We start from the raw sequence: 66,372 nt of genomic DNA, 5'->3' as shown, positions 1-66,372 counted from the left end.
GTGTCCCCCTCCCAACTTCCCGTGCACCCCCAGCCCACTCACTGGTGGGGTGGTGTGAGGAGCAGAAAAGGCCTGGTGCTGTGTGAGCCCTGCTCAGCAGTAACTAAAACATTCCTGCTTTATCAACATTGTTTCCAGCCAAATCCAAAACACAGCCCATACAATCCAAAACACAGCCCCATACTAGCTGCTATGAAGAAAGTTAACCCATCCCAGCCAAAACCAGCACACTCGGTGATCAGCCTCTCATTGGTCACGATGCTCAAGGTGCCGCTGCACTCTTCGATCTGTGGAGAGGACAAGCTTCTTTGGCAGCTGTGCGGCCAGCTCTTCCTGCTCGCAGTCACGGCCTATGACGGATCTGCGGCCATGTGCCAGCCCCAGGGGTCCCGGTGTCATGCGAGGGAAGGTCTGAGGCATTGCAGTGGCAGGCCTGAGGGATGGGGCCACTCTCCCCTTGTTGGCACCAGTAGCACTCACCCGATATTTGCCCAACCGCAGCCCCAAGGTCATTCACTGCTTCTTCTGTGAGGTACCGCCCATGCTGGCCGGTGCTGAGAGCTGCTGGACTGGTGCGCTCCTTGTCTCCAAAGGTGGCGTCAAGTCCCCGGCATGCAACCTGGCCTTCTTGGCTCCTGTGGGGTGAGTCAGCTCTCCCACCAGGGCAGCAGATATGAGAAGAGAGACGCAAGGCACTTGCCACTTGGCTGTGGTTGTGCTGTTCTTCGGGCCATGGTCCCTCATCTTCACCTGCCTCACTACCAGCCTCTCCCGGGACAGAGGAGTGTCCGTCTTCATCTGTGCTGGTGCTGCCTCTCCTCAAGCCACTGATCCAGAGCCAAAGAAATCCAAGGTGAGGGAAGCGGTAAGAAAGTTGGAAACAGAGTGGTATTCGCCAGGGTGTGCAAGGATGGTGGAAGGAGTGGGAGCATCCACTTGGGACAAGTTTCTTTCAGGAGCAGGGGAGGTGGGATGGAGAAGGAGGGCTTGCAACAACAGTGGAGAAGGATCCACACACTGGGGTGGAAACATGCAGAGGAGAAAAGGCAAGGCAAGGCAAGGCAAGGCAAGGCAGGCAAGGCAAAGCGACGCAAGCAAGGCAAAGCGACCTCAAGCCAAGGCAAGGTCAGGCAATGCATGACAAGGCGAGGCGGGGCAATGCAGGGTCTAGAACTCTTCTGATGGGTGTCTTTCATGAGTTGTTCTCCACTCGCAGGGTTCCCTTGACTTTTCTTGTCGCAATGCCCAAGTGTAACAGCCATACGTGGATTGCTCTGATGAAAAAAGCAATTTGCAGGCAGTATGTGTGATTGCCTTGATCACGGTTGCATGGCTTCTGTGGTGAATGAATGGCTGCTCTGGAGGTGCGAGGTGGTGCAACCCAGCTCGTGCTTCCTTGGGACTTGGTTGTCGGTGGTAGGGCTCTGTGGGCACCTCACGCTACAGTCAGTGGGACAACTGGTGAGCAAAGTCCATCCACTACAAAGGACTGCTCATGGGGAAGAGATCTGTGAAGAGGCTTGCCAGCTGCTCTACAGAGACAGGACTCTCTGGTCAAAACCGCTGGCATTTGCTCTGAGTTTTCCACGGCAGCCCCTCCACCTTTGTGGGGACAGCTAACTGGGTAGTTATGATACGAAAAGGCATGGAGAAGTCCAGAAGAGGAGGAGCTATCCTGTTGGGGGATTGCCGCTAAAATCCATGGCTGATGGATCATGCGCTACAGACAGCTGTTCCCCCGGGACCCGTTGACAATCTTTCTACCATTCCAGTGTGCTGGCTTCCCTCCTCCATACAAAACACAACCGGTGTCGTGGGTGTGGCTTCAGCGCAGCGGCCTTCTCTCAGGTAATAAAGACAGACTTACCATGTGGCAGAAAGCCCTGGGAAGAAGAAGCAGTGCTGAATGTCCGAGAGTGCTGGATGGAGAGGGCGAGGTAGAGATTGGGACTGGCGTCCTCACGCAGGAGAAAAGCAGCACTGCTCGGCATGGTGCTCTGACACGGATGCTGCCCTGTCTCTGGCTGTGCGCTGAGTGGCCAGAGAGGTCGACCGGGAGCCTTTTGCCCTGCTGGAAAATGGCTGTGAGGGTGTGTCCCGGCCCGCCTCCTTTGTCTCCTTCTGCTTGAGCACTGCAGTTCCAGTTGTGGGAACTGTCAGCAGGTTCCTACCTGCCTATCTTAGGTGCACGGCTCCCCTGGGCAGCCTGGCCTGGAGTTTTACAAGAGGCAGCAGTTTTACAAGCAGTAGGAGTGCCTGCAAGGATGTTCAGGGCCCTTGTGACCAAGAGGATTTTGAAAGGTCGAGCTGTGGCCTGGCTGCACCAGATGGAAGCTCCCAGCACTGGGAAACCTGGCCCTGGGGAGCCTGGGGCTCAGCGCAGGTGGCAGCTTGATTCCCTTAGTCTGGCCAAGCAAGTGCTTTAAACCACTAGGCAATGTGCGTAGAAAAGCTCCCTGGGGCAGAGGTGTGAGATCCCAGGCAGCCCTCACAGTGTTTTGCTCCACCCTTTGCGCTGAGGTTTGGAGGCGGCTTTGAGCTGGCAGAGAGAGGAGAACACAGGAGCTGGCAAGCTTCAGCTCCCACTTCCTGGGAGATCCCTGGGCACCTTGTTGAGTGGGGGGTGTGACACGGTCCAGGATTACCCGGCAGCCTTGGTGGGACTGGCAGAGGCTTCGGAGACATGGGTGTCAGGCTGGGGAGGAGCAGGGCAGTGGGTCGGTGGGCCTGCCAGCACTCGAGGGGAAGAGGGCAGTGCTGACCCTCTGGCAAAACCGGGAGCTGTCCTTTTGGCAGAGGGGAGGCTGCAGATTGCGCGTGGCAAAGGATGGGAGACCTGTTGTCAGCACTGGGTGTGAAAGGGGGAACAAGGCTCTACACATCCCTTTTGCAGCTAACGCAGAGCCTCCTGTGTACTGTTTCTACATGCCCGCCTAGAGAGACGGAGAGTGACCTGTCAGGAAACAGACCACATCTGCACGTAGAAACTCCACCTCTTCTAGCTGTGCTGGAGGAAATGCTGGCAGCCTGACTGGGGAGAGACCAGATCCCCGCAAGCCCTACGAGGAAGACTAAGTCAACGCAAGGAGAGCTGAAAAGCTGCTGAAGCACCGGCTTGTAGTTGGAAGCCACCAAGGGAGGTGGGCGAGGAATAGCCCACCTCTCTTCCTCGGCTGGGGGCGAGAGAGGTTGTAGCTGGAGACGTCTTGTGGCCAGAGGTGCACCGGGGAGAGATGGCAGGGAGGAGCACAGGGGCATGTGAGGAGCAACCTGTCACGCAGCCACCACCACCACTACCACACCTGCCACAGGGAGAGGGGCCCTTCTGAAGCAAGAGCCGCCAGCCAGGGAGGGCTCACGGGTGCTGCCGGACACAGAACCAGCTCCCAGTGCCACCACCACCACCAGCCAGTGTGGCCGGGGAGATGGACTCCTCACTTGGGCAGTGGTTGGGCTCCCCATCATCTGCAGGGCGTGCTCAAAGGCTGAGGAGGGCATTTGTGTGCGGGGATGCAGCAAGGCAGGCCCTGACGGCTGCTGGCCCTGCAGGAGCCAAGGACATCTTCCTCAGCTGCAAGGGACAGAGTCTTGACAGGAGCCCACTGCCTGTGCCTCACCCTCCCCTTCCCCCGGGAATGCCGATGGCTCTCCTTTGTGCCTGCAAGGTCTCCCCAGAGCGACACCTTTCTCTCTGGAAGCCAGGGAAAGCGTCCGGAGAGAGAAGGACCACGCAGAGGCCCAGGCTGGGATGCAGTAGAACTTTAATGAGTTGAAAGAGGGAAAGGAGGTCCTCTGAGTGGAGGCCACGGTGCAGGGAGCACCAGGCGTAGCTAGGAGTCTTTGCCCCTTGGCCAGGGTGGAGTTTGCGTTGTGGGCGTCTGCCTGTCGGCCTGCCTGCCTGCCCCCGAGAGGGAAACGGGCAGCAGGACCTTCCTCGCATGGGGCTTAGCAGGTGCTCACAGCCCAGGGGAGCAGAAGACAACAGAGAAAAGAGAGAGAGAGGAGGGAGTGAGAAACAGGCAGGTTAGACGAGGGCCGTGTTTTCAGAGAGCTCAGGCGTGCCTCTTCCTGCCTGCCTTTGCAGGTGGAGCCGTGGATGCTCAGCCCCTCTGAAAGCGATGGCCAGGATCTCCGTACTCAGGCCATTACCGTCTTCTGGGTGCCTGGGGGTCCTTCTGTGGGGCCGCCTGCAGCAGCTTTAGCAGGGGAGGCATGGTCTGGCGCAGTAGCGGCTGCCGAAGCAGGAGAGGTCACAGCACCCGGAGTTGATGGGCACTCCCTGACAGCTGAGGATGCTGCCAACAGCAGCGGAGGTGGAGGATCCCACAACGGTGTTCTGTGGGAAGGAGCTGAGGATGGGTCCGGGCAGGGTCACTACCACAGGGGAGGGCTCGATGACGACGGTGGAGTTCTGGCACTGCCTGACACAGGGCTCGTTGCAGCTGTTGGCCAGCGGGGTCGGGCAGCAGGGCTGACACGGCAGGCAGGGCTGGCACTGGTTGTTGCAGGACATGTTGCGGGGCTGGAGGTGCGCCTGCGAGAGAGGGCGGGGAGGAGCATGGGGCCGCGTGAGGAGCAGCCTGTCCGCCCACCATGAGGGAGCCAAGGCACGTGCTGGGTGGGGAGCTGGAGGCTATGCAGAGAGGCCCACGCGCCTCTTCGCCTGTCCCCCCGGGCACCGCGCAAAGAGAGACAGGCCTAGGAAAGCTCTTTCCTAGATAAGAGCCCAAGAGTCCCCCTCAGCCCAGACCCAGTCCCTCTCCACGCCACACCTTCTCCCCGCTTCCCCTCCCAGGACAGGCAGCCCCAAGACCCGGTATAGGACGGAGCTTCCAACTCACTTGCTTCCGAAGGAGAAGAAGGAGAGTGAAGCGGATGAGAGGGTGAAGAGCTGGGGTGGCTTTTATACTGGTCCTGCACTGCCCCAGGTCCAGAGGAAGCCTCTGTGGAAGCAACAATTTTCTGAGAAGCTCATCTGAAATGCAAAACATCCCAGCTAATGATACGGGCTGTGTTTTGGTTTCCTACACGGCTGCCTTTTCATTTCCTTGTTTGGCCATACCCACTCCCCCTTGAAGGCTCCTTTTCAGCGCTGGGGTGGGAGGCCCAAGGATTCCTGGGACAGGAGCGCATGGGTACCAGCACAAGATGAGTCCCAAGTGCCGGAGGGTTTGCTTGCAGGCCAGGGACACTGGCCTGGGGCACTCGCGTGAGCTTGTTTGCAGCCCCATTGACAGGAAGGGCCCTGCTGCTCCCAGGCCTGCAGTCCTCGCCTGCATGCCAAAAAGCTTCCGAGCAGGACGATGTGCCGTGTTCCCTTTCTCCCACCCTCCAAGCTCTCTCTGAGGGTCACTGGCCGTTGCCTCTGCAGGCAGCTGGTCAGCGCTGTTGCTTTTGACACTCTTCCTCCCAAAGCTGCTCCGGGGAGGCCTTGGTGCGCCTGTTGGGCCTCCTCCGCTCTCCGGGCTCTCTCTGGGGGTCCCCTGCCAACAACACCACCATCAGTGTGTCTGGGGCCTTGTCCTGCCCCAGGGTGCTCCAGCCCTGCCCTGCCAACAGGCTTCCCTGGGTGTCCTCGGCCCAGGCGAAGCCACTGTTGCCTGAGGCAGGGGTGCTTGCTTACCTGCCCTTGGGTGCCTACTGGAGCAGTGTGCAGGGAAATTTCACACAGGCATGAGGAAAAACTCTTCTACTGTGAGGTGTCCAAGCCCAGGAGATGTTGCCCAGGCAGCTTGTGGAGTCTCCATTCTTGGAGATATTCAGGACCACACGGGGCAGTGTCCTGATCAACCTGCACTTGTTGACCCTGCTCTGAGCAGGAGGGTTGGACCTGACCATCTCCAGAGGTGCCTTCCAGCCTCATCGATTCTTGGATTCTGGGCCTCGGTGTCGTGGTTTAAGCCCAGCTGGCAACTAAGCACCACACAGCCGCTCACTCACTCCCCCCAGGTGGGGTGGGGGAGAGAACCAGAAGAGTAAAAGTGAGAAAACTCGTGGGCTGAGATAAAAACAGTTTAATAGGTAGAGCAAAAAACACCGCGCGGAGAAGCAAAGCAAAAGAAGGAATTCATTCACCACTTCCCGTCGGCAGGCAGGTGTTCAGCTATCTGCAGGGAAGCAGGGCTCTATCACACGTAGCGGTTGCTCGGGAAGACAAACGCCATTATTCCGAGTGTCCCCACCTTCCTTCTTCCTCCCCCAGCTTTATATACTGAGCATGATGTCATATGGTATGGAATATCCCTTTGGTCAGTTGGGGTCAGCTGTCCCGGCTGTGTCCCCTCCCAACTTCCCGTGCACCCCCAGCCCACTCACTGGTGGGGTGGTGTGAGGAGCAGAAAAGGCCTTGGTGCTGTGTGAGCCCTGCTCAGCAGTAACTAAAACATTCCTGCTTTATCAACATTGTTTCCAGCCCAAATCCAAAACACAGCCCCATACAATCCAAAACACAGCCCCATACTAGCTGCTATGAAGAAAGTTAACCCCATCCCAGCCAAAACCAGCACACTCGGTGATCAGCCTCTCATTGGTCACGATGCTCAAGGTGCCGCTGCACTCTTCCGATCTGTGGAGAGGACAAGCTTCTTTGGCAGCTGTGCGGCCCAGCTCTTCCTGCTCGCAGTCACGGCCTATGACGGATCTGCGGCCATGTGCCAGCCCCAGGGGTCCCCGGTGTCATGCGAGGGAAGGTCTGAGGCATTGCAGTGGCAGGCCTGAGGGATGGGGCCACTCTCCCCTTGTTGGCACCAGTAGCACTCACCCGATATTTGCCCAACCGCAGCCCCAAGGTCATTCACTGCTTCTTCTGTGAGGTACCGCCCATGCTGGCCGGTGCTGAGAGCTGCTGGACTGGTGCGCTCCTTGTCTCCAAAGGTGGCGTCAAGTCCCCGGCATGCAACCTGGCCTTCTTGGGCTCCTGTGGGGTGAGTCAGCTCTCCACCAGGGCAGCAGATATGAGAAGAGAGACGCAAGGCACTTGCCACTTGGCTGTGGTTGTGCTGTTCTTCGGGCCATGGTCCCTCATCTTCACCTGCCTCACTACCAGCCTCTCCCGGGACAGAGGAGTGTCCGTCTTCATCTGTGCTGGTGCTGCCTCTCCTCAAGCCACTGATCCAGAGCCCAAAGAAATCCAAGGTGAGGGAAGCGGTAAGAAAGTTGGAAACAGAGTGGTATTCGCCAGGGTGTGCAAGGATGGTGGAAGGAGTGGGAGCATCCACTTGGGACAAGTTTCTTTCAGGAGCAGGGGAGGTGGGATGGAGAAGGAGGGCTTGCAACAACAGTGGAGAAGGATCCACACACTGGGTGGGAAACATGCAGAGGAGAAAAGGCAAGGCAAGGCAAGGCAAGGCAAGGCAAGGCAAGGCAAAGCGACGCAAGCCAAGGCAAAGCGACTCAAGCCAAGGCAAGGTCAGGCAATGCATGACAAGGCGAGGCGGGGCAATGCAGGGTCTAGAACTCTTCTGATGGGTGTCTTTCATGAGTTGTTCTCCACTCGCAGGGTTCCCTTGACTTTTCTTGTCGCAATGCCCAAGTGTAACAGCCATACGTGGAATTGCTCTGATGAAAAAAGCAATTTGCAGGCAGTATGTGTGATTGCCTTGATCACGGTGTGCATGGCTTCTGTGGTGAATGAATGGCTGCTCTGGAGGTGCGAGGTGGTGCAACCCAGCTCGTGCTTCCTTGGGACTTGGTTGTCGGTGGTAGGGCTCTGTGGGCACCTCACGCTACAGTCAGTGGGACCAACTGGTGAGCAAAGTCCATCCCACTACAAAGGACTGCTCATGGGGGAAGAGATCTGTGAAGAGGCTTGCCAGCTGCTCTACAGAGACAGGACTCTCTGGTCAAAACCGCTGGCATTTGCTCTGAGTTTTCCACGGCAGCCCCTCCACTTTGTGGGGACAGCAACTGGGTAGTTATGATACGAAAAGGCATGGAGAAGTCCAGAAGAGGAGGAGCTATCCTGTTGGGGGATTGCCGCTAAAATCCATGGCTGATGGATCATGCGCTACAGACAGCTGTTCCCCCCGGGACCCCGTTGACAATCTTTCTACCATTCCCAGTGTGCTGCCTTCCCCTCCTCCATACAAAACACAACCGGTGTCGTGGGTGGTGGCTTCAGCGCAGCGGCCTTCTCTCAGGTAATAAAGACAGACTTACCATGTGGGCAGAAAGCCCTGGGAAGAAGGAAGCAGTGCTGAATGTCCCGAGAAGTGCTGGATAGAGAGGGCGAGGTAGAGATTGGGACTGGCGTCCTCACGCAGGAGAAAAGCAGCACTGCTCGGCGTGGTGCTCTGACACGGATGCTGCCCTGTCTCTGGCTGTGCGCTGAGTGGCCAGAGAGGTCGACCGGGAGCCTTTTGCCCTGCTGGAAATGGCTGTGAGGGTTGTGTCCCGGCCCGCCTCCTTTGTCTCCTTCTGCTTGAGCACTGCAGTTCCAGTTGTGGGAACTGTCAGCAGGTTCCTACCTGCCTATCTTAGGTGCACGGCTCCCCCTGGGCAGCCTGGCCTGGAGTTTTACAAGAGGCAGCAGTTTTACAAGCAGGTAGGAGTGCCTGCAAGGATGTTCAGGGCCCTTGTGACCGAGAGGATTTTGAAAGGTCGAGCTGTGGCCTGGCTGCACCAGATGGAAGCTCCCAGCACTGGGAAACCTGGCCCTGGGGAGCCTGGGGCTCAGCGCAGGTGGCAGCTTGATTCCCTTAGTCTGGCCAAGCAAGTGCTTTAACCACTAGGCAATGTGCGTAGAAAAGCTCCCTGGGGCAGAGGTGTGAGATCCCAGGCAGCCCTCACAGTGTTTTGCTCCACCCTTTGCGCTGAGGTTTGGAGGCGGCTTTGAACTGGCAGAGAGAGGAGAACACAGGAGCTGGCAAGCTTCAGCTCCCACTTCCTGGGAGATCCCTGGGCACCTTGTTGAGTGGGGGGTGTGACACGGTCCAGGATTACCCGGCAGCCTTGGTGGGACTGGCAGAGGCTTCGGAGACATGGGTGTCAGGCTGGGGAGGAGCAGGGCAGTGGGTCGGTGGGCCTGCCAGCACTCGAGGGGGAAGAGGGCAGTGCTGACCCTCTGGCAAAACCGGGAGCTGTCCTTTTGGCAGAGGGGAGGCTGCGGATTGCGCGTGGCAAAGGATGGGAGACCTGTTGTCAGCACTGGGTGTGAAAGGGGGAACAAGGCTCTACACATCCCTTTTGCAGCTAACGCAGAGCCTCCTGTGTACTGTTTCTACATGCCCGCCTAGAGAGACGGAGAGTGACCTGTCAGGAAACAGACCACATCTGCACGTAGAAACTCCACCTCTTCTAGCTGTGCTGGAGGAAATGCTGGCAGCCTGACTGGGGAGAGACCAGATCCCCGCAAGCCCTACGAGGAAGACTAAGTCAACGCAAGGAGAGCTGAAAAGCTGCTGAAGCACCGGCTTGTAGTTGGAAGCCACCAAGGGAGGTGGGCGAGGAATAGCCCACCTCTCTTCCTCGGCTGGGGGCGAGAGAGGTTGTAGCTGGAGACGTCTTGTGGCCAGAGGTGCACCGGGGAGAGATGGCAGGGAGGAGCACAGGGGCATGTGAGGAGCAACCTGTCACGCAGCCACCACCACCACTACCACACCTGCCACAGGGAGAGGGGCCCTTCTGAAGCAAGAGCCGCCAGCCAGGGAGGGCTCACGGGTGCTGCCGGACGCAGAACCAGCTCCCAGCGCCACCACCACCACCAGCCAGTGTGGCCGGGGAGATGGACTCCTCACTTGGGCAGTGGTTGGGCTCCCCATCATCTGCAGGGCGTGCTCAAAGGCTGAGGAGGGCATTTGTGTGCAGGGATGCAGCAAGGCAGGCCCTGACGGCTGCTGGCCCTGCAGGAGCCAGGGACATCTTCCTCAGCTGCAAGGGACAGAGTCTTGACAGGAGCCCACTGCCTGTGCCTCACCCTCCCCTTCCCCCGGGAATGCCGATGGCTCTCCTTTGTGCCTGCAAGGTCTCCCCAGAGCGACACCTTTCTCTCTGGAAGCCAGGGAAAGCGTCCGGAGAGAGAAGGACCACGCAGAGGCCCAGGCTGGGATGCAGTAGAACTTTAATGAGTTGAAAGAGGGAAAGGAGGTCCTCTGAGTGGAGGCCACGGTGCAGGGAGCACCAGGCGTAGCTAGGAGTCTTTGCCCCTTGGCCAGGGTGGAGTTTGCGTTGTGGGCATCTGCCTGTCGGCCTGCCTGCCTGCCCCCGAGAGGGAAACGGGCAGCAGGACCTTCCTCGCATGGGGCTTAGCAGGTGCTCACAGCCCAGGGGAGCAGAAGACAACAGAGAAAAGAGAGAGAGAGGAGGGAGTGAGAAACAGGCAGGTTAGACGAGGGCCGTGTTTTCAGAGAGCTCAGGCGTGCCTCTTCCTGCCTGCCTTTGCAGGTGGAGCCGTGGATGCTCAGCCCCTCTGAAAGCGATGGCCAGGATCTCCGTACTCAGGCCATTACCGTCTTCTGGGTGCCTGGGGGTCCTTCTGTGGGGCCGCCTGCAGCAGCTTTAGCAGGGGAGGCATGGTCTGGCGCAGTAGCGGCTGCCGAAGCAGGAGAGGTCACAGCACCCGGAGCTGATGGGCACTCCCTGACAGCTGAGGATGCTGCCAACAGCAGCGGAGGTGGAGGATCCCACAACGGTGTTCTGTGGGAAGGAGCTGAGGATGGGTCCGGGCAGGGTCACTACCACAGGGGAGGGCTCGATGACGACGGTGGAGTTCTGGCACTGCCTGACACAGGGCTCGTTGCAGCTGTTGGCCAGCGGGGTCGGGCAGCAGGGCTGACACGGCAGGCAGGGCTGGCACTGGTTGTAGCAGGACATGTTGCGGGGCTGGAGGTGCGCCTGCGAGAGAGGGCGGGGAGGAGCATGGGGCCGCGTGAGGAGCAGCCTGTCCGCCCACCATGAGGGAGCCAAGGCACGTGCTGGGTGGGGAGCTGGAGGCTATGCAGAGAGGCCCACGCGCCTCTTCGCCTGTCCCCCCGGGCACCGCGCAAAGAGAGACAGGCCTAGGAAAGCTCTTTCCTAGATAAGAGCCCAAGAGTCCCCCTCAGCCCAGACCCAGTCCCTCTCCACGCCACACCTTCTCCCCGCTTCCCCTCCCAGGACAGGCAGCCCCAAGACCCGGTATAGGACGGAGCTTCCAACTCACTTGCTTCCGAAGGAGAAGAAGGAGAGTGAAGCGGATGAGAGGGTGAAGAGCTGGGGTGGCTTTTATACTGGTCCTGCACTGCCCCAGGTCCAGAGGAAGCCTCTGTGGAAGCAACAATTTTCTGAGAAGCTCATCTGAAATGCAAAACATCCCAGCTAATGATACGGGCTGTGTTTTGGTTTCCTACACGGCTGCCTTTTCATTTCCTTGTTTGGCCATACCCACTCCCCCTTGAAGGCTCCTTTTCAGCGCTGGGGTGGGAGGCCCAAGGATTCCTGGGACAGGAGCGCATGGGTACCAGCACAAGATGAGTCCCAAGTGCCGGAGGGTTTGCTTGCAGGCCAGGGACACTGGCCTGGGGCACTCGCGTGAGCTTGTTTGCAGCCCCATTGACAGGAAGGGCCCTGCTGCTCCCAGGCCTGCAGTCCTCGCCTGCATGCCAAAAAGCTTCCGAGCAGGACGATGTGCCGTGTTCCCTTTCTCCCACCCTCCAAGCTCTCTCTGAGGGTCACTGGCCGTTGCCTCTGCAGGCAGCTGGTCAGCGCTGTTGCTTTTGACACTCTTCCTCCCAAAGCTGCTCCGGGGAGGCCTTGGTGCGCCTGTTGGGCCTCCTCCGCTCTCCGGGCTCTCTCTGGGGGTCCCCTGCCAACAACACCACCATCAGTGTGTCTGGGGCCTTGTCCTGCCCCAGGGTGCTCCAGCCCTGCCCTGCCAACAGGCTTCCCTGGGTGTCCTCGGGCGAGTCCACAGTTGCTCCTGTGTAGGCAGGGGTGCTTGCTTACCTGCCCTTGGGTGCCTACTGGAGCAGTGTGCAGGGAAATTTCACACAGGCATGAGGAAAAACTCTTCTACTGTGAGGTGTCCAAGCCCAGGAGATGTTGCCCAGGCAGCTTGTGGAGTCTCCATTCTTGGAGATATTCAGGACCACACGGGGCAGTGTCCTGATCAACCTGCACTTGTTGACCCTGCTCTGAGCAGGAGGGTTGGACCTGACCATCTCCAGAGGTGCCTTCCAGCCTCATCGATTCTTGGATTCTGGGCCTCGGTGTCGTGGTTTAAGCCCAGCTGGCAACTAAGCACCACACAGCCGCTCACTCACTCCCCCCAGGTGGGGTGGGGGAGAGAACCAGAAGAGTAAAAGTGAGAAAACTCGTGGGCTGAGATAAAAACAGTTTAATAGGTAGAGCAAAAAACACCGCGCGGAGAAGCAAAGCAAAAGAAGGAATTCATTCACCACTTCCCGTCGGCAGGCAGGTGTTCAGCTATCTGCAGGGAAGCAGGGCTCTATCACACGTAGCGGTTGCTCGGGAAGACAAACGCCATTATTCCGAGTGTCCCCACCTTCCTTCTTCCTCCCCCAGCTTTATATACTGAGCATGATGTCATATGGTATGGAATATCCCTTTGGTCAGTTGGGGTCAGCTGTCCCGGCTGTGTCCCCTCCCAGCTTCCCGTGCACCCCCAGCCCACTCACTGGTGGGGTGGTGTGAGGAGCAGAAAAGGCCTTGGTGCTGTGTGAGCCCTGCTCAGCAGTAACTAAAACATTCCTGCTTTATCAACATTGTTTCCAGCCCAAATCCAAAACACAGCCCCATACAATCCAAAACACAGCCCCATACTAGCTGCTATGAAGAAAGTTAACCCCATCCCAGCCAAAACCAGCACACTCGGTGATCAGCCTCTCATTGGTCACGATGCTCAAGGTGCCGCTGCACTCTTCCGATCTGTGGAGAGGACAAGCTTCTTTGGCAGCTGTGCGGCCCAGCTCTTCCTGCTCGCAGTCACGGCCTATGACGGATCTGCGGCCATGTGCCAGCCCCAGGGGTCCCCGGTGTCATGCGAGGGAAGGTCTGAGGCATTGCAGTGGCAGGCCTGAGGGATGGGGCCACTCTCCCCTTGTTGGCACCAGTAGCACTCACCCGATATTTGCCCAACCGCAGCCCCAAGGTCATTCACTGCTTCTTCTGTGAGGTACCGCCCATGCTGGCCGGTGCTGAGAGCTGCTGGACTGGTGCGCTCCTTGTCTCCAAAGGTGGCGTCAAGTCCCCGGCATGCAACCTGGCCTTCTTGGGCTCCTGTGGGGTGAGTCAGCTCTCCACCAGGGCAGCAGATATGAGAAGAGAGACGCAAGGCACTTGCCACTTGGCTGTGGTTGTGCTGTTCTTCGGGCCATGGTCCCTCATCTTCACCTGCCTCACTACCAGCCTCTCCCGGGACAGAGGAGTGTCCGTCTTCATCTGTGCTGGTGCTGCCTCTCCTCAAGCCACTGATCCAGAGCCCAAAGAAATCCAAGGTGAGGGAAGCGGTAAGAAAGTTGGAAACAGAGTGGTATTCGCCAGGGTGTGCAAGGATGGTGGAAGGAGTGGGAGCATCCACTTGGGACAAGTTTCTTTCAGGAGCAGGGGAGGTGGGATGGAGAAGGAGGGCTTGCAACAACAGTGGAGAAGGATCCACACACTGGGTGGGAAACATGCAGAGGAGAAAAGGCAAGGCAAGGCAAGGCAAGGCAAGGCAAGGCAAGGCAAAGCGACGCAAGCCAAGGCAAAGCGACTCAAGCCAAGGCAAGGTCAGGCAATGCATGACAAGGCGAGGCGGGGCAATGCAGGGTCTAGAACTCTTCTGATGGGTGTCTTTCATGAGTTGTTCTCCACTCGCAGGGTTCCCTTGACTTTTCTTGTCGCAATGCCCAAGTGTAACAGCCATACGTGGAATTGCTCTGATGAAAAAAGCAATTTGCAGGCAGTATGTGTGATTGCCTTGATCACGGTGTGCATGGCTTCTGTGGTGAATGAATGGCTGCTCTGGAGGTGCGAGGTGGTGCAACCCAGCTCGTGCTTCCTTGGGACTTGGTTGTCGGTGGTAGGGCTCTGTGGGCACCTCACGCTACAGTCAGTGGGACCAACTGGTGAGCAAAGTCCATCCCACTACAAAGGACTGCTCATGGGGGAAGAGATCTGTGAAGAGGCTTGCCAGCTGCTCTACAGAGACAGGACTCTCTGGTCAAAACCGCTGGCATTTGCTCTGAGTTTTCCACGGCAGCCCCTCCACTTTGTGGGGACAGCAACTGGGTAGTTATGATACGAAAAGGCATGGAGAAGTCCAGAAGAGGAGGAGCTATCCTGTTGGGGGATTGCCGCTAAAATCCATGGCTGATGGATCATGCGCTACAGACAGCTGTTCCCCCCGGGACCCCGTTGACAATCTTTCTACCATTCCCAGTGTGCTGCCTTCCCCTCCTCCATACAAAACACAACCGGTGTCGTGGGTGGTGGCTTCAGCGCAGCGGCCTTCTCTCAGGTAATAAAGACAGACTTACCATGTGGGCAGAAAGCCCTGGGAAGAAGGAAGCAGTGCTGAATGTCCCGAGAAGTGCTGGATGGAGAGGGCGAGGTAGAGATTGGGACTGGCGTCCTCACGCAGGAGAAAAGCAGCACTGCTCGGCATGGTGCTCTGACACGGATGCTGCCCTGTCTCTGGCTGTGCGCTGAGTGGCCAGAGAGGTCGACCGGGAGCCTTTTGCCCTGCTGGAAATGGCTGTGAGGGTTGTGTCCCGGCCCGCCTCCTTTGTCTCCTTCTGCTTGAGCACTGCAGTTCCAGTTGTGGGAACTGTCAGCAGGTTCCTACCTGCCTATCTTAGGTGCACGGCTCCCCCTGGGCAGCCTGGCCTGGAGTTTTACAAGAGGCAGCAGTTTTACAAGCAGGTAGGAGTGCCTGCAAGGATGTTCAGGGCCCTTGTGACCAAGAGGATTTTGAAAGGTCGAGCTGTGGCCTGGCTGCACCAGATGGAAGCTCCCAGCACTGGGAAACCTGGCCCTGGGGAGCCTGGGGCTCAGCGCAGGTGGCAGCTTGATTCCCTTAGTCTGGCCAAGCAAGTGCTTTAACCACTAGGCAATGTGCGTAGAAAAGCTCCCTGGGGCAGAGGTGTGAGATCCCAGGCAGCCCTCACAGTGTTTTGCTCCACCCTTTGCGCTGAGGTTTGGAGGCGGCTTTGAGCTGGCAGAGAGAGGAGAACACAGGAGCTGGCAAGCTTCAGCTCCCACTTCCTGGGAGATCCCTGGGCACCTTGTTGAGTGGGGGGTGTGACACGGTCCAGGATTACCCGGCAGCCTTGGTGGGACTGGCAGAGGCTTCGGAGACATGGGTGTCAGGCTGGGGAGGAGCAGGGCAGTGGGTCGGTGGGCCTGCCAGCACTCGAGGGGGAAGAGGGCAGTGCTGACCCTCTGGCAAAACCGGGAGCTGTCCTTTTGGCAGAGGGGAGGCTGCGGATTGCGCGTGGCAAAGGATGGGAGACCTGTTGTCAGCACTGGGTGTGAAAGGGGGAACAAGGCTCTACACATCCCTTTTGCAGCTAACGCAGAGCCTCCTGTGTACTGTTTCTACATGCCCGCCTAGAGAGACGGAGAGTGACCTGTCAGGAAACAGACCACATCTGCACGTAGAAACTCCACCTCTTCTAGCTGTGCTGGAGGAAATGCTGGCAGCCTGACTGGGGAGAGACCAGATCCCCGCAAGCCCTACGAGGAAGACTAAGTCAACGCAAGGAGAGCTGAAAAGCTGCTGAAGCACCGGCTTGTAGTTGGAAGCCACCAAGGGAGGTGGGCGAGGAATAGCCCACCTCTCTTCCTCGGCTGGGGGCGAGAGAGGTTGTAGCTGGAGACGTCTTGTGGCCAGAGGTGCACCGGGGAGAGATGGCAGGGAGGAGCACAGGGGCATGTGAGGAGCAACCTGTCACGCAGCCACCACCACCACTACCACACCTGCCACAGGGAGAGGGGCCCTTCTGAAGCAAGAGCCGCCAGCCAGGGAGGGCTCACGGGTGCTGCCGGACACAGAACCAGCTCCCAGTGCCACCACCACCACCAGCCAGTGTGGCCGGGGAGATGGACTCCTCACTTGGGCAGTGGTTGGGCTCCCCATCATCTGCAGGGCGTGCTCAAAGGCTGAGGAGGGCATTTGTGTGCGGGGATGCAGCAAGGCAGGCCCTGACGGCTGCTGGCCCTGCAGGAGCCAAGGACATCTTCCTCAGCTGCAAGGGACAGAGTCTTGACAGGAGCCCACTGCCTGTGCCTCACCCTCCCCTTCCCCCGGGAATGCCGATGGCTCTCCTTTGTGCCTGCAAGGTCTCCCCAGAGCGACACCTTTCTCTCTGGAAGCCAGGGAAAGCGTCCGGAGAGAGAAGGACCACGCAGAGGCCCAGGCTGGGATGCAGTAGAACTTTAATGAGTTGAAAGAGGGAAAGGAGGTCCTCTGAGTGGAGGCCACGGTGCAGGGAGCACCAGGCGTAGCTAGGAGTCTTTGCCCCTTGGCCAGGGTGGAGTTTGCGTTGTGGGCGTCTGCCTGTCGGCCTGCCTGCCTGCCCCCGAGAGGGAAACGGGCAGCAGGACCTTCCTCGCATGGGGCTTAGCAGGTGCTCACAGCCCAGGGGAGCAGAAGACAACAGAGAAAAGAGAGAGAGAGGAGGGAGTGAGAAACAGGCAGGTTAGACGAGGGCCGTGTTTTCAGAGAGCTCAGGCGTGCCTCTTCCTGCCTGCCTTTGCAGGTGGAGCCGTGGATGCTCAGCCCCTCTGAAAGCGATGGCCAGGATCTCCGTACTCAGGCCATTACCGTCTTCTGGGTGCCTGGGGGTCCTTCTGTGGGGCCGCCTGCAGCAGCTTTAGCAGGGGAGGCATGGTCTGGCGCAGTAGCGGCTGCCGAAGCAGGAGAGGTCACAGCACCCGGAGTTGATGGGCACTCCCTGACAGCTGAGGATGCTGCCAACAGCAGCGGAGGTGGAGGATCCCACAACGGTGTTCTGTGGGAAGGAGCTGAGGATGGGTCCGGGCAGGGTCACTACCACAGGGGAGGGCTCGATGACGACGGTGGAGTTCTGGCACTGCCTGACACAGGGCTCGTTGCAGCTGTTGGCCAGCGGGGTCGGGCAGCAGGGCTGACACGGCAGGCAGGGCTGGCACTGGTTGTTGCAGGACATGTTGCGGGGCTGGAGGTGCGCCTGCGAGAGAGGGCGGGGAGGAGCATGGGGCCGCGTGAGGAGCAGCCTGTCCGCCCACCATGAGGGAGCCAAGGCACGTGCTGGGTGGGGAGCTGGAGGCTATGCAGAGAGGCCCACGCGCCTCTTCGCCTGTCCCCCCGGGCACCGCGCAAAGAGAGACAGGCCTAGGAAAGCTCTTTCCTAGATAAGAGCCCAAGAGTCCCCCTCAGCCCAGACCCAGTCCCTCTCCACGCCACACCTTCTCCCCGCTTCCCCTCCCAGGACAGGCAGCCCCAAGACCCGGTATAGGACGGAGCTTCCAACTCACTTGCTTCCGAAGGAGAAGAAGGAGAGTGAAGCGGATGAGAGGGTGAAGAGCTGGGGTGGCTTTTATACTGGTCCTGCACTGCCCCAGGTCCAGAGGAAGCCTCTGTGGAAGCAACAATTTTCTGAGAAGCTCATCTGAAATGCAAAACATCCCAGCTAATGATACGGGCTGTGTTTTGGTTTCCTACACGGCTGCCTTTTCATTTCCTTGTTTGGCCATACCCACTCCCCCTTGAAGGCTCCTTTTCAGCGCTGGGGTGGGAGGCCCAAGGATTCCTGGGACAGGAGCGCATGGGTACCAGCACAAGATGAGTCCCAAGTGCCGGAGGGTTTGCTTGCAGGCCAGGGACACTGGCCTGGGGCACTCGCGTGAGCTTGTTTGCAGCCCCATTGACAGGAAGGGCCCTGCTGCTCCCAGGCCTGCAGTCCTCGCCTGCATGCCAAAAAGCTTCCGAGCAGGACGATGTGCCGTGTTCCCTTTCTCCCACCCTCCAAGCTCTCTCTGAGGGTCACTGGCCGTTGCCTCTGCAGGCAGCTGGTCAGCGCTGTTGCTTTTGACACTCTTCCTCCCAAAGCTGCTCCGGGGAGGCCTTGGTGCGCCTGTTGGGCCTCCTCCGCTCTCCGGGCTCTCTCTGGGGGTCCCCTGCCAACAACACCACCATCAGTGTGTCTGGGGCCTTGTCCTGCCCCAGGGTGCTCCAGCCCTGCCCTGCCAACAGGCTTCCCTGGGTGTCCTCGGGCGAGTCCACAGTTGCTCCTGTGTAGGCAGGGGTGCTTGCTTACCTGCCCTTGGGTGCCTACTGGAGCAGTGTGCAGGGAAATTTCACACAGGCATGAGGAAAAACTCTTCTACTGTGAGGTGTCCAAGCCCAGGAGATGTTGCCCAGGCAGCTTGTGGAGTCTCCATTCTTGGAGATATTCAGGACCACACGGGGCAGTGTCCTGATCAACCTGCACTTGTTGACCCTGCTCTGAGCAGGAGGGTTGGACCTGACCATCTCCAGAGGTGCCTTCCAGCCTCATCGATTCTTGGATTCTGGGCCTCGGTGTCGTGGTTTAAGCCCAGCTGGCAACTAAGCACCACACAGCCGCTCACTCACTCCCCCCAGGTGGGGTGGGGGAGAGAACCAGAAGAGTAAAAGTGAGAAAACTCGTGGGCTGAGATAAAAACAGTTTAATAGGTAGAGCAAAAAACACCGCGCGGAGAAGCAAAGCAAAAGAAGGAATTCATTCACCACTTCCCGTCGGCAGGCAGGTGTTCAGCTATCTGCAGGGAAGCAGGGCTCTATCACACGTAGCGGTTGCTCGGGAAGACAAACGCCATTATTCCGAGTGTCCCCACCTTCCTTCTTCCTCCCCCAGCTTTATATACTGAGCATGATGTCATATGGTATGGAATATCCCTTTGGTCAGTTGGGGTCAGCTGTCCCGGCTGTGTCCCCTCCCAACTTCCCGTGCACCCCCAGCCCACTCACTGGTGGGGTGGTGTGAGGAGCAGAAAAGGCCTTGGTGCTGTGTGAGCCCTGCTCAGCAGTAACTAAAACATTCCTGCTTTATCAACATTGTTTCCAGCCCAAATCCAAAACACAGCCCCATACAATCCAAAACACAGCCCCATACTAGCTGCTATGAAGAAAGTTAACCCCATCCCAGCCAAAACCAGCACACTCGGTGATCAGCCTCTCATTGGTCACGATGCTCAAGGTGCCGCTGCACTCTTCCGATCTGTGGAGAGGACAAGCTTCTTTGGCAGCTGTGCGGCCCAGCTCTTCCTGCTCGCAGTCACGGCCTATGACGGATCTGCGGCCATGTGCCAGCCCCAGGGGTCCCCGGTGTCATGCGAGGGAAGGTCTGAGGCATTGCAGTGGCAGGCCTGAGGGATGGGGCCACTCTCCCCTTGTTGGCACCAGTAGCACTCACCCGATATTTGCCCAACCGCAGCCCCAAGGTCATTCACTGCTTCTTCTGTGAGGTACCGCCCATGCTGGCCGGTGCTGAGAGCTGCTGGACTGGTGCGCTCCTTGTCTCCAAAGGTGGCGTCAAGTCCCCGGCATGCAACCTGGCCTTCTTGGGCTCCTGTGGGGTGAGTCAGCTCTCCACCAGGGCAGCAGATATGAGAAGAGAGACGCAAGGCACTTGCCACTTGGCTGTGGTTGTGCTGTTCTTCGGGCCATGGTCCCTCATCTTCACCTGCCTCACTACCAGCCTCTCCCGGGACAGAGGAGTGTCCGTCTTCATCTGTGCTGGTGCTGCCTCTCCTCAAGCCACTGATCCAGAGCCCAAAGAAATCCAAGGTGAGGGAAGCGGTAAGAAAGTTGGAAACAGAGTGGTATTCGCCAGGGTGTGCAAGGATGGTGGAAGGAGTGGGAGCATCCACTTGGGACAAGTTTCTTTCAGGAGCAGGGGAGGTGGGATGGAGAAGGAGGGCTTGCAACAACAGTGGAGAAGGATCCACACACTGGGTGGGAAACATGCAGAGGAGAAAAGGCAAGGCAAGGCAAGGCAAGGCAAGGCAAGGCAAGGCAAAGCGACGCAAGCCAAGGCAAAGCGACTCAAGCCAAGGCAAGGTCAGGCAATGCATGACAAGGCGAGGCGGGGCAATGCAGGGTCTAGAACTCTTCTGATGGGTGTCTTTCATGAGTTGTTCTCCACTCGCAGGGTTCCCTTGACTTTTCTTGTCGCAATGCCCAAGTGTAACAGCCATACGTGGAATTGCTCTGATGAAAAAAGCAATTTGCAGGCAGTATGTGTGATTGCCTTGATCACGGTGTGCATGGCTTCTGTGGTGAATGAATGGCTGCTCTGGAGGTGCGAGGTGGTGCAACCCAGCTCGTGCTTCCTTGGGACTTGGTTGTCGGTGGTAGGGCTCTGTGGGCACCTCACGCTACAGTCAGTGGGACCAACTGGTGAGCAAAGTCCATCCCACTACAAAGGACTGCTCATGGGGGAAGAGATCTGTGAAGAGGCTTGCCAGCTGCTCTACAGAGACAGGACTCTCTGGTCAAAACCGCTGGCATTTGCTCTGAGTTTTCCACGGCAGCCCCTCCACTTTGTGGGGACAGCAACTGGGTAGTTATGATACGAAAAGGCATGGAGAAGTCCAGAAGAGGAGGAGCTATCCTGTTGGGGGATTGCCGCTAAAATCCATGGCTGATGGATCATGCGCTACAGACAGCTGTTCCCCCCGGGACCCCGTTGACAATCTTTCTACCATTCCCAGTGTGCTGCCTTCCCCTCCTCCATACAAAACACAACCGGTGTCGTGGGTGGTGGCTTCAGCGCAGCGGCCTTCTCTCAGGTAATAAAGACAGACTTACCATGTGGGCAGAAAGCCCTGGGAAGAAGGAAGCAGTGCTGAATGTCCCGAGAAGTGCTGGATAGAGAGGGCGAGGTAGAGATTGGGACTGGCGTCCTCACGCAGGAGAAAAGCAGCACTGCTCGGCGTGGTGCTCTGACACGGATGCTGCCCTGTCTCTGGCTGTGCGCTGAGTGGCCAGAGAGGTCGACCGGGAGCCTTTTGCCCTGCTGGAAATGGCTGTGAGGGTTGTGTCCCGGCCCGCCTCCTTTGTCTCCTTCTGCTTGAGCACTGCAGTTCCAGTTGTGGGAACTGTCAGCAGGTTCCTACCTGCCTATCTTAGGTGCACGGCTCCCCCTGGGCAGCCTGGCCTGGAGTTTTACAAGAGGCAGCAGTTTTACAAGCAGGTAGGAGTGCCTGCAAGGATGTTCAGGGCCCTTGTGACCAAGAGGATTTTGAAAGGTCGAGCTGTGGCCTGGCTGCACCAGATGGAAGCTCCCAGCACTGGGAAACCTGGCCCTGGGGAGCCTGGGGCTCAGCGCAGGTGGCAGCTTGATTCCCTTAGTCTGGCCAAGCAAGTGCTTTAACCACTAGGCAATGTGCGTAGAAAAGCTCCCTGGGGCAGAGGTGTGAGATCCCAGGCAGCCCTCACAGTGTTTTGCTCCACCCTTTGCGCTGAGGTTTGGAGGCGGCTTTGAGCTGGCAGAGAGAGGAGAACACAGGAGCTGGCAAGCTTCAGCTCCCACTTCCTGGGAGATCCCTGGGCACCTTGTTGAGTGGGGGGTGTGACACGGTCCAGGATTACCCGGCAGCCTTGGTGGGACTGGCAGAGGCTGGGGAGACATGGGTGTCAGGCTGGGGAGGAGCAGGGCAGTGGGTCGGTGGGCCTGCCAGCACTCGAGGGGGAAGAGGGCAGTGCTGACCCTCTGGCAAAACCGGGAGCTGTCCTTTTGGCAGAGGGGAGGCTGCAGATTGCGCGTGGCAAAGGATGGGAGACCTGTTGTCAGCACTGGGTGTGAAAGGGGGAACAAGGCTCTACACATCCCTTTTGCAGCTAACGCAGAGCCTCCTGTGTACTGTTTCTACATGCCCGCCTAGAGAGACGGAGAGTGACCTGTCAGGAAACAGACCACATCTGCACGTAGAAACTCCACCTCTTCTAGCTGTGCTGGAGGAAATGCTGGCAGCCTGACTGGGGAGAGACCAGATCCCCGCAAGCCCTACGAGGAAGACTAAGTCAACGCAAGGAGAGCTGAAAAGCTGCTGAAGCACCGGCTTGTAGTTGGAAGCCACCAAGGGAGGTGGGCGAGGAATAGCCCACCTCTCTTCCTCGGCTGGGGGCGAGAGAGGTTGTAGCTGGAGACGTCTTGTGGCCAGAGGTGCACCGGGGAGAGATGGCAGGGAGGAGCACAGGGGCATGTGAGGAGCAACCTGTCACGCAGCCACCACCACCACTACCACACCTGCCACAGGGAGAGGGGCCCTTCTGAAGCAAGAGCCGCCAGCCAGGGTGGGCTCACGGGTGCTGCCGGACACAGAACCAGCTCCCAGCGCCACCACCACCACCAGCCAGTGTGGCCGGGGAGATGGACTCCTCACTTGGGCAGTGGTTGGGCTCCCCATCATCTGCAGGGCGTGCTCAAAGGCTGAGGAGGGCATTTGTGTGCGGGGATGCAGCAAGGCAGGCCCTGACGGCTGCTGGCCCTGCAGGAGCCAGGGACATCTTCCTCAGCTGCAAGGGACAGAGTCTTGACAGGAGCCCACTGCCTGTGCCTCACCCTCCCCTTCCCCCGGGAATGCCGATGGCTCTCCTTTGTGCCTGCAAGGTCTCCCCCGAGCGACACCTTTCTCTCTGGAAGCCAGGGAAAGCGTCCGGAGAGAGAAGGACCACGCAGAGGCCCAGGCTGGGATGCAGTAGAACTTTAATGAGTTGAAAGAGGGAAAGGAGGTCCTCTGAGTGGGGGCCACGGTGCAGGGAGCACCAGGCGTAGCTAGGAGTCTTTGCCCCTTGGCCAGGGTGGAGTTTGCATTGTGGGCGTCTGCCTGCCGGCCTGCCTGCCTGCCCCCGAGAGGGAAACGGGCAGCAGGACCTTCCTCGCATGGGGCTTAGCAGGTGCTCACAGCCCAGGGGAGCAGAAGACAACAGAGAAAAGAGAGAGAGAGGAGGGAGTGAGAAACAGGCAGGTTAGACGAGGGCCGTGTTTTCAGAGAGCCCAGGCGTGCCTCTTCCTGCCTGCCTTTGCAGGTGGAGCCGTGGATGCTCAGCCCCTCTGAAAGCGATGGCCAGGATCTCCGTACTCAGGCCATTACCGTCTTCTGGGTGCCTGGGGGTCCTTCTGTGGGGCCGCCTGCAGCAGCTTTAGCAGGGGAGGCATGGTCTGGCGCAGTAGCGGCTGCCGAAGCAGGAGAGGTCACAGCACCCGGAGCTGATGGGCACTCCCTGACAGCTGAGGATGCTGCCAACAGCAGCGGAGGTGGAGGATCCCACAACGGTGTTCTGTGGGAAGGAGCTGAGGATGGGTCCGGGCAGGGTCACCACCACAGGGGAGGGCTCGATGACGACGGTGGAGTTCTGGCACTGCCTGACACAGGGCTCGTTGCAGCTGTTGGCCAGTGGGGTCGGGCAGCAGGGCTGACACGGCAGGCAGGGCTGGCACTGGTTGTTGCAGGACATGTTGCGGGGCTGGAGGTGCGCCTGCGAGAGAGGGCGGGGAGGAGCATGGGGCCGCGTGAGGAGCAGCCTGTCCGCCCACCATGAGGGAGCCAAGGCACGTGCTGGGTGGGGAGCTGGAGGCTATGCAGAGAGGCCCACGCGCCTCTTCGCCTGTCCCCCCGGGCACCGCGCAAAGAGAGACAGGCCCAGGAAAGCTCTTTCCTAGACAAGAGCCCAAGAGTCCCCCTCAGCCCAGACCCAGTCCCTCTCCACGCCACACCTTCTCCCCGCTTCCCCTCCCAGGACAGGCAGCCCCAAGACCCGGTATAGGACGGAGCTTCCAACTCACTTGCTTCCGAAGGAGAAGAAGGAGAGTGAAGCGGATGAGAGGGTGAAGAGCTGGGGTGGCTTTTATACTGGTCCTGCACTGCCCCAGGTCCAGAGGAAGCCTCTGTGGAAGCAACAATTTTCTGAGAAGCTCATCTGAAATGCAAAACATCCCAGCTAATGATACGGGCTGTGTTTTGGTTTCCTACACGGCTGCCTTTTCATTTCCTTGTTTGGCCGTACCCACTCCCCCTTGAAGGCTCCTTTTCAGCGCTGGGGTGGGAGGCCCAAGGATTCCTGGGACAGGAGCACATGGGTGCCAGCACAAGATGAGTCCCAAGTGCCGGAAGGGTTGCTTGCAGACCAGGGACACTGGCCTGGGGCACTTGTGTGAGCTTGTTTGCAGCCCCATTGACAGGAAGGGCCCTGCTGCTCCCAGGCCTGCAGTCCTCGCCTGCATGCCAAAAAGCTTCCGAGCAGGACGATGTGCCGTGTTCCCTTTCTCCCACCCTCCAAGCTCTCTCTGAGGGTCACTGGCCGTTGCCTCTGCAGGCGGCTGGTCAGCGCTGTTGCTTTTGACACTCTTCCTCCCAAAGCTGCTCCGGGGAGGCCTCGGTGCGCCTGTTGGGCCTCCTCCGCTCTCCGGGCTCTCTCTGGGGGTCCCCTGCCAACAACACCACCATCAGTGTGTCTGGGGCCTTGTCCTGCCCCAGAGTCCTCCAGCCCTGCCCTGCCAACAGGCTTCCCTGGGTGTCCTCGGGCGAGTCCACAGTTGCTCCTGTGTAGGCAGGGGTGCTTGCTTACCTGCCCTTGGGTGCCTACTGGAGCAGTGTGCAGGGAAATTTCACACAGGCATGAGGAAAAACTCTTCTACTGTGAGGTGTCCAAGCCCAGGAGATGTTGCCCAGGCAGCTTGTGGAGTCTCCATACTTGGAGATATTCAGGACCACACGGGGCAGTGTCCTGATCAACCTGCACTTGTTGACCCTGCTCTGAGCAGGAGGGTTGGACCTGACCATCTCCAGAGGTGCCTTCCAGCCTCATCGATTCTTGGATTCTGGGCCTCGATGATCAGCCACTCATTGGTCACGATGCTCAAGGTGCCGCTGCACTCTTCCGATCTGTGGAGAGGACAAGCTTCTTTGGCAGCTGTGCGGCCCAGCTCTTCCTGCTCGCAGTCACGGCCTATGACGGATCTGCGGCCATGTGCCAGCCCCAGGGGTCCCCGGTGTCATGCGAGGGAAGGTCTGAGGCATTGCAGTGGCAGGCCTGAGGGATGGGGCCACTCTCCCCTTGTTGGCACCAGTGGCACTCACCCGATGTTTGCCCAACCGCAGCCCCAAGGTCATTCACTGCTGCTTCTGTGAGGTACCGCCCATGCTGGCCGGTGCTGAGAGCTGCTGGACTGGTGCGCTCCTTGTCTCCAAAGGTGGCATCAAGTCCCCGGCATGCAACCTGGCCTTCTTGGGCTCCTGTGGGGTGAGTCAGCTCTCCACCAGGGCAGCAGATATGAGAAGAGAGACGCAAGGCACTTGCCACTTGGCTGTGGTTGTGCTGTTCTTCGGGCCATGGTCCCTCATCTTCACCTGCCTCACTACCAGCCTCTCCCGGGACAGAGGAGTGTCCGTCTTCATCTGTGCTGGTGCTGCCTCTCCTCAAGCCACTGATCCAGAGCCCAAAGAAATCCAAGGTGAGGGAAGCGGTAAGAAAGTCGGAAACAGGACTGGGAGCATCCACTTGGGGCAAGTTTCTTTCAGGAGCAGGGGAGGTGGGATGGAGAAGGAGGGCTTGCAACAACAGTGGAGAAGGATCCACACACTGGGTGGGAAACATGCAGAGGAGAAAAGGCAAGGCAAGGCAAGGCAAAGCGACGCAAGCCAAGGCAAAGCGACTCAAGCCAAGGCAAGGTCAGGCAATGCATGACAAGGCGAGGCGGGGCAATGCAGGGTCTAGAAGTCTTCTGATGGGTGTCTTTCATGAGTTGTTCTCCACTCGCAGGGTTCCCTTGACTTTTCTTGACGCAATGCCCAAGTGTAACAGCCATACGTGGAATTGCTCTGATGAAAAAAGCAATTTGCAGGCAGTATGTGTGATTGCCTTGATCACGGTGTGCATGGCTTCTGTGGTGAATGAATGGCTGCTCTGGAGGTGCGAGGTGGTGCAACCCAGCTCGTGCTTCCTTGGGACTTGGTTGTCGGTGGTAGGGCTCTGTGGGCACCTCACGCTACAGTCAGTGGGACCAATTGGTGAGCAAAGTCCATCCCACTACAAAGGACTGCTCATGGGGGAAGAGATCTGTGAAGAGGCTTGCCAGCTGCTCTACAGAGACAGGACTCTCTGGTCAAAACCGCTGGCATTTGCTCTGAGTTTTCCACGGCAGCCCCTCCACTTTGTGGGGACAGCAACTGGGTAGTTATGATACGAAAAGGCATGGAGAAGTCCAGAAGAGGAGGAGCTATCCTGTTGGGGGATCGCCGCTAAAATCCATGGCTGATGGATCATGCGCTACAGACAGCTGTTCCCCCCGGGACCCCGTTGACAATCTTTCTACCATTCCCAGTGTGCTGCCTTCCCCTCCTCCATACAAAACACAACCGGTGTCATGGGTGGTGGCTTCAGCGCAGCGGCCTTCTCTCAGGTAATAAAGACAGACTTACCATGTGGGCAGAAAGCCCTGGGAAGAAGGAAGCAGTGCTGAATGTCCCGAGAAGTGCTGGATGGAGAGGGCGAGGTAGAGATTGGGACTGGCGTCCTCACGCAGGAGAAAAGCAGCACTGCTCGGCATGGTGCTCTGACACGGATGCTGCCCTGTCTCTGGCTGTGCGCTGAGTGGCCAGAGAGGTCGACCGGGAGCCTTTTGCCCTGCTGGAAATGGCTGTGAGGGTTGTGTCCCGGCCCGCCTCCTTTGTCTCCTTCTGCTTGAGCACTGCAGTTCCAGTTGTGGGAACTGTCAGCAGGTTCCTACCTGCCTATCTTAGGTGCACGGCTCCCCCTGGGCAGCCTGGCCTGGAGTTTTACAAGAGGCAGCAGTTTTACAAGCAGGTAGGAGTGCCTGCAAGGATGTTCAGGGCCCTTGTGACCAAGAGGATTTTGAAAGGTCGAGCTGTGGCCTGGCTGCACCAGATGGAAGCTCCCAGCACTGGGAAACCTGGCCCTGGGGAGCCTGGGGCTCAGCGCAGGTGGCAGCTTGATTCCCTTAGTCTGGCCAAGCAAGTGCTTTAACCACTAGGCAATGTGCGTAGAAAAGCTCCCTGGGGCAGAGGTGTGAGATCCCAGGCAGCCCTCACAGTGTTTTGTTCCACCCTTTGCGCTGAGGTTTGGAGGCGGCTTTGAGCTGGCAGAGAGAGGAGAACACAGGAGCTGGCAAGCTTCAGCTCCCACTTCCTGGGAGATCCCTGGGCACCTTGTTGAGTGGGGGGTGTGACACGGTCCAGGATTACCCGGCAGCCTTGGTGGGACTGGCAGAGGCTTCGGAGACATGGGTGTCAGGCTGGGGAGGAGCAGGGCAGTGGGTCGGTGGGCCTGCCAGCACTCGAGGGGGAAGAGGGCAGTGCTGACCCTCTGGCAAAACCGGGAGCTGTCCTTTTGGGAGAGGGGAGGCTGCAGATGGCGCGTGGCAAAGGATGGGAGACCTGTTGTCAGCACTGGGTGTGAAAGGGGGAAGAAGGCCGCTTGCCACTTAGCTGCGGTTGTGCTGTTTTTCGGGGAGCACGCAACTCCCTTTGTTCATGTAGGGCTTCAGTGATAACTTCCTGACCCTATTGATAGAGCAGCCGATGAGGAGAGGTGCTCTGCTGGACCTCATACTCACTAAAAAGGAAAGTCAAAAGCAGTGGCACTGCATGCAGTGACCTTGAAATGGTAGCATTCAGGATCCTGTGAAGAGGGAGCAGGGCAAAAACGAAGAAGAAAGCCCTGGACTTCAGGAGAGCAGATTTTGGCCTTTCAGAGATCTGCTCAGAAATGGCCCATGTGATAAGGCCCTGGAGGGAAGAGGATCACAAAAAAGCTGGTTAATATTCAAGGATCCTCTCCTCCAAGCTCTAAAGCAGCTCATCCCAAGTATGTAAGCGGCAAAAGAACAACTAGGGGAAATGTGGGCCCACTGCTGAATAGGGCAGAGCCTCTGGTGACAGAGGACATGAATTTCTTCTTCATCTCAGTCTTCACTTGCAAGACCAATCTTCTGGAATCCCAGGCCCCACAGACCAGGGGAAAAGTCTGGAGCAAGGAAGACATACCCTTGGTAGAAGAGGATCAGGTTAGACAATACTTAAGCAAACTGGACATACAGAAGTCCATGGGCCCTGACGGGGCACACCCACAAGTGTTGAGGGAGCTGGCTGATGTCATTGTGAGGCCACTCTCAATAATCTTTGAATGATCATAGTGATTGGGAGAGGTGTCTGAGGACTGGAGGAAAGCAAGTGACACTCTCATCTTGAAAAAGGCCAAAAGGAGATGTGGGGCAGCTCCAGAATCCCCATGGAAGGAAAGGGCTGTTCCTGGCATGCTCTCCCAGTGGAGTCCTCACCTGCCTAGCTAGAAACACCTGCTCTTCTGCACATGCCTGCTTGGCCATTGGGGATTTCATGGGTTTTGCCCCACTGCAGTTTTACACTTGCCCCTGGGGTCCCCAGTTTTCTGAAGATAGTACTATTTTTTCTGGGAATAAAGGTCCTCACTATTTCTGCCAGTTGTCTCCTTCCAGTGGTGTCTGCAAACACTGTTCTGCATCATCCCACAGAGCCTGGCTGTGTCCTGTTCTAGTAGAACAACCTTCAACCACAGCAAGGAACCTATCTCCAGCAGGTCTTCAGGATTGCCACAGTCCCAGAGGTGACAAGGACATCTTATTCCATGGGTGAAAGACAAGGGGTTGGCAGAATATGGATGAGGGATACCTCCCACACAACAGGGAGCATATGGGGTACTCATCGATGTGCTACATGGAGTGGTGTGAATGGCACAGCCCTGCACCCTGGAGCAGGAAGGAGATGTGAAGGGAAGGGTTGATGGGAAACTGGGGAAGACCCCCCTTTTAGAACCACTTCCAGGATGACCATATGCAACAGCCACTGCAATGATAAGCTCTGATCATTTCAGTTCATTCTGAATTCGAGTTTTCTCCCAAAAAGCTCCAAAAAATCATTATTGTAATGTTTCTCCACTCTCCCACACTAAGGTTGGGAGCATTAAGGCTTCAGGATGTCCTGAATATGTGAAGGGTACCAAGGCTGATGGACCCTTGGCCAGACAAGGAAATCCTCTCCTTAGAGACCACTCCTGAGATGGACAGAAGGAGGAATTTGCCCAAACCAGGAAGTGGGATAAAGGCTGTGAGAAAAGAGGGAGTGTGTGTGTGTGTGTGTGTGTGTGTGAAGTTATGACTGGGTTTCAGAGGGGAGAATTTGTCCACACACCCTGACTGGCAGAAAGACGTTAAATTCCAAAAAGAAAGGGACATGTCTGAGGGAACCTCCCCAGCAGCCCCCTCACCCTACAACCACTGTAAGACACAGCAGCTCTTCTGTTACTGTGGTAGTGCCACAGCTCTCAAAAACAGTGAGTACCCTGTGAGGAGGGACTGGGGAAACAGCAGGGGCTGAGATGAGAAGGTGAGAAAGGGAATTTTGGAAGCATGTTGTGAAGCCTCAAGAGTAACAAGGAGGAAGGCTTTGGAGTAATTCATCATGAACAGAAGGGACAAATTGTCACCTAGCCCTTGTCAGGCTGATTCTACCGAAGTCAGTGAACTACTGAAGTCAGTGAACTTTAGGCCCTTGATTTTTTGGAGATGACAAATGGGTATCATATGGTCTTCAATGAGTAGATCATAATTGCTCCTGAGGGATGCTCACCTAAGAAGGCATCTGTCTCACCAGAGCTTAGCTTTCCTCTGCAAAGACATCAGCAGCTCTCATCCAGCATTCCCTACTCTTTCCAAATACAAACTCTGAATTCTCCATCCAAGGGTTTGCATCACAGCTAAAAGGCAGCATGAGCCTTCATTATAACCTCTCCCCAATGAGACCTGGGGATAATTTTCCTTACAAGGAGGTAGCCAAGCAGGCAACTCAGAAATGTTGCATCCAGGAATCTCAGCCCATAGGGTGCAGCAAAACTCTCTCACTGCTGCTCCAGACAGACTTCCTTGTGACTGCAGTGTACTGATATAAGGCACTAGGGTTAGTGTTTGTTATGATCCTGGTAAGAAAAGCACTCAGAGTCCAGAAGGGATTGGTTAAAATGCCATTTATTGGACCTATCACAAGAAAGAAAAAGAGGATTGACACTCTTAGATCCTTTCAGATGCTGGGAACCACAAGTTGTATAGCATCAGACAGACCTCCAGTCAAGGCATGGCACAGAAAAATAGACTAGATTTCTCTGCACAATTTCCCCTCCACTTTTAGGAAGAAAAGTTTGGAGAAAGAGACTGATTCAGACCACAGTGAAAGAGTTCATACTTCTGGGACTTTTCTCAATCCCACAGACACCAGTATTCCTCTCTGTGGTGTTCCTGCACCTCTCCCTGTGCAGCCTCATTGCAGCTTCTTCACAGTGGTGTCTATTGTCCATGACAGATGCCTCCACACATGCACATACTTCCTGCTGGCATCTGTGATTCCTCAGTCACAGTGTCAAAGACACTGTCTGACTTCTTATCTGTAAAGAAGGCCATTTGTTTTGAAGGTTGCATGGCTTAGATTATTTCCTTCACCACTTTGCTCACATAGAGATCAGATCATCATAACGACCTATGATTGCCACTGAGCCATCTGCAACCCTGTGCTCAACTTCACCACCACAAGCTGGAAGGTGTGCCTACAACTGGCTGGAGCATGTCCTAGGGCCCTAGGAAAAGAAAAGCTTTATGCAAAATTTTCTGCTAAGAACCTGAATACGGACTGTGTGTTGGGCAGGATCCTCCATATGTTCCTCACTAATGCTGGGAAGAGTGCGCCCAGAGTCCTTCACCAATACCAGGGAAAGCACACAAGGTCTCTTCTGGCTGGAAGCAAGTCGAATAGTGGTGATCAGGCACAGATCTGCTCAACAGAGCCTCTTGAACAGTCCTGATCACATCATCTACTTTGTCTCATATCCCCATTTTCTGTTTTTTTCCCTCCTAGTTTCCCTCTCTTTATCACTGTTGTTCCCTCCCAAACAAACAGACCATCCTGTTTACTCTGACTCCTTGGCTCCAATTTTGCAGACCTTTTTACACACAGAATCACACAGAATCACTATGGTTGGAAAAGACCTGTAAGATCATCAAGCCCAACCATCAACCCAACACCACCATGCCCACTAAACCATGTCGCACAATGCCTCGTCCACACATTCCTTGAACACCTCCAGTGAGGGTGACTCCACACCACTTCTCTGGGCAGCTTATTCCAGTGTTTCACCATTCTCTCAGTAAAGAAATTTTTCCTAATATCCAGTCTGAACCTCCCCTGCCGCAACTTGAGGCCATTTCCTCTTGTCCTGTCGCTAGTCACTTGGAAGAAGAGACCAACACCCACCTCTCTGCAACCTGCTTTCATGTAATTGTAGAGAGTGATAAGGTCTCCCCTCAGCCTCCTCTTCTCCAGGCTAAACAACCCCAGCTCCCTCAGCCGTTCCTCATAAGACTTGTGCTCCAGACCCCTCACCAGCTTCGTCACCCTTCTCTGGACACGCTCCAGCACCTCAATGTCCTTCTTGGAGTGAGGGGCCCAAAACTGAACACAGCTGCGTACAGGGGCATGATCACCTCCCTAATCCTGCTGGCCACACTATTTCTGATACAGGCCAGGATGCCGTTGGCCTTCTTGGCCACCTGGGCACACTGCTGGCTCATCTTCAGCTGGCTGTCGACCAACACCCCCAGGTCCTTTTCTGCGGGGGAGCTTTCCAGCCACTCATCCCCAAGGCTGTAGCATTGCATGAGGTTGTTGTGGCCAAAGTGCAGGACCCGACACTTGGCCTTGTTGAACTTCATCCAATTGGCCTGGGCCCAACTATCCAGCCTGTCCAGATCTCTCTGCAGAGCCTTCCGACCCTCCAGCAGATCAACACTCCCACCCAGCTTGGTGTCATCTGCAAACTTGCTGAGGGTGCACTCGATCCCCTCATCCAGATCATCGATAAATATATTAAACACCACCAGTCCCAAAACTGAGCCCTGGGGGACTCCGCTTGTGACCGGCCGCCAACTGGATTTCACTCCATTCACCACGACTCTCTGGGCTCGGCCATCCAGCCAGTTTTTTTACCCATCAAAGAGTGCACCTGTCTAAGCCACGATTCGCCAGCTTCTCCAGGAGAATACTGTGGGAGACAGTGTCGAAGGCTTTACTAAAGTCCAGGTAGACAACGTCAACAGCCTTCCCCTCATCCACTAGGCGGGTCACCTGGTCATAGAAGGAGATCAGGTTGGTCAAGCAGGACCTGCCTTTCATGAACGCATGCTGGCTGGGCCTGATCCCTTGGTTGTCCTGCACGTGCCCTGTGAGTGCCCTCAAGATGAACCTCTCCATAATCTTCCCTGGCACTGAGGTCAGGCTGACAGGTCTGAGGTTCCCCGGATCCTCCTTCCGGCCCTTCTTGTAGATGGGCGTCACGTCGGCAAGCCTCCAGTCATCTGGGACCTCCCCTGTTAACCAGAACTGTTGATAAATGATGGAGAGTGGCTTGGCAAGCTCCTCCACCAGCTCCCTCAGTACCCTTGGGTGGATGCCATCAGGCCCCATAGACTTGTGGGTGTCCAGGTGGCAGGTCATTAACTGCTTCCTCCTGGATCATGGGGAGTTTATTTTGCTCTCCATCCTTGTCTTCCAGCTCAGGTGACTGAATACCCTGAGGATACCTGGTCAAATGAATGGGAATGAATGAATGAGTGGGTGGCCAAATTACAAGGATGACTGCAGTTAGATAGGTGACTAGGACAAACTGAGTTGCCACCTCTGTGAATCAATGTCTTTCTTCATGTCTGCCTGGGGAGTTATGAGAGCAGATCTGGTCCCTCTCCTCTCCCTAAACTGACATGATGTAAGTACCTTTCTGTGCTATTTTGATTCTATTTTAGTTTTCTTAACTATCTGGGCCAGAGGCAAAATAAGTTCTTGGAGGGAGGGCTTGGTGATACAGACATGACTCCTATGCTTATCTTCAACAAGCAGAAACAAATTATTTTTCCAGACAGAGTAGGATTAGCTTGACCTAATTGTTGTCTGCAAGGTAGCAGGAGAGAGCAGGTTATTACTATAGCTGTAGGGGAGAGCAAAGAGCAGCAGTGACAGACTCTGCTGATGCCAAGTCTCCCCAAATGGGGAAGTTACAGAGTTTATATGCCAAGGCAATAGCAAGAACCAGCGCTTTCACTCCCTACTGCCCAGGAAAGGGCCAGGGATGCCAAAGGTTGATGGCAGCCTCCTTCAGCCCCACATGCCCTGCCTGGGTGCTGCACCCCAGGGACCATCCTGGGCCTCCTGCTACTGGTTCACTTCCTTGTTGTGAGCCCAATAAAGAAGCAGCTCTATTTCTTCACAATATGTGGGTACCTTTTATTTATGGTGACAATAAGAAGTGAGAAAAATGACCCTGCAATGAACCAGGATCATATGGGGGTGGCATGATTCGCAGGGTTGTCTGTAGCTCAGAACAATCAGATCCTCTCTTTTTTTTTTTTTTTTTTTTTCAGAAAACACCTTTTTCTTTTGCCAGAAAACACTGGGCCCCAAAACCTGGAGGGTGGAAGAGAGCTTTAGCCAATACTGCCCTCTCCAGAGACATCCTGGAATAAGAAAAGACACCTGCTCTATGGAAAGCTTGCACTTCTTTTGTCCTGGTGTTCAGCTGTGGCATGCTCTATCTGCCCCCAAGGAAAAGTGCCAGACAGAAGGAGCCCGAGGCTTGGCTCCAGGTTGCCCAAATGCTTTCCAAAAGGGAGCTGCTCCCTGGGCTGGGCTGGGCTCTGTGCATCTTGTGAACATGTGTACTATGTTGTTTTACAGAATGGTGACCTCTCCAACTAAGGGGCAAAAAGAGGTAGCATAAACAGGCAATGTGTCCAGCAGAGGGGTGGGACTTCCGTGGCAAGAGGGGCATGCATTGGCCCACAGGATGGGATTCCACCCATAGGAAGTTGGGGATGTGGCACTTGTGACTTCTTGTCAATAAAATTTGCTCTTATTCTGCCAATCTGCCCCAGTGTTTTATTCCCTAGTATTAGACAGAATTACCAGGACAAAGCAGCATAGTAAAAAGCTGGATGGTTTCTTTCCTGGCCAGAACCTTCTGTCCCAGGTGAAGTATTTTGTTCTTTCCCTCCACATGTATTAATGGCTGTGTCAGCATAACCATCCATGACAGCAGATTTCTCTTGTCTCTTGTGACTGCAAGCTGCACAGCCAAAACAGAAAAGCCATCACAAAGACATCCAAATTCTTCTAGACACAGGCAAACACTCTGTGGTCCACTGTCTTACAAATGCACACACAGACTTGCTACAGGTGTCTGCAGGGAGCTGCTTTTGAATAATGGGAAATGCAGTGCAATGTTGGATCATGTATGGGTTTGTGCCTGTTTTCTCCAGGTGCTGTTTCTGCTGGAAAAGAAAATTGAAGACAGAGAAAAAAGGCATTTCCTTCCTGATCCCAAAACCAGCCTTCTCCCTTTTTCCTTTCTCCATCCTTCCCTATCACTCTTACTGTCTCTTCTGATGGACCTGGGACCAAGTTTATAGATGTTGCATTGGATTTACATGGAAAGGTTTTGGTAGTGAGGGGGAAAGGAAGGGAGTAGGAGGAGGGGGGCTTCTGTGAGAAGACACGAGAAGATGCCCCCATGCTGGATAGAGCTAGTTACAGCCAACTCCAGGATGGACCTGCCACTGGCCAAAGCTAGGTCAATCAGTGACATCGGTAGCACCTCTGTGATAACATATTTAAGAATGGGTAAAAAATACTGTGCAACAGATGAGAGAGAGAAGTGAGAAAATGTGAGAGAAACAACCCTGCCAACACCAAGGTCAGTGGAGAAGGAGGGGGAGGAGGTGCTTCAGGCACCCATGCTGGAGCAATCTCCTCCTGAATAACTGCACCCATTGGAAAGGACCCACGCTGGAGCAGTTCATGAAGAACTGCAGCCCGTGGGAAGGACCCGCATTGGAGAAGTTCATGGAGGACTGTGTCCCATGGGAAGGACCCCATGCTGGAGCAGGGGAGCAGCATGAGGAGGAAGGAGTGGCAGAGATGAAGCATTATGACCTGACCACAACGATTCCCTACCCTTTTGCACAGCTCAGGGCAGTGAAGGAGGAGGTAAAAGAGTCAGGAGTCAAGTTGAACCTGAGAAGAAGGGGAGTGGGGGGAAAGTGGTTTTGGATTTGTTTTATTTCTCACTATCCTACTGTTATTTATTGGCATTAAATTAAATTATTTTCCCCAAGACAAGTCTGTTTTGATCATGACAGTAATTGGTAAGCGATCTCCCTGGCCTTATCTCAATCCACAAGCTTTTTCATCACATTTAATCCCTCTGTCCTGTTTAGTAAGGGGATTGATAGAGCAGCTTGGTGGGCACCTGGCAGCCAGCTGAGGTTAACCCACTACAGCTGTGTATCACTGTGGGAGCAATCTGTTGTCCTGCAGATGTGAATTTTTCCTTTTACAACATAGCTACAGCAATATTCTGCAGGGATAGCAGGAACATGAAAGTTCTTTTCCTGTTAACAGTATTAGGATATCCCAGTCTCTCTCGTGGCTGACACATGCCATGCAGCATGCTGGGGCTGCCACTTTCTTCCTGCATGTCAACACCTCTAGGGCTTGCTATTCCCTCCCTTCCAGCTCCACTTTGTGAGTACTCAGGGACCCAGGAGAAACCCAGGATGACAGGGAATGGGAAGTGGGATATAACTTTCACAGCAGCTCTCAGTTCTCTCACCCTGCTGGAGGTGTCCTGGTCCCAGCACACAAGGGCCAGGCACTACAGGCTGTTCCCTGGGGCTCTGGGCAGCAGCAGACCAGGGACCTGGAGCAGGGGAACAGCACAGCTCCCCTACCAGGCCATCCTACAAGAGGCGATGGGCATTATTGTACTGCAGGATCCACACCAAGCTGAGAGCTCTGAGCTCCTGCCCCAAATAACTGTCCATCTTGCTGTCTCCAGCCTTCCAGTTCTTGCTGCAGAGTCAGGAACATGTTGCCTTCTCCAGGATCATCTGAATTCTGGAGCCTGTCCCTGTGCAGTCACTGACTCCCACTTTTTCCAGATTCCATGGGAAAGACCACTGTCACTCAGCAGAGGGGACTAGTCATGGTGGAGGAAAGAGGCACCTTCCAGACCACCTGCTTTTATCAGATATGCCACTTTGGTGCAATGCTCTGGTAACAGCGGAGGGGAGGCCAAACCCTGCATCTGCTCTTGTATAACACAGCAGCTGGCCCCAAGCAGAGCAGCCCACTCACCACATGGCTGAACACCACGGGGAAATACAGACTCCAGCAGCTGGGGGAATTTGAGGTCTCTGATGCCATTTTATGCCTCTGTGTTGTCCATGACACCCTGGTGCAGGGAGCTTTCTTGGCTGGGCAAAAACCTGGGAAAGGGAGGGAGTGTTTCTGTGGAAGGCTGAGCTCTGGGGCCAGCTCTCCCCTGGCTGTGCTATTTCACCTCCACAGCCAGGCATGTCCAGTCAATGAACCTCCTTCTGAAAGTGCCCACACTTCAGAGGATGGACAAAGTAGTGAGAAAGCCTCTATGGTGGAAATTCTCTCTCTCCACATCCCAGGTCAGGACCACATTCACTGTAGGCTACACAGGGCTATTTTGACCTGGTATCACTACATGGTTCTAAGGGCTGAAAGAAACTGGGAAAGGCTCCTCCAAGTCCAGCAGTACTGTGTCAAAAACTTTATTGGTGTCTGCAGAGGACTGTTTCCCATAACCGTTGTTAAGCGCACTGTGCTGGTTTTGGCTGGGATAGAGTTAATTTTCTTCATAGTAGCTAGTATGGGGCTGTGTTTTGGATTTGTGCTGAAAACAGTGTTGATAGCACAGGGATGTTTTAGTTACAGCTGAGCAGTTCTTACACAGAGTCAAGGCCTTTCCTGCTTCTCACACCGCCCCACCAGCGAGTAGGCTGGGGGTGCACATGAAGTTGGGAGGGGACACAGCCGGGACAGCTGACCCCACTGACCAAAGGGATATTCCATACCATATGACATCATGCTCAGCATATAAAGCTGGGGGAGGAAGAAGGAAGGGGGGGGAAGTTCGGAGTGATGGCATTTGTCTTTCCAAGTAACCATTACGCGTGATGGAGCCCTGCTTTCCTGGAGATGGCTGAACACCTGCCTGCTGATGGGAAGTAGTGAATGAATTCCTTGTTTTGCTTTGCTTGCCTGCATGGCTTTTGCTTTACCTATTAAACTGTCTTTATCTCAACCCACGAGTTTTCTCACTTTTACTCTTCCGATTCTCTCCCCCATCCCACCTGGGGAGAGTGAGCAAGTAGGCTGTGTTGTGCTTAGTTGCCAGCTGGGCTTAAACCATGACACACAGAAAGGACAGATTGTTCCCAGATGGAGCATTTATGCAGAACAAAAGAGATCCCAAAATGTAGCTTCCCTGGGAAGTGGATCCCCAAACACAAAAAAGTGGAAATTTCATGGCATGAGAAGGATTGACAGATACGGATTAAGTTATCCTGGTACACTAGAGAAACACACTGGCGCTCTGTATGCACTTTCCTTCCACAGAGTTCAAGGTTGGCCATGGATGTCATTCAGAGTAAAATCCATTTTACAGCTGGACTATTATCAGCCTGCTGGTTTTGAAAAAGGCAGAAAAGTGTAGAAAGCAGAGAGCAACCCAGTGGACAACTAAGCACAATCTATGCAAGCCTATGTTAACACTCACTGCACAACCATCCCCAAACACCTCCTCCCAGAATCAACCTCGAGCAACATCTCTCTCCCTGGGCATCATGGGAGAGGGTGTGCAAGGAGACGGATGACTCAGAGGCATGTGCTGGATGCAGCGGAACTTCAATGAGTCAAAATAGAGAAATGAGGTCTATCGGAGTTGAGGTCCTGGTGCAGGGAGTACGAGGGACAGAAAGGAGTCTGTCCCCACACAGCTGTGGCAGAGATCCCGACAGGTGTGCACCTCCCTGCCCCACAGAGGGACCAGGGCCAGCAGGTCTTCTCCAGGCTGGCTTTGTGGTGCTCACAGCCAAGGGAGCACAAGAGAACAGGGACACGGGACGAAAGGGAGAGAGTGGAAGAGGAGAAAGGCAGGCATGGGCCATGCTTTTGGAGAGCCCAGGCTGGCCCCGTCTTTTTGCAAGGGCTGCTGGGCTTGCTCAGACCCTCTGAAAACAAAAAGCCGATGCTCTGTCGCCAGTCCGGTACCGTGGGTCCCTGGGGGCCTTCCCCAGGGCCTTCGCCAGCAGCTTTAGCAGGGGAGGCACCTCCTGCCGCAGTAGCGGCTGCCAAAGCCAGAGAGGCCAAAGCCCCCGGAGGAGATGGGCACTCCCTCAGAGCTGAGGATGCTGCCAACGGCAGCGGAGGTGGAGGATCCCACGGCGGTGCTCTGCGGGAAGGAGCTGAGGATGGGTCCGGGCAGGGTCACCACCACGGGGGAGGGCTGGATGACGACAGTGGAGTCCTGGCACTGCCTGACACAGGGCTCATTGCAGCTGTTGGCCAGCGGGGTGGGGCCACAGGGCTGGCATGGCAGGCACTGGTTGTAGCAGGACATGACTTGTGGCTGGAGGAGCACCTGGGAGAGAGGGCAGGGGGAAGCAGAGCATGAGGGGGGGCTGAGGAGCTCCCTGTCACCCCACTCTGATTGATACAAACCACCAGCTAGACATGAGAGCTGGAGGCTCTGTAGCTTCTCCTTCCACTCACGCCAGAAGAGCCCTGCCATGAGCGACCAAGCTCAGGGAGGTCCCTTCTTAGCCATATCTCAAGAGAGCCTGCAGCCAAGCGCCAGCCACTCTCCATGCCACAACTTCTACCCCTTTCCCTCTACCATGATTAGCGGCTCCAAGACCCCGCATGGGACACAGGGGACGGTATGGGCTGAGAAATCCCAAATGCGGGAGGAGGAGAAAGAGCGTCAGTCTCACCTTGTTCCCAAGGAGATGGAGGCGAGAGGAGTGGATGAGAGAGTGAGCAGAAGGGCCCGCTTTTATACTGCTCCTGCACCGCCCCAGGCCCACAGTCACTGCACACGGGCAGTAATTTTCCAAACGACTCACCTCCAACGCAAAATAACCTTCCTAATGGCACAGGTTGTGTTTTGGTTTTCGTCAACACCGTCATTTCATTTCCTCATTGCTGACATGACCATTAGGCCACAGAGGCTCTTTTGAAGTATCGGGATGAGAGGCCCAAGGATTTCCTGAGCAGGATCGTCTCAGTACAGGCAGAAGATGTGCTCCCGAGTGCTGGAGGGTTCTGTGCAGACCGAGGACATCGCTCTCAGGAAATCTGGGGAGGTTGTTTCCAAACCCCTGTGCAGGAAGGTGGGCATGTCTTCCCACCAACGCAGTCCTCTCCTGGGTGCACCAAGGCTTCTGCCAATGAGGACATGCAGCATCCTTCTCCCTCCGTGACTGCCTCCCTGAGCGCTCCAGCAGTCACTGGTCATTGCCTCTATAGGCAGGTGGGTTGTGCTACTGATTTCAAATGCCTTCGCCCAAGGAAAGCTTCTCTTTCCTGGAGACATTTGCTAGTTTCTTTGGCAAAGTCGTCCCCTCTCATGGCAGTCTCTGGGGGTCCCCAGACAATGCCATCAACAGGCTTGCAGAAGGAGAACGTTGCCCTCCCAAAATCCCTGATTCCTCAACAAGCCCTCAACAAGTCGGGTCCCTCCTCACTGCCGGAGGGATGTGTTGGGGCTTGGGACAGTGCCTGCTCTCCTCACACCACCATGCAATTTGGCTGCACGTGTTCGACCCTCACCTGCAGGAAACACAATGGCCTGGCCTGGAGCTGTGTACTCAGGTACAGCCCAGTGCTCAGAGCTCGTTTTCCCTGGGCAGGGATGGAGCTGCCCTGGCCGCAGGGAATTCAGCCCTGTGTGGGACATGGGCCTGCAGACAGCACGCACTCCTGACTTGGCCTCACACCAAAAGGCTGACACACGGCTAATCCAAAATTAGAGTGTGACTCGCCATGGGTAGGGAGAGTCTATCCCAGGAAGCTTGCCTACTCAAGGCATTCCATTGCCTTCCTGGGACGCGTCCTAGCTGTCTCCATGTCTGCAGGGCAGGGAAGTACATCGCCTCCTCGATGGAGTCTGAGAGCTGGTTTTGTACCCAGGGCCCTTCTGAGCACATCCCATCCCTGAGCATCCCCAGGCACCGGGCTCTGCGGGGTCCTGCCAGCCCTCACTCTTTGGGGAGTTGGGGGAAGTTTCCTTGCCTCTCCAAGGGTGCTGGGTTGTGCTGCAGGCTGAGGAGGCCTTTGGGGCATGGGAAAGAAGGCGTGCAGAAGCACAAACGCCAGGAGAAGACATAGCGCCTGGGACCCAGGGATGAGTCGCAAGCAGTGGGGAGAGGTTTTCTGCAACCCTTTCTTTCCCTCCATGGAGCATTCAGGAGAGCTCCTCACTGCAGCCGGGTCTCTTTGGGCAGGAAGATGAGGCCTGTGTGTCCGTTCCCTTCCACCCTCCAAGGCTCTCCCCAGGGCTGATTCTGAAGCGAGGGTCAGGTCTACCCAGAGGAAGTTTCAGGGCTCTAAGATCCTAGCATAGCTCAGTCCCCAGTCCATACTGAAGCAAGAGGTTCTTCCTTTCCAGGTGCAGGACTTGCCATTTGTCCTTCTTGATGCCATGGAGGTTCCTGTGGGCCCAGTCCTCCAGCAGGTCTAGGTCTCCCTTCCCTTTACAGCAGCCCTGCCCTGGAGCACATCAGCTGGCGTGTACGGGTCAACATTTCTCAGGCAGTCCTTGACTTGGTGCCCACCTACTGCTGGGAGGGCACCCCCTCCTTCCTTCAACTCTTTCAGAGAGCACAGCAGCCTGGGAGACCTTGTAGGTGAAGGCTGAGAGAGACAAGCCATTGACTCCCCGCAACCTGCTCTCTGACCACTCTTCAGGAAATCAGCCACCCCAGTCAGCAGCGGGCCCACATTGTCCTCCATCAGTCTTCAGCTACTCTTGTAGGGGTCGATGTTGTTCTTGATGCTTGTTGCCTGTTGCTCTTCTTGCCCCTTGCAAGACTCAAGGCAGGCTGAGCTTTGGCTTTCCTAACAGCATCCCAACATGCCTGGGAATTATTTCCGAATTCCTCTTTCACAGCTCATCCCTACTTCACCTCCGGGATGCGGCCTTTTGCATTGCTGCTCCGCTGTAGTACCCCGCTTAGCCAAAGCTGATCTGCTGACACGTCTGCCTGTTTTCCCAGGTACTGGGCTGGACCGTTCTTGCTCTTGGACCATGAGGTGCCTAAGGCACTGCCAGCTTTTCTGAGCTCCTTTGCCCTTCACAGCTGCCTCCATGGCATCCTACCTACCAGCTGCCTGTCTGGGCCAAGGCAGCATGCCTGAAGTCCAGGGGCTCTACTCTGCCACTCAATTTCCTTCCTGTCTTCAGGTCTTAAACTCCAGTGTTTCTCAGGTGTGAGAGCCAAGGCTGCCCTTGATTCCAACATTCCCAACCAGTTCTTCCTTCTTAAGGGGCAGCTGTGCATCACCCATCTTTTGCCCATCTTTTGCCCATGACAGAATTGCAGCATCCTTGATGTTGGAAGGGACCTCTGGAGACCGGCTAGTCCAACCGTCCCTGCTAAAAGCACGGTCAGACTTTGGAGGACGCTCAGGGCCAAGACCTGTCAAGCTCTGAATGCCTACATGGGTGGAGAAGCCACAAGCTGTCTGGGCACCCCTAGCTGCTACTTTACCACTCTCACATTAACAAAGACTTTTCTTATGTTTCCGTGGAATTTCCCGTACTTCGACATGTGCCTATTACCTCTTGTCCCTTCACTGGATAGGACTCAGCACAGTCTGGCTCTATGTTCGTGACGCCCTCCCGTCAGCTCTTTTACCCATTGCTAGGAAGCGTGCCCCAGGGCCTTCTCTTCTGCAGGGTGAACAACCCCTCCTCTTGAAGGCCCTCCTGCCTCAGGGGCTCCAGGCGCTTCAGGGGCTCCCTGGCCCTTTGCTGGACTCGCACCAGCATGGCTCTGCCTCTCTCTCATACTGGGGAGCTGCTGTTTGTGGCAGCTGTTGTCTCAGCAGTGTTGAGCAGAGAAGAGGGATCACCCTCCCTGATCTGATAGAAACCCCCTTCCTAATGCAGCCCAGGATGCTGTCGGACGCCATTTCTGCAAGGGTGCCGGCTGCCTCATGGTGTCCACCAGGACCCAGGTCCTCTGCTGCAAAGCTGTTTGGCAGCCCCTCGGCCCCAGACTGTAGCGATGCAGAAGGCTCTTCCTGCCCCACTGCAGGACTTTGTGTAAAGGGGTTAAAAACTATTGGCCCCAGTCTGGACCCCTGCCATGACCCAGGAGTGAGGGGCCGCCAGACAGCCTTCATGCCACTCATTACAACCCTTGGAGAGCAGCAGCCATGCCAAATTGCCATCCCATGCGCCGCCCTCTTCCCCAGCCTGTATTCTGTCAGTTGCTCTGTAAGGATTGTTACAGGAGACAGCGTCAAAAGCCTTGGTTAGGTGAGGTTAACAACTTTTGCTGCACTTCCCTCACTCACCGGAGCCATGCACATCATCAAAGAAGGCCGTGAGGTTGGTCAGGCCTGCTTTCCCCTCCATAAATCCATGCTGACCACTCAGAATCACCTTCTTGTCCTTTCGTCGTGCAAAATGGCTTCCAGGATGATTTGCTCCATCACCTTTGCAGGCATCGAGTGAGGCTGACCAGCCCGTGCCTTCCTTCGTGCCCTTCCTGAAGACAGGAGGCCCATTGGCTTTCTTCCAGTCCTCAGATGCACCCCCTGACTGCTGTCACTTTAAAGCGAGTTGAGAGCAGCTTTGTAGTGACACCAACCAGTTCCCTCGGGTGCATGGCATCAGGTCACTTGCACTCATGTCAGGCCAATCTGTTTAAATGTTCACGGACCTGATCCTCCTCTACTGTGGGTAGATCTTCCCTGCTCCAGACATTCTGAGGAGCGTCTGGAGCCCGTACTCTCGACAGCAAATCCTGACAGTGAAGACCAAGACCAAAACCCTTGAAGTACCATGAAGTGTTGCATGTAACCCCTGTCCGCAGCAAAGCTGCCCAGTTCAGCGCTGTGGCTGTCTTTGACCAAGCCTCGCTACTGACCTGCCTGGAAGAAGACCTTCTTCTTGACCTCCACATGATTTGCCTGATGGACCAGGCAGACCCCTCCAGCACTTAGGAGACATCTTGCGCCCTCACTGACACGACCCTGTCCGGGATATCCTTGGGCCTCTCATCTCAGCACATGAAAAGAGCCTGCATGGCAGACCAGGCATGCCAGAAATGAGGAAATGAAATGGCAACGTTGATGGAAACCAAAACACAACCTGTGCCATTAGGTAGGATATTTTGCTTTGGAGGTGAGTCGTTTGGAAAATTACGGCCTGCGTGCAGTGACTGTGGGCCTGGGGCGGTGCAGGAGCAGTATAAAAGCGGGCCCTTCTGCTCACTCTCTCATCCACTCCTCTCGCCTCCATCTCCTTGGGAACAAGGTGAGTCCGAAGCCCTTTCTCCCCCTCCTCGTTTTCCTTTGGGATTTCTCAGCACATACCTGCTCTTTGTCCTACACTGGCTCATGGGGCTACTTATGGTGAGGGAGGGAAGGGGGCAGAGGGTGCGCCATGGAGACAGGCTGAGGGTTGCCTCAAGTGAGCGATGGGCTAGGAGCCTCTTGGCAGGGGTCTTTTGGGATGAAGGGAAGGTGAAGCCTGTGGCGCTCCCTAAAATGCCTCCAGCTCTCATCTCCAGCTCATGGTTTTTCTCCCTCGTGGGGGGAAGACAGGCGTCTCCTCAGCCCCCCCCTCATGCTCTGCTTCCCCCTGCCCTCTCTCCCAGGTGCTCCTCCAGCCACAAGTCATGTCCTGCTACAACCAGTGCCTGCCATGCCAGCCCTGCGGCCCCACCCCGCTGGCCAACAGCTGCAATGAGCCCTGTGTCAGGCAGTGCCAGGACTCCACCGTCGTCATCCAGCCCTCCCCCGTGGTGGTGACCCTGCCCGGACCCATCCTCAGCTCCTTCCCGCAGAGCACCGCCGTGGGATCCTCCACCTCCGCTGCTGTTGGCAGCATCCTCAGCTCTGAGGGAGTGCCCATCTCCTCCGGGGGCTTTGGCCTCTCTGGCTTTGGCAGCCGCTACTGCGGCAGGAGGTGCCTCCCCTGCTAAAGCTGCTGGCGATGGCCCTGGGGAAGCCACCCAGGGACCCACAAGACGGTACCGGACTGGGGACGGAGCATCGGCTTTTTGTTTTCAGAGGGTCTGAGCAAGCTCAGCACCCCTTGCAAAAAGATGGGGCCAGCCTGGGCTCTCCAAAAGCATGGCCCATGCCTGCCTTTCTCCTCTTGCAATCTCTCCTTTCCCTCCCGTGTCCTCGTTCTCTTGTGCTCCCTGGGTCTGTGAAGACCACAAAGCCAGCCTAGTGACGACCTGCTGGCTCTGCTCCATCTATGGGGCAGGGAGGTGCACACCTGTCGGGATCTCCGTCACAGCCGTATGGCTCAGATTCTTATATGGCTCTGGTGCTCCCTGCACAGGGACCTCCACTCAGAGCGACCTCGTTTCCCTCTTTTGACTCATTAAAGTTCTGCTGCATCCCAGCCCACGCCTCCGTTTCATCCTTTCCCCTGCACACCCTCTCCCACGATGCCCAGGGAGAGAGATGTTGCTCAGGGGTGGTTCAGGAAGCGGGGTGTTGGTGATGGTTATGCCGTGATTTTTAAGACAGGCTTGCTTTCGGTATCTATAGACATGCTTAGCGTGACCAGCTACTTTCTGAACTTCTCTGCCTATCAGGGGCTGGAGAGAATCACCCAAAGCAGTTCTATGACCGTAGCTGCTCCAAAGATGATTTAAGGTCTTGCACCAGAGCATTCGCTTCTCCATGCTCAGCAAGCCCCGCGCCCTCAGCCTTACCTGCCCAACCAAGTGCTCCAGCCCTCTCACCATCCTGCTCATTGTCCACTGAAGTCGCACCACTTGCTCAAGGTCTTTCTAACATTAGAGCCCAAAACTCGGCACGGTGTTCTAGATGCCATCAGGGGAGTGCTGAGCAAACTGGGATCGTCGCTCCCATCGATCTCCTGGCTATGCTCCTGCTCTGATAGCCCAGGTTCTTGATGACAGTCCTTGGTGTCCCGGAAAACATTCCTGGGAGTCACACCTGGTTTGGTGGGGTTAGTGCAAAAGCACCTTTCCCTGGCCCTGCTTTTGGGCTGTTGCTTGTCAGGGGCTGAAGGATGTGTGGGGAGGCAGGGCTGGTTGCTACCAAGCCAGCTGTTGATCTGAGCTCTGGGATGATGTGTATCATCATGCCCAGCTGTGTCCTGCAGCAGTTCAGCAGCTCTCCTTTGTCAGCTGCAGTCTGGCTGCACCCGCTACCTCTCTTCCTGCCCTGAGTCTCTCCCTGCCTCCCTCTCTCCAGACACTTCCCCGGGAAGACCTAGGCACAGACACTGGGATCGGGGAGGGAATTCGAAGAGCAAGAGAGCAAGATACCCTTGAGTCAAGACCAGGACAGTCTAAGAGGGAAAGGCAAGTGTAAGTGATGCAAAGGCAGTCGTGCACTACCGAGCACCAGCAGGCCAATGCCCACAGTTTTATTGCTGATCGTGATGTTACACGACATGGAATAGCCCTTTGGTCAATTCAGGTCAGCCGTCCTGGCTGTGGCAACTCCCAGCTGCTTGCCCACCCCCAGCCTCCACTGCAGGGGGTGCAGAGTGAGAAAGAGAGACGGCCTTGATGGTGTGCAAGCACTGCGCAGCGATAGCTAAAGCGTTGGTGTGTCTTCCGTGGTGTTTCAGCCACACATTTGAAGCACAGCACCATATGGGCTGCTATGAAGACAATTACCTCTGGTACAGCCTGATTCCCCCGTTCCCTCTCCTGTTGCCCTCTGGGGCCATTTTCTGCTCGAGCCTCCTCCCCCAGCATAGTGGCAGCCACAGCAAGAGGAGTTGCCGCCCCTTCTCTCCTCTAACTTCCTCTCCCCTCCTGTCCGCTTCCTAGGAGCCTGTGGGGCTGCTGCCCTCCCAGCGCCTCCCACAGCCCAGGCTCCTCAACCGACGTCAGCAGTGGCCACACGCTCCTTCCACAGCATGTGCACCGAGGCCGAGAGGGCACGTCTGGGCAGAGGCTCAGCAAAGCTGGGCCTGATGGCCAGGGGCTCTGGTGGAGTCATGGATGCCTTCCTCACCTGCAACTGACAGTGCCCCAAGGGCACTTTGGCTTCATCCAAAGAGTTATAGTCAGCGGCTTAAGGTCCAAGTGGAAACCAGTGGTGAGTGGTGTCCTTCAGGGGTCCGTACTGGGACGAATACTATCTCATATCTTCATCAATGACATAGATGATAGTGGGACTGATTGCACCCTCTGCACGTTTGTGCGTGGCACCAAGCCGAGGGGCACAACTGATAAGCCTGAGGGAAAGGATGCTGTCCAGAGGGACCTTGACAGGCGTGAGGAATGGTCCCATGTGAAACTCAGGAACTTCAAGAAGACATTTAAGCAAGGCCAAGTGCAAGGGCCTTGCAGATACTGGAAAATTAAAAATGGACATGCGCCAGCTAATGTGCGCTTGCAGCCCACAAAGCCAATCGTATCCTGGGCTGCAGTGAAAGAAGCGTGGCCAGCAGGTCGAGGGAGGTGATTCTCCGCTTCTAGTCTGCTCCCGTTAGATTCCACCTGGAACACTGCATGCAGTGTGGGGTCCCCAGTACAAAAAAGACATGGACCTGTTAGAGCAGGTCCAGAGTAGGCCTACAAAAAAGATCAGAGGGCTGTGCTACCCCTCCTATGAAGAAAGGCTGAGGACGTTGAGGAGAAGACTTCTCAGCCTGGAGAAGACATGGCTCTGGGGAGACAGCATTGCAGCCATTCAACATATAAAGGGGACTTACAAGGAAGTCAGAGAGGGACTTTTTATCAAGGTCTGTAGTGATAGCACAAAGAGCAACAGTCGTAAACTCAAATAGGGTAGACGTTGATCGGACATAAGGAAGACATTTATTATGAACAGGTTAGAGCGACACTGGAAAAGGTTGCCCAGAGAATGATGGGATGCCCCATCAGTGAAAGTGTTCAAGGTCAGATTTGATGGAACTTTGAATAACGTGCTCTAGTGACAGATATCCCTGCCCATGGCCGGGGGGGTTGGACTGCATGATCTTTAACGGTCTCTTCCAACCCAAACCATTCTACGATTCTGTGCTACTATGGGTCTACGATAAGGCAGCCCACTGCACTGTGTCCCTCCCTTTGAGAACGCTATGGTTAGGATGGCTTCGCCTGGCCTCTCCTGGGAAGCTAGCGCCTATGTCTTGCCAATACCACCTTCCCTCCTGACTACTTGCATCACAGTGTTGAGCTCACCGAGGAAAAAGAAAAGGTGTGCACAACAAAGTGGATGGGAGGCACTGAACTATGTCGGGTCATTCTATCCAGACCCAAATAGGGAGAAAGCTTTAGAAAGCATAGGGTCACCTGATGCATCACTAAGCATACTCAATGCAAGCCTGTGTTCACAATCAGTGCAAAACCATCCCCAGCAGCACCCTCCCAGAACCATCCCTGAGCAACATCTCTCTCCCTGGGCATCATGCGACAGGGTCTGCAGAGAAAACGATAAGACAGAGGCATGGGCTGGGATGCAGCACAACTTTAATGAGTCAAAGAGGAAAACGAGGTTGATGCGAGTGGAGGCCCCAGACCAGGGAGCACCAGGGGCACAGCTGTGGCGGAGATCCCGACAGGTGTCCCTCTGCCTGCCCCACAGCGGGACCAGGGCCAGCAGGATCTCCCTAGGCTGTCTTTGTGGGGCAGACAGCCCAGGGGAGCACAAGAGAATGAGGACACGGGCGGGAAAGGAGAGAGTGCAAGAGGGGAAAGGCAGGCATGGGCTGTGCTTTTGGAGAGCTCAGGCTGGCCCCGTCTTTTTGCAAGGGCTGCTGGGCTTGCTCAGACCCTCGGGAAGCAACAAGCCGATGCTCCGTCCCCAGTCCAGTACCTTCTTGTGGGTCCCTGGGTGGCTTCCCCAGGGCCATCGCCAGCAGCTTTAGCAGGGGAGGCACCTCCTGCCGCAGTAGCGGCTGCCAAAGCCAGAGAGGCCAAAGCCCCCGGAGGAGATGGGCACTCCCTCAGAGCTGAGGATGCTGCCAACGGCAGCGGAGGTGGAGGATCCCACGGCGGTGCTCTGCGGGAAGGAGCTGAGGATGGGTCCGGGCAGGGTCACCACCACGGGGGAGGGCTGGATGACGACGGTGGAGTCCTGGCACTGCCTGACACAGGGCTCATTGCAGCTGTTGGCCAGCGGGGTGGGGCCACAGGGCTGGCATGGCAGGCACTGGTTGTAGCAGGACATGACTTGTGGCTGGAGGAGCACCTGGGAGAGAGGGCAGGGGGAAGCAGAGCATGAGGGCGGGGTGAGGAGCTCCCTGTCACCCCACTCTGATTGATACAAACCACCAGCTAGACATGAGAGCTGGAGGCTCTGTAGCTTCTCCTTCCACTCACACCAGAAGAGCCCTGCCATGAGCGACCAAGCTCAGGGAGGTCCCTTCCTAGCCATATCTCAAGAGAGCCTGCAGCCAAGCGCCAGCCACTCTCCATGCCACAACTTCTACCCCTTTCCCTCTACCATGATTAGCGGCTCCAAGACCCCGCATGGGACACAGGGGACGGTATGGGCTGAGAAATCCCAAATGCGGGAGGAGGAGAAAGAGCGTCAGTCTCACCTTGTTCCCAAGGAGATGGAGGCGAGAGGAGTGGATGAGAGAGTGAGCAGAAGGGCCCGCTTTTATACTGCTCCTGCACCGCCCCAGGCCCACAGTCACTGCACACGGGCAGTAATTTTCCAAACGACTCACCTCCAACGCAAAATAACCTTCCTAATGGCACAGGTTGTGTTTTGGTTTTCGTCAACACCGTCATTTCATTTCCTCATTGCTGACATGACCATTAGGCCACAGAGGCTCTTTTGAAGTATCGGGATGAGAGGCCCAAGGATTTCCTGAGCAGGATCGTCTCAGTACAGGCAGAAGATGTGCTCCCGAGTGCTGGAGGGGTCTGTGCAGACCGAGGACATCGCTCTCAGGAAATCTGGGGAGGTTGTTTCCAAACCCCTGTGCAGGAAGTTGGGCATGTCTTCCCACCAACGCAGTCCTCTCCTGGGTGCACCAAGGCTTCTGCCAATGAGGACATGCAGCATCCTTCTCCCTCCGTGACTGCCTCCCTGAGCGCTCCAGCAGTCACTGGTCATTGCCTCTATAGGCAGGTGGGTTGTGCTACTGATTTCAAATGCCTTCGCCCAAGGAAAGCTTCTCTTTCCTGGAGACATTTGCTAGTTTCTTTGGCAAAGTCGTCCCCTCTCATGGCAGTCTCTGGGGGTCCCCAGACAATGCCATCAACAGGCTTGCAGAAGGAGAACGTTGCCCTCCCAAAATCCCTGATTCCTCAACAAGCCCTCAACAAGTCGGGTCCCTCCTCACTACCGGAGGGATGTGTTGGGGCTTGGGACAGTGCCTGCTCTCCTCACACCACCATGCAATTTGGCTGCACGTGTTCGACCCTCACCTGCAGGAAACACAATGGCCTGGCCTGGAGCTGTGTACTCAGGTACAGCCCAGTGCTCAGAGCTCGTTTTCCCTGGGCAGGGATGGAGCTGCCCTGGCCGCAGGGAATTCAGCCCTGTGTGGGACATGGGCCTGCAGACAGCACGCACTCCTGACTTGGCCTCACACCAAAAGGCTGACACACGGCTAATCCAAAATTAGAGTGTGACTCGCCATGGGTAGGGAGAGTCTATCCCAGGAAGCTTGCCTACTCAAGGCATTCCATTGCCTTCCTGGGACGCGTCCTAGCTGTCTCCATGTCTGCAGGGCAGGGAAGTACATCGCCTCCTCGATGGAGTCTGAGAGCTGGTTTTGTACCCAGGGCCCTTCTGAGCACATCCCATCCCTGAGCATCCCCAGGCACCGGGCTCTGCGGGGTCCTGCCAGCCCTCACTCTTTGGGGAGTTGGGGGAAGTTTCCTTGCCTCTCCAAGGGTGCTGGGTTGTGCTGCAGGCTGAGGAGGCCTTTGGGGCATGGGAAAGAAGGCGTGCAGAAGCACAAACGCCAGGAGAAGACATAGCGCCTGGGACCCAGGGATGAGTCGCAAGCAGTGGGGAGAGGTTTTCTGCAACCCTTTCTTTCCCTCCATGGAGCATTCAGGAGAGCTCCTCACTGCAGCCGGGTCTCTTTGGGCAGGAAGATGAGGCCTGTGTGTCCGTTCCCTTCCACCCTCCAAGGCTCTCCCCAGGGCTGATTCTGAAGCGAGGGTCAGGTCTACCCAGAGGAAGTTTCAGGGCTCTAAGATCCTAGCATAGCTCAGTCCCCAGTCCATACTGAAGCAAGAGGTTCTTCCTTTCCAGGTGCAGGACTTGCCATTTGTCCTTCTTGATGCCATGGAGGTTCCTGTGGGCCCAGTCCTCCAGCAGGTCTAGGTCTCCCTTCCCTTTACAGCAGCCCTGCCCTGGAGCACATCAGCTGGCGTGTACGGGTCAACATTTCTCAGGCAGTCCTTGACTTGGTGCCCACCTACTGCTGGGAGGGCACCCCCTCCTTCCTTCAACTCTTTCAGAGAGCACAGCAGCCTGGGAGACCTTGTAGGTGAAGGCTGAGAGAGACAAGCCATTGACTCCCCGCAACCTGCTCTCTGACCACTCTTCAGGAAATCAGCCACCCCAGTCAGCAGCGGGCCCACATTGTCCTCCATCAGTCTTCAGCTGCTCTTGTAGGGGTCGATGTTGTTCTTGATGCTTGTTGCCTGTTGCTCTTCTTGCCCCTTGCAAGACTCAAGGCAGGCTGAGCTTTGGCTTTCCTAACAGCATCCCAACATGCCTGGGAATTATTTCCGAATTCCTCTTTTGCAGCTCATCCCTACTTCACCTCCGGGATGCGGCCTTTTGCATTGCTGCTCCGCTGTAGTACCCCGCTTAGCCAAAGCTGATCTGCTGACACGTCTGCCTGTTTTCCCAGGTACTGGGCTGGACCGTTCTTGCTCTTGGACCATGAGGTGCCTAAGGCACTGCCAGCTTTTCTGAGCTCCTTTGCCCTTCACAGCTGCCTCCATGGCATCCTACCTACCAGCTGCCTGTCTGGGCCAAGGCAGCATGCCTGAAGTCCAGGGGCTCTACTCTGCCACTCAATTTCCTTCCTGTCTTCAGGTCTTAAACTCCAGTGTTTCTCAGGTGTGAGAGCCAAGGCTGCCCTTGATTCCAACATTCCCAACCAGTTCTTCCTTCTTAAGGGGCAGCTGTGCATCACCCATCTTTTGCCCATCTTTTGCCCATGACAGAATTGCAGCATCCTTGATGTTGGAAGGGACCTCTGGAGACCGGCTAGTCCAACCGTCCCTGCTAAAAGCACGGTCAGACTTTGGAGGACGCTCAGGGCCAAGACCTGTCAAGCTCTGAATGCCTACATGGGTGGAGAAGCCACAAGCTGTCTGGGCACCCCTAGCTGCTACTTTACCACTCTCACATTAACAAAGACTTTTCTTATGTTTCCGTGGAATTTCCCGTACTTCGACATGTGCCTATTACCTCTTGTCCCTTCACTGGATAGGACTCAGCACGGTCTGGCTCTATGTTCGTGACGCCCTCCCGTCAGCTCTTTTACCCATTGCTAGGAAGCGTGCCCCAGGGCCTTCTCTTCTGCAGGGTGAACAACCCCTCCTCTCGAAGGCCCTCCTGCCTCAGGGGCTCCAGGCGCTTCAGGGGCTCCCTGGCCCTTTGCTGGACTCGCACCAGCATGGCTCTGCCTCTCTCTCATACTGGGGAGCTGCTGTTTGTGGCAGCTGTTGTCTCAGCAGTGTTGAGCAGAGAAGAGGGATCACCCTCCCTGATCTGATAGAAACCCCCTTCCTAATGCAGCCCAGGATGCTGTCGGACGCCATTTCTGCAAGGGTGCCGGCTGCCTCATGGTGTCCACCAGGACCCAGGTCCTCTGCTGCAAAGCTGTTTGGCAGCCCCTCGGCCCCAGACTGTAGCGATGCAGAAGGCTCTTCCTGCCCCACTGCAGGACTTTGTGTAAAGGGGTTAAAAACTATTGGCCCCAGTCTGGACCCCTGCCGTGACCCAGGAGTGAGGGGCCGCCAGACAGCCTTCATGCCACTCATTACAACCCTTGGAGAGCAGCAGCCATGCCAAATTGCCATCCCATGCGCCGCCCTCTTCCCCAGCCTGTATTCTGTCAGTTGCTCTGTAAGGATTGTTACAGGAGACAGCGTCAAAAGCCTTGGTTAGGTGAGGTTAACAACTTTTGCTGCACTTCCCTCACCCACCGGAGCCATGCACATCATCAAAGAAGGCCGTGAGGTTGGTCAGGCCTGCTTTCCCCTCCATAAATCCATGCTGACCACTCAGAATCACCTTCTTGTCCTTTCGTCGTGCAAAATGGCTTCCAGGATGATTTGCTCCATCACCTTTGCAGGCATCGAGTGAGGCTGACCAGCCCGTGCCTTCCTTCGTGCCCTTCCTGAAGACAGGAGGCCCATTGGCTTTCTTCCAGTCCTCAGATGCACCCCCTGACTGCTGTCACTTTAAAGCGAGTTGAGAGCAGCTTTGTAGTGACACCAACCAGTTCCCTCGGGTGCATGGCATCAGGTCACTTGCACTCATGTCAGGCCAATCTGTTTAAATGTTCACGGACCTGATCCTCCTCTACTGTGGGTAGATCTTCCCTGCTCCAGACATTCTGAGGAGCGTCTGGAGCCCGTACTCTCGACAGCAAATCCTGACAGTGAAGACCAAGACCAAAACCCTTGAAGTACCATGAAGTGTTGCATGTAACCCCTGTCCGCAGCAAAGCTGCCCAGTTCAGCGCTGTGGCTGTCTTTGACCAAGCCTCGCTACTGACCTGCCTGGAAGAAGACCTTCTTCTTGACCTCCACATGATTTGCCTGATGGACCAGGCAGACCCCTCCAGCACTTAGGAGACATCTTGCGCCCTCACTGACACGACCCTGTCCGGGATATCCTTGGGCCTCTCATCTCAGCACATGAAAAGAGCCTGCATGGCAGACCAGGCATGCCAGAAATGAGGAAATGAAATGGCAACGTTGATGGAAACCAAAACACAACCTGTGCCATTAGGTAGGATATTTTGCTTTGGAGGTGAGTCGTTTGGAAAATTACGGCCTGCGTGCAGTGACTGTGGGCCTGGGGCGGTGCAGGAGCAGTATAAAAGCGGGCCCTTCTGCTCACTCTCTCATCCACTCCTCTCGCCTCCATCTCCTTGGGAACAAGGTGAGTCCGAAGCCCTTTCTCCCCCTCCTCGTTTTCCTTTGGGATTTCTCAGCACATACCTGCTCTTTGTCCTACACTGGCTCATGGGGCTACTTATGGTGAGGGAGGGAAGGGGGCAGAGGGTGCGCCATGGAGACAGGCTGAGGGTTGCCTCAAGTGAGCGATGGGCTAGGAGCCTCTTGGCAGGGGTCTTTTGGGATGAAGGGAAGGTGAAGCCTGTGGCGCTCCCTAAAATGCCTCCAGCTCTCATCTCCAGCTCATGGTTTTTCTCCCTCGTGGGGGGGTCACAGGCGTCTCCTCAGCCCCCCCTCATGCTCTGCTTCCCCCTGCCCTCTCTCCCAGGTGCTCCTCCAGCCACAAGTCATGTCCTGCTACAACCAGTGCCTGCCATGCCTGCCATGCCAGCCCTGCGGCCCCACCCCGCTGGCCAACAGCTGCAATGAGCCCTGTGTCAGGCAGTGCCAGGACTCCACCGTCGTCATCCAGCCCTCCCCCGTGGTGGTGACCCTGCCCGGACCCATCCTCAGCTCCTTCCCGCAGAGCACCGCCGTGGGATCCTCCACCTCCGCTGCCGTTGGCAGCATCCTCAGCTCTGAGGGAGTGCCCATCTCCTCCGGGGGCTTTGGCCTCTCTGGCTTTGGCAGCCGCTACTGCGGCAGGAGGTGCCTCCCCTGCTAAAGCTGCTGGCGATGGCCCTGGGGAAGCCACCCAGGGACCCACAAGACGGTACCGGACTGGGGACGGAGCATCGGCTTTTTGTTTTCAGAGGGTCTGAGCAAGCTCAGCACCCCTTGCAAAAAGATGGGGCCAGCCTGGGCTCTCCAAAAGCATGGCCCATGCCTGCCTTTCTCCTCTTGCAATCTCTCCTTTCCCTCCCGTGTCCTCGTTCTCTTGTGCTCCCTGGGTCTGTGAAGACCACAAAGCCAGCCTAGTGACGACCTGCTGGCTCTGCTCCATCTATGGGGCAGGGAGGTGCACACCTGTCGGGATCTCCGTCACAGCCGTATGGCTCAGATTCTTATATGGCTCTGGTGCTCCCTGCACAGGGACCTCCACTCAGAGCGACCTCGTTTCCCTCTTTTGACTCATTAAAGTTCTGCTGCATCCCAGCCCACGCCTCCGTTTCATCCTTTCCCCTGCACACCCTCTCCCACGATGCCCAGGGAGAGAGATGTTGCTCAGGGGTGGTTCAGGAAGCGGGGTGTTGGTGATGGTTATGCCGTGATTTTTAAGACAGGCTTGCTTTCGGTATCTATAGACATGCTTAGCGTGACCAGCTACTTTCTGAACTTCTCTGCCTATCAGGGGCTGGAGAGAATCACCCAAAGCAGTTCTATGACCGTAGCTGCTCCAAAGATGATTTAAGGTCTTGCACCAGAGCATTCGCTTCTCCATGCTCAGCAAGCCCCGCGCCCTCAGCCTTACCTGCCCAACCAAGTGCTCCAGCCCTCTCACCATCCTGCTCATTGTCCACTGAAGTCGCACCACTTGCTCAAGGTCTTTCTAACATTAGAGCCCAAAACTCGGCACGGTGTTCTAGATGCCATCAGGGGAGTGCTGAGCAAACTGGGATCGTCGCTCCCATCGATCTCCTGGCTATGCTCCTGCTCTGATAGCCCAGGTTCTTGATGACAGTCCTTGGTGTCCCGGAAAACATTCCTGGGAGTCACACCTGGTTTGGTGGGGTTAGTGCAAAAGCACCTTTCCCTGGCCCTGCTTTTGGGCTGTTGCTTGTCAGGGGCTGAAGGATGTGTGGGGAGGCAGGGCTGGTTGCTACCAAGCCAGCTGTTGATCTGAGCTCTGGGATGATGTGTATCATCATGCCCAGCTGTGTCCTGCAGCAGTTCAGCAGCTCTCCTTTGTCAGCTGCAGTCTGGCTGCACCCGCTACCTCTCTTCCTGCCCTGAGTCTCTCCCTGCCTCCCTCTCTCCAGACACTTCCCCGGGAAGACCTAGGCACAGACACTGGGATCGGGGAGGGAATTCGAAGAGCAAGAGAGCAAGATACCCTTGAGTCAAGACCAGGACAGTCTAAGAGGGAAAGGCAAGTGTAAGTGATGCAAAGGCAGTCGTGCACTACCGAGCACCAGCAGGCCAATGCCCACAGTTTTATTGCTGATCGTGATGTTACACGACATGGAATAGCCCTTTGGTCAATTCAGGTCAGCCGTCCTGGCTGTGGCAACTCCCAGCTGCTTGCCCACCCCCAGCCTCCACTGCAGGGGGTGCAGAGTGAGAAAGAGAGACGGCCTTGATGGTGTGCAAGCACTGCGCAGCGATAGCTAAAGCGTTGGTGTGTCTTCCGTGGTGTTTCAGCCACACATTTGAAGCACAGCACCATATGGGCTGCTATGAAGACAATTACCTCTGGTACAGCCTGATTCCCCCGTTCCCTCTCCTGTTGCCCTCTGGGGCCATTTTCTGCTCGAGCCTCCTCCCCCAGCATAGTGGCAGCCACAGCAAGAGGAGTTGCCGCCCCTTCTCTCCTCTAACTTCCTCTCCCCTCCTGTCCGCTTCCTAGGAGCCTGTGGGGCTGCTGCCCTCCCAGCGCCTCCCACAGCCCAGGCTCCTCAACCGACGTCAGCAGTGGCCACACGCTCCTTCCACAGCATGTGCACCGAGGCCGAGAGGGCACGTCTGGGCAGAGGCTCAGCAAAGCTGGGCCTGATGGCCAGGGGCTCTGGTGGAGTCATGGATGCCTTCCTCACCTGCAACTGACAGTGCCCCAAGGGCACTTTGGCTTCATCCAAAGAGTTATAGTCAGCGGCTTAAGGTCCAAGTGGAAACCAGTGGTGAGTGGTGTCCTTCAGGGGTCCGTACTGGGACGAATACTATCTCATATCTTCATCAATGACATAGATGATAGTGGGACTGATTGCACCCTCTGCACGTTTGTGCGTGGCACCAAGCCGAGGGGCACAACTGATACGCCTGAGGGAAAGGATGCTGTCCAGAGGGACCTTGACAGGCGTGAGGAATGGTCCCATGTGAAACTCAGGAACTTCAAGAAGACATTTAAGCAAGGCCAAGTGCAAGGGCCTTGCAGATACTGGAAAATTAAAAATGGACATGCGCCAGCTAATGTGCGCTTGCAGCCCACAAAGCCAATCGTATCCTGGGCTGCAGTGAAAGAAGCGTGGCCAGCAGGTCGAGGGAGGTGATTCTCCGCTTCTAGTCTGCTCCCGTTAGATTCCACCTGGAACACTGCATGCAGTGTGGGGTCCCCAGTACAAAAAAGACATGGACCTGTTAGAGCAGGTCCAGAGTAGGCCTACAAAAAAGATCAGAGGGCTGTGCTACCCCTCCTATGAAGAAAGGCTGAGGACGTTGAGGAGAAGACTTCTCAGCCTGGAGAAGACATGGCTCTGGGGAGACAGCATTGCAGCCATTCAACATATAAAGGGGACTTACAAGGAAGTCAGAGAGGGACTTTTTATCAAGGTCTGTAGTGATAGCACAAAGAGCAACAGTCGTAAACTCAAATAGGGTAGACGTTGATCGGACATAAGGAAGACATTTATTATGAACAGGTTAGAGCGACACTGGAAAAGGTTGCCCAGAGAATGATGGGATGCCCCATCAGTGAAAGTGTTCAAGGTCAGATTTGATGGAACTTTGAATAACGTGCTCTAGTGACAGATATCCCTGCCCATGGCCGGGGGGGTTGGACTGCATGATCTTTAACGGTCTCTTCCAACCCAAACCATTCTACGATTCTGTGCTACTATGGGTCTACGATAAGGCAGCCCACTGCACTGTGTCCCTCCCTTTGAGAACGCTGTGGTTAGGATGGCTTCGCCTGGCCTCTCCTGGGAAGCTAGCGCCTATGTCTTGCCAATACCACCTTCCCTCCTGACTACTTGCATCACAGTGTTGAGCTCACCGAGGAAAAAGAAAAGGTGTGCACAACAAAGTGGATGGGAGGCACTGAACTATGTCGGGTCATTCTATCCAGACCCAAATAGGGAGAAAGCTTTAGAAAGCATAGGGTCACCTGATGCATCACTAAGCATACTCAATGCAAGCCTGTGTTCACAATCAGTGCAAAACCATCCCCAGCAGCACCCTCCCAGAACCATCCCTGAGCAACATCTCTCTCCCTGGGCATCATGCGACAGGGTCTGCAGAGAAAACGATAAGACAGAGGCATGGGCTGGGATGCAGCACAACTTTAATGAGTCAAAGAGGAAAACGAGGTTGATGCGAGTGGAGGCCCCAGACCAGGGAGCACCAGGGGCACAGCTGTGGCGGAGATCCCGACAGGTGTCCCTCTGCCTGCCCCACAGCGGGACCAGGGCCAGCAGGATCTCCCTAGGCTGTCTTTGTGGGGCAGACAGCCCAGGGGAGCACAAGAGAACGAGGACACGGGAGGGAAAGGAGAGATTGCAAGAGGGGAAAGGCAGGCATGGGCTGTGCTTTTGGAGAGCTCAGGCTGGCCCCGTCTTTTTGCAAGGGCTGCTGGGCTTGCTCAGACCCTCGGGAAGCAACAAGCCGATGCTCCGTCCCCAGTCCAGTACCTTCTTGTGGGTCCCTGGGTGGCTTCCCCAGGGCCATCGCCAGCAGCTTTAGCAGGGGAGGCACCTCCTGCCGCAGTAGCGGCTGCCAAAGCCAGAGAGGCCAAAGCCCCCAGAGGAGATGGGCACTCCCTCAGAGCTGAGGATGCTGCCAACGGCAGCGGAGGTGGAGGATCCCACAGCGGTGCTCTGCGGGAAGGAGCTGAGGATGGGTCCGGGCAGGGTCACCACCACGGGGGAGGGCTGGATGACGACGGTGGAGTCCTGGCACTGCCTGACACAGGGCTCATTGCAGCTGTTGGCCAGCGGGGTGGGGCCACAGGGCTGGCATGGCAGGCACTGGTTGTAGCAGGACATGACTTGTGGCTGGAGGAGCACCTGGGAGAGAGGGCAGGGGGAAGCAGAGCATGAGGGCGGGGTGAGGAGCTCCCTGTCACCCCACTCTGATACAAACCACCAGCTAGACATGAGAGCTGGAGGCTCTGTAGCTTCTCCTTCCACTCACACCAGAAGAGCCCTGCCATGAGCGACCAAGCTCAGGGAGGTCCCTTCCTAGCCATATCTCAAGAGAGCCTGCAGCCAAGCGCCAGCCACTCTCCATGCCACAACTTCTACCCCTTTCCCTCTACCATGATTAGCGGCTCCAAGACCCCGCATGGGACACAGGGGACGGTATGGGCTGAGAAATCCCAAATGCGGGAGGAGGAGAAAGAGCGTCAGTCTCACCTTGTTCCCAAGGAGATGGAGGCGAGAGGAGTGGATGAGAGAGTGAGCAGAAGGGCCCGCTTTTATACTGCTCCTGCACCGCCCCAGGCCCACAGTCACTGCACACGGGCAGTAATTTTCCAAACGACTCACCTCCAACGCAAAATAACCTTCCTAATGGCACAGGTTGTGTTTTGGTTTTCGTCAACACCGTCATTTCATTTCCTCATTGCTGACATGACCATTAGGCCACAGAGGCTCTTTTGAAGTATCGGGATGAGAGGCCCAAGGATTTCCTGAGCAGGATCGTCTCAGTACAGGCAGAAGATGTGCTCCCGAGTGCTGGAGGGGTCTGTGCAGACCGAGGACATCGCTCTCAGGAAATCTGGGGAGGTTGTTTCCAAACCCCTGTGCAGGAAGTTGGGCATGTCTTCCCACCAACGCAGTCCTCTCCTGGGTGCACCAAGGCTTCTGCCAATGAGGACATGCAGCATCCTTCTCCCTCCGTGACTGCCTCCCTGAGCGCTCCAGCAGTCACTGGTCATTGCCTCTATAGGCAGGTGGGTTGTGCTACTGATTTCAAATGCCTTCGCCCAAGGAAAGCTTCTCTTTCCTGGAGACATTTGCTAGTTTCTTTGGCAAAGTCGTCCCCTCTCATGGCAGTCTCTGGGGGTCCCCAGACAATGCCATCAACAGGCTTGCAGAAGGAGAACGTTGCCCTCCCAAAATCCCTGATTCCTCAACAAGCCCTCAACAAGTCGGGTCCCTCCTCACTACCGGAGGGATGTGTTGGGGCTTGGGACAGTGCCTGCTCTCCTCACACCACCATGCAATTTGGCTGCACGTGTTCGACCCTCACCTGCAGGAAACACAATGGCCTGGCCTGGAGCTGTGTACTCAGGTACAGCCCAGTGCTCAGAGCTCGTTTTCCCTGGGCAGGGATGGAGCTGCCCTGGCCGCAGGGAATTCAGCCCTGTGTGGGACATGGGCCTGCAGACAGCACGCACTCCTGACTTGGCCTCACACCAAAAGGCTGACACACGGCTAATCCAAAATTAGAGTGTGACTCGCCATGGGTAGGGAGAGTCTATCCCAGGAAGCTTGCCTGCTCAAGGCATTCCATTGCCTTCCTGGGACGCGTCCTAGCTGTCTCCATGTCTGCAGGGCAGGGAAGTACATCGCCTCCTCGATGGAGTCTGAGAGCTGGTTTTGTACCCAGGGCCCTTCTGAGCACATCCCATCCCTGAGCATCCCCAGGCACCGGGCTCTGCGGGGTCCTGCCAGCCCTCACTCTTTGGGGAGTTGGGGGAAGTTTCCTTGCCTCTCCAAGGGTGCTGGGTTGTGCTGCAGGCTGAGGAGGCCTTTGGGGCATGGGAAAGAAGGCGTGCAGAAGCACAAACGCCAGGAGAAGACATAGCGCCTGGGACCCAGGGATGAGTCGCAAGCAGTGGGGAGAGGTTTTCTGCAACCCTTTCTTTCCCTCCATGGAGCATTCAGGAGAGCTCCTCACTGCAGCCGGGTCTCTTTGGGCAGGAAGATGAGGCCTGTGTGTCCGTTCCCTTCCACCCTCCAAGGCTCTCCCCAGGGCTGATTCTGAAGCGAGGGTCAGGTCTACCCAGAGGAAGTTTCAGGGCTCTAAGATCCTAGCATAGCTCAGTCCCCAGTCCATACTGAAGCAAGAGGTTCTTCCTTTCCAGGTGCAGGACTTGCCATTTGTCCTTCTTGATGCCATGGAGGTTCCTGTGGGCCCAGTCCTCCAGCAGGTCTAGGTCTCCCTTCCCTTTACAGCAGCCCTGCCCTGGAGCACATCAGCTGGCGTGTACGGGTCAACATTTCTCAGGCAGTCCTTGACTTGGTGCCCACCTACTGCTGGGAGGGCACCCCCTCCTTCCTTCAACTCTTTCAGAGAGCACAGCAGCCTGGGAGACCTTGTAGGTGAAGGCTGAGAGAGACAAGCCATTGACTCCCCGCAACCTGCTCTCTGACCACTCTTCAGGAAATCAGCCACCCCAGTCAGCAGCGGGCCCACATTGTCCTCCATCAGTCTTCAGCTACTCTTGTAGGGGTCGATGTTGTTCTTGATGCTTGTTGCCTGTTGCTCTTCTTGCCCCTTGCAAGACTCAAGGCAGGCTGAGCTTTGGCTTTCCTAACAGCATCCCAACATGCCTGGGAATTATTTCCGAATTCCTCTTTCACAGCTCATCCCTACTTCACCTCCGGGATGCGGCCTTTTGCATTGCTGCTCCGCTGTAGTACCCCGCTTAGCCAAAGCTGATCTGCTGACACGTCTGCCTGTTTTCCCAGGTACTGGGCTGGACCGTTCTTGCTCTTGGACCATGAGGTGCCTAAGGCACTGCCAGCTTTTCTGAGCTCCTTTGCCCTTCACAGCTGCCTCCATGGCATCCTACCTACCAGCTGCCTGTCTGGCCAAGGCAGCATGCCTGAAGTCCAGGGGCTCTACTCTGCCACTCAATTTCCTTCCTGTCTTCAGGTCTTAAACTCCAGTGTTTCTCAGGTGTGAGAGCCAAGGCTGCCCTTGATTCCAACATTCCCAACCAGTTCTTCCTTCTTAAGGGGCAGCTGTGCATCACCCATCTTTTGCCCATCTTTTGCCCATGACAGAATTGCAGCATCCTGATGTTGGAAGGGACCTCTGGAGACCGGCTAGTCCAACCGTCCCTGCTAAAAGCACGGTCAGACTTTGGAGGACGCTCAGGGCCAAGACCTGTCAAGCTCTGAATGCCTACATGGGTGGAGAAGCCACAAGCTGTCTGGGCACCCCTAGCTGCTACTTTACCACTCTCACATTAACAAAGACTTTTCTTATGTTTCCGTGGAATTTCCCGTACTTCGACATGTGCCTATTACCTCTTGTCCCTTCACTGGATAGGACTCAGCACGGTCTGGCTCTATGTTCGTGACGCCCTCACCGTCAGCTCTTTTACCCCATTGCTAGGAAGCGTGCCCCAGGGCCTTCTCTTCTGCAGGGTGAACAACCCCTCCTCTCGAAGGCCCTCCTGCCTCAGGGGCTCCAGGCGCTTCAGGGGCTCCCTGGCCCTTTGCTGGACTCGCACCAGCATGGCTCTGCCTCTCTCTCATACTGGGGAGCTGCTGTTTGTGGCAGCTGTTGTCTCAGCAGTGTTGAGCAGAGAAGAGGGATCACCTTCCCTGATCTGATAGAAACCCCCTTCCTAATGCAGCCCAGGATGCTGTCGGACGCCATTTCTGCAAGGGTGCCGGCTGCCTCATGGTGTCCACCAGGACCCAGGTCCTCTGCTGCAAAGCTGTTTGGCAGCCCCTCGGCCCCAGACTGTAGCGATGCAGAAGGCTCTTCCTGCCCCACTGCAGGACTTTGTGTAAAGGGGTTAAAAACTATTGGCCCCAGTCTGGACCCCTGCCGTGACCCAGGAGTGAGGGGCCGCCAGACAGCCTTCATGCCACTCATTACAACCCTTGGAGAGCAGCAGCCATGCCAAATTGCCATCCCATGCGCCGCCCTCTTCCCCAGCCTGTATTCTGTCAGTTGCTCTGTAAGGATTGTTACAGGAGACAGCGTCAAAAGCCTTGGTTAGGTGAGGTTAACAACTTTTGCTGCACTTCCCTCACTCACCGGAGCCATGCACATCATCAAAGAAGGCCGTGAGGTTGGTCAGGCCTGCTTTCCCCTCCATAAATCCATGCTGACCACTCAGAATCACCTTCTTGTCCTTTCGTCGTGCAAAATGGCTTCCAGGATGATTTGCTCCATCACCTTTGCAGGCATCGAGTGAGGCTGACCAGCCCGTGCCTTCCTTCGTGCCCTTCCTGAAGACAGGAGGCCCATTGGCTTTCTTCAGTCCTCAGATGCACCACCCTGACTGCTGTCACTTTAAAGCGAGTTGAGAGCAGCTTTGTAGTGACACCAACCAGTTCCCTCGGGTGCATGGCATCAGGTCACTTGCACTCATGTCAGGCCAATCTGTTTAAATGTTCACGGACCTGATCCTCCTCTACTGTGGGTAGATCTTCCCTGCTCCAGACATTCTGAGGAGCGTCTGGAGCCCGTACTCTCGACAGCAAATCCTGACAGTGAAGACCAAGACCAAAACCCTTGAAGTACCATGAAGTGTTGCATGTAACCCCTGTCCGCAGCAAAGCTGCCCAGTTCAGCGCTGTGGCTGTCTTTGACCAAGCCTCGCTACTGACCTGCCTGGAAGAAGACCTTCTTCTTGACCTCCACATGATTTGCCTGATGGACCAGGCAGACCCCTCCAGCACTTAGGAGACATCTTGCGCCCTCACTGACACGACCCTGTCCGGGATATCCTTGGGCCTCTCATCTCAGCACATGAAAAGAGCCTGCATGGCAGACCAGGCATGCCAGAAATGAGGAAATGAAATGGCAACGTTGATGGAAACCAAAACACAACCTGTGCCATTAGGTAGGATATTTTGCTTTGGAGGTGAGTCGTTTGGAAAATTACGGCCTGCGTGCAGTGACTGTGGGCCTGGGGCGGTGCAGGAGCAGTATAAAAGCGGGCCCTTCTGCTCACTCTCTCATCCACTCCTCTCGCCTCCATCTCCTTGGGAACAAGGTGAGTCCGAAGCCCTTTCTCCCCCTCCTCGTTTTCCTTTGGGATTTCTCAGCACATACCTGCTCTTTGTCCTACACTGGCTCATGGGGCTACTTATGGTGAGGGAGGGAAGGGGGCAGAGGGTGCGCCATGGAGACAGGCTGAGGGTTGCCTCAAGTGAGCGATGGGCTAGGAGCCTCTTGGCAGGGGTCTTTTGGGATGAAGGGAAGGTGAAGCCTGTGGCGCTCCCTAAAATGCCTCCAGCTCTCATCTCCAGCTCATGGTTTTTCTCCCTCGTGGGGGGAAGACAGGCGTCTCCTCAGCCCCCCCCTCATGCTCTGCTTCCCCCTGCCCTCTCTCCCAGGTGCTCCTCCAGCCACAAGTCATGTCCTGCTACAACCAGTGCCTGCCATGCCAGCCCTGCGGCCCCACCCCGCTGGCCAACAGCTGCAATGAGCCCTGTGTCAGGCAGTGCCAGGACTCCACCGTCGTCATCCAGCCCTCCCCCGTGGTGGTGACCCTGCCCGGACCCATCCTCAGCTCCTTCCCGCAGAGCACCGCCGTGGATCCTCCACCTCCGCTGCTGTTGGCAGCATCCTCAGCTCTGAGGGAGTGCCCATCTCCTCCGGGGGCTTTGGCCTCTCTGGCTTTGGCAGCCGCTACTGCGGCAGGAGGTGCCTCCCCTGCTAAAGCTGCTGGCGATGGCCCTGGGGAAGCCACCCAGGGACCCACAAGACGGTACCCGGACTGGGGACGGAGCATCGGCTTTTTGTTTTCAGAGGGTCTGAGCAAGCTCAGCACCCCTTGCAAAAAGATGGGGCCAGCCTGGGCTCTCCAAAAGCATGGCCCATGCCTGCCTTTCTCCTCTTGCAATCTCTCCTTTCCCTCCCGTGTCCTCGTTCTCTTGTGCTCCCTGGGTCTGTGAAGACCACAAAGCCAGCCTAGTGACGACCTGCTGGCTCTGCTCCATCTATGGGGCAGGGAGGTGCACACCTGTCGGGATCTCCGTCACAGCCGTATGGCTCAGATTCTTATATGGCTCTGGTGCTCCCTGCACAGGGACCTCCACTCAGAGCGACCTCGTTTCCCTCTTTTGACTCATTAAAGTTCTGCTGCATCCCAGCCCACGCCTCCGTTTCATCCTTTCCCCTGCACACCCTCTCCCACGATGCCCAGGGAGAGAGATGTTGCTCAGGGGTGGTTCAGGAAGCGGGGTGTTGGTGATGGTTATGCCGTGATTTTTAAGACAGGCTTGCTTTCGGTATCTATAGACATGCTTAGCGTGACCAGCTACTTTCTGAACTTCTCTGCCTATCAGGGGCTGGAGAGAATCACCCAAAGCAGTTCTATGACCGTAGCTGCTCCAAAGATGATTTAAGGTCTTGCACCAGAGCATTCGCTTCTCCATGCTCAGCAAGCCCCGCGCCCTCAGCCTTACCTGCCCAACCAAGTGCTCCAGCCCTCTCACCATCCTGCTCATTGTCCACTGAAGTCGCACCACTTGCTCAAGGTCTTTCTAACATTAGAGCCCAAAACTCGGCACGGTGTTCTAGATGCCATCAGGGGAGTGCTGAGCAAACTGGGATCGTCGCTCCCATCGATCTCCTGGCTATGCTCCTGCTCTGATAGCCCAGGTTCTTGATGACAGTCCTTGGTGTCCCGGAAAACATTCCTGGGAGTCACACCTGGTTTGGTGGGGTTAGTGCAAAAGCACCTTTCCCTGGCCCTGCTTTTGGGCTGTTGCTTGTCAGGGGCTGAAGGATGTGTGGGGAGGCAGGGCTGGTTGCTACCAAGCCAGCTGTTGATCTGAGCTCTGGGATGATGTGTATCATCATGCCCAGCTGTGTCCTGCAGCAGTTCAGCAGCTCTCCTTTGTCAGCTGCAGTCTGGCTGCACCCGCTACCTCTCTTCCTGCCCTGAGTCTCTCCCTGCCTCCCTCTCTCCAGACACTTCCCCGGGAAGACCTAGGCACAGACACTGGGATCGGGAGGGAATTCGAAGAGCAAGAGAGCAAGATACCCTTGAGTCAAGACCAGGACAGTCTAAGAGGGAAAGGCAAGTGTAAGTGATGCAAAGGCAGTCGTGCACTACCGAGCACCAGCAGGCCAATGCCCACAGTTTTATTGCTGATCGTGATGTTACACGACATGGAATAGCCCTTTGGTCAATTCAGGTCAGCCGTCCTGGCTGTGGCAACTCCCAGCTGCTTGCCCACCCCCAGCCTCCACTGCAGGGGGTGCAGAGTGAGAAAGAGAGACGGCCTTGATGGTGTGCAAGCACTGCGCAGCGATAGCTAAAGCGTTGGTGTGTCTTCCGTGGTGTTTCAGCCACACATTTGAAGCACAGCACCATATGGGCTGCTATGAAGACAATTACCTCTGGTACAGCCTGATTCCCCCGTTCCCTCTCCTGTTGCCCTCTGGGGCCATTTTCTGCTCGAGCCTCCTCCCCCCAGCATAGTGGCAGCCACAGCAAGAGGAGTTGCCGCCCCTTCTCTCCTCTAACTTCCTCTCCCCTCCTGTCCGCTTCCTAGGAGCCTGTGGGGCTGCTGCCCTCCCAGCGCCTCCCACAGCCCAGGCTCCTCAACCGACGTCAGCAGTGGCCACACGCTCCTTCCACAGCATGTGCACCGAGGCCGAGAGGGCACGTCTGGGCAGAGGCTCAGCAAAGCTGGGCCTGATGGCCAGGGGCTCTGGTGGAGTCATGGATGCCTTCCTCACCTGCAACTGACAGTGCCCCAAGGGCACTTTGGCTTCATCCAAAGAGTTATAGTCAGCAGCTTAAGGTCCAAGTGGAAACCAGTGGTGAGTGGTGTCCTTCAGGGGTCCGTACTGGGACGAATACTATCTCATATCTTCATCAATGACATAGATGATAGTGGGACTGATTGCACCCTCTGCACGTTTGTGCGTGGCACCAAGCCGAGGGGCACAACTGATACGCCTGAGGGAAAGGATGCTGTCCAGAGGGACCTTGACAGGCGTGAGGAATGGTCCCATGTGAAACTCAGGAACTTCAAGAAGACATTTAAGCAAGGCCAAGTGCAAGGGCCTTGCAGATACTGGAAAATTAAAAATGGACATGCGCCAGCTAATGTGCGCTTGCAGCCCACAAAGCCAATCGTATCCTGGGCTGCAGTGAAAGAAGCGTGGCCAGCAGGTCGAGGGAGGTGATTCTCCGCTTCTGGTCTGCTCCCGTTAGATTCCACCTGGAACACTGCATGCAGTGTGGGGTCCCCAGTACAAAAAAGACATGGACCTGTTAGAGCAGGTCCAGAGTAGGCCTACAAAAAAGATCAGAGGGCTGTGCTACCCCTCCTATGAAGAAAGGCTGAGGACGTTGAGGAGAAGACTTCTCAGCCTGGAGAAGACATGGCTCTGGGGAGACAGCATTGCAGCCATTCAACATATAAAGGGGACTTAA

General features: G+C 56.1%; 9 protein-coding genes and 1 pseudogene across 9 annotated transcripts; 3 read left to right on the top strand and 7 right to left on the bottom strand.

Moving 5' to 3' along the window:
• Nucleotides 1-4,198: 4,198 nt before the first annotated feature.
• LOC132321568 (feather keratin Cos1-1/Cos1-3/Cos2-1-like) lies at nucleotides 4,199-4,513 on the bottom strand. The gene has a single exon (XM_059835062.1). The coding sequence runs from the start codon at nucleotides 4,511-4,513 to the stop codon at nucleotides 4,199-4,201; it is 315 nt and encodes a 104-aa protein (XP_059691045.1).
• A 5,981-nt stretch (nucleotides 4,514-10,494) lies between these two features.
• Nucleotides 10,495-10,809, bottom strand: LOC132321567 (feather keratin Cos1-1/Cos1-3/Cos2-1-like). Its single transcript, XM_059835061.1, has one exon. The coding sequence runs from the start codon at nucleotides 10,807-10,809 to the stop codon at nucleotides 10,495-10,497; it is 315 nt and encodes a 104-aa protein (XP_059691044.1).
• Nucleotides 10,810-16,790: 5,981 nt separating this feature from the next.
• On the bottom strand, nucleotides 16,791-17,105 carry LOC132321569 (feather keratin Cos1-1/Cos1-3/Cos2-1-like). Its single transcript, XM_059835063.1, has one exon. The coding sequence runs from the start codon at nucleotides 17,103-17,105 to the stop codon at nucleotides 16,791-16,793; it is 315 nt and encodes a 104-aa protein (XP_059691046.1).
• Nucleotides 17,106-23,086: 5,981 nt separating this feature from the next.
• LOC132321576 (feather keratin Cos1-1/Cos1-3/Cos2-1-like) lies at nucleotides 23,087-23,401 on the bottom strand. Its single transcript, XM_059835070.1, has one exon. The coding sequence runs from the start codon at nucleotides 23,399-23,401 to the stop codon at nucleotides 23,087-23,089; it is 315 nt and encodes a 104-aa protein (XP_059691053.1).
• A 14,757-nt stretch (nucleotides 23,402-38,158) lies between these two features.
• LOC132321575 (feather keratin 1-like) lies at nucleotides 38,159-41,675 on the bottom strand. The gene is made up of 3 exons (XM_059835069.1): nucleotides 41,616-41,675; nucleotides 38,838-38,990; nucleotides 38,159-38,485 (listed from the first exon to the last, which is right to left on the bottom strand). The coding sequence occupies exons 1-3, from the start codon at nucleotides 41,673-41,675 to the stop codon at nucleotides 38,159-38,161; spliced, it is 540 nt and encodes a 179-aa protein (XP_059691052.1).
• A 758-nt stretch (nucleotides 41,676-42,433) lies between these two features.
• Nucleotides 42,434-44,060, top strand: LOC132321574 (feather keratin 1-like). The gene is made up of 3 exons (XM_059835068.1): nucleotides 42,434-42,460; nucleotides 43,238-43,390; nucleotides 43,734-44,060. Exons 1-3 carry the CDS (start codon nucleotides 42,434-42,436, stop codon nucleotides 44,058-44,060), a joined length of 507 nt encoding a protein of 168 aa, XP_059691051.1.
• Nucleotides 44,061-47,946: 3,886 nt separating this feature from the next.
• On the bottom strand, nucleotides 47,947-51,463 carry LOC132321573 (feather keratin 1-like). The gene is made up of 3 exons (XM_059835067.1): nucleotides 51,404-51,463; nucleotides 48,626-48,778; nucleotides 47,947-48,273 (listed from the first exon to the last, which is right to left on the bottom strand). The coding sequence occupies exons 1-3, from the start codon at nucleotides 51,461-51,463 to the stop codon at nucleotides 47,947-47,949; spliced, it is 540 nt and encodes a 179-aa protein (XP_059691050.1).
• Nucleotides 51,464-52,221: 758 nt separating this feature from the next.
• Nucleotides 52,222-53,856, top strand: LOC132321572 (feather keratin 1-like). The gene is made up of 3 exons (XM_059835066.1): nucleotides 52,222-52,248; nucleotides 53,026-53,178; nucleotides 53,521-53,856. The coding sequence occupies exons 1-3, from the start codon at nucleotides 52,222-52,224 to the stop codon at nucleotides 53,854-53,856; spliced, it is 516 nt and encodes a 171-aa protein (XP_059691049.1).
• Nucleotides 53,857-57,742: 3,886 nt separating this feature from the next.
• LOC132321571 (uncharacterized) lies at nucleotides 57,743-61,476 on the bottom strand. Its single transcript, XM_059835065.1, has 3 exons — nucleotides 61,327-61,476; nucleotides 58,418-58,570; nucleotides 57,743-58,069 (listed from the first exon to the last, which is right to left on the bottom strand). The coding sequence occupies exons 1-3, from the start codon at nucleotides 61,474-61,476 to the stop codon at nucleotides 57,743-57,745; spliced, it is 630 nt and encodes a 209-aa protein (XP_059691048.1).
• A 537-nt stretch (nucleotides 61,477-62,013) lies between these two features.
• Nucleotides 62,014-63,639, top strand: LOC132321570 (feather keratin 1-like; annotated as a pseudogene).
• The last annotated feature ends 2,733 nt before the right edge of the window (nucleotides 63,640-66,372 follow it).

This window comes from Gavia stellata, unplaced genomic scaffold, assembly GCF_030936135.1.
Source record: "Gavia stellata isolate bGavSte3 unplaced genomic scaffold, bGavSte3.hap2 HAP2_SCAFFOLD_494, whole genome shotgun sequence".
Taxonomy (NCBI): Eukaryota; Metazoa; Chordata; class Aves; order Gaviiformes; family Gaviidae; genus Gavia; species Gavia stellata.
This window is presented reverse-complemented; position numbering and strand designations above follow the sequence as displayed.

Coding starts and splice junctions, on each gene's coding strand:
- LOC132321568 (XM_059835062.1), bottom strand. CDS start 4,513: ATGTCCTGCAACAACCAGTGCCAGCCCTGCCTGCCGTGTCAGCCCTGC.
- LOC132321575 (XM_059835069.1), bottom strand. CDS start 41,675: ATGTCGAAGTACGGGAAATTCCACGGAAACATAAGAAAAGTCTTTGTT. Junction 38,991..41,615: donor TCTTTGTTAATGTGAGAGTG/GTAAAGTAGCAG, acceptor CTGTGCCATTAG/GAAGGTTATTTTGCGTTGGA. Junction 38,486..38,837: donor TCCATCTCCTTGGGAACAAG/GTGAGACTGACG, acceptor CCTCTCTCCCAG/GTGCTCCTCCAGCCACAAGT.
- LOC132321567 (XM_059835061.1), bottom strand. CDS start 10,809: ATGTCCTGCTACAACCAGTGCCAGCCCTGCCTGCCGTGTCAGCCCTGC.
- LOC132321569 (XM_059835063.1), bottom strand. CDS start 17,105: ATGTCCTGCAACAACCAGTGCCAGCCCTGCCTGCCGTGTCAGCCCTGC.
- LOC132321573 (XM_059835067.1), bottom strand. CDS start 51,463: ATGTCGAAGTACGGGAAATTCCACGGAAACATAAGAAAAGTCTTTGTT. Junction 48,779..51,403: donor TCTTTGTTAATGTGAGAGTG/GTAAAGTAGCAG, acceptor CTGTGCCATTAG/GAAGGTTATTTTGCGTTGGA. Junction 48,274..48,625: donor TCCATCTCCTTGGGAACAAG/GTGAGACTGACG, acceptor CCTCTCTCCCAG/GTGCTCCTCCAGCCACAAGT.
- LOC132321576 (XM_059835070.1), bottom strand. CDS start 23,401: ATGTCCTGCAACAACCAGTGCCAGCCCTGCCTGCCGTGTCAGCCCTGC.
- LOC132321574 (XM_059835068.1), top strand. CDS start 42,434: ATGCACATCATCAAAGAAGGCCGTGAG. Junction 42,461..43,237: donor TCATCAAAGAAGGCCGTGAG/GTTGGTCAGGCC, acceptor CTGTGCCATTAG/GTAGGATATTTTGCTTTGGA. Junction 43,391..43,733: donor TCCATCTCCTTGGGAACAAG/GTGAGTCCGAAG, acceptor CCTCTCTCCCAG/GTGCTCCTCCAGCCACAAGT.
- LOC132321571 (XM_059835065.1), bottom strand. CDS start 61,476: ATGCTGGTGCGAGTCCAGCAAAGGGCCAGGGAGCCCCTGAAGCGCCTG. Junction 58,571..61,326: donor ATGGGGTAAAAGAGCTGACG/GTGAGGGCGTCA, acceptor CTGTGCCATTAG/GAAGGTTATTTTGCGTTGGA. Junction 58,070..58,417: donor TCCATCTCCTTGGGAACAAG/GTGAGACTGACG, acceptor CCTCTCTCCCAG/GTGCTCCTCCAGCCACAAGT.
- LOC132321572 (XM_059835066.1), top strand. CDS start 52,222: ATGCACATCATCAAAGAAGGCCGTGAG. Junction 52,249..53,025: donor TCATCAAAGAAGGCCGTGAG/GTTGGTCAGGCC, acceptor CTGTGCCATTAG/GTAGGATATTTTGCTTTGGA. Junction 53,179..53,520: donor TCCATCTCCTTGGGAACAAG/GTGAGTCCGAAG, acceptor CCTCTCTCCCAG/GTGCTCCTCCAGCCACAAGT.